The sequence below is a fragment of the Macaca thibetana genome, chromosome 17, assembly GCF_024542745.1.
Source record: "Macaca thibetana thibetana isolate TM-01 chromosome 17, ASM2454274v1, whole genome shotgun sequence".
Taxonomy (NCBI): domain Eukaryota; kingdom Metazoa; phylum Chordata; class Mammalia; order Primates; family Cercopithecidae; genus Macaca; species Macaca thibetana.
This window is the reverse complement of record NC_065594.1, coordinates 69610086-69682174: the sequence shown is the minus strand read 5'-3', so window position 1 is coordinate 69682174 and position 72089 is coordinate 69610086. Positions and strand designations below refer to the sequence as shown.

The 72089-nt window shown below is 36.6% G+C and overlaps 1 long non-coding RNA gene across 1 annotated transcript; it reads right to left on the bottom strand.

The window, feature by feature from the left end:
* Positions 1–36545: 36545 nt before the first annotated feature.
* LOC126940495 (uncharacterized) lies at positions 36546–61098 on the bottom strand. The gene is made up of 3 exons (XR_007720775.1): positions 61027–61098; positions 39546–39651; positions 36546–36886 (listed from the first exon to the last, which is right to left on the bottom strand). It is a non-coding gene; the product is annotated as an uncharacterized LOC126940495 (long non-coding RNA).
* Between the last annotated feature and the right edge of the window lie 10991 nt (positions 61099–72089).

Here is a 72089-nt window from a genome sequence, read left to right as displayed (position 1 = left end):
AGTTAAACTAACAAAATCTAAACAAAGACAAGCAAAAAAATTATCATCTTAAAGTCTATTTTTATTGATATACACTGAGGAAGTTGTGAATATAGGCCCTGTATTGCTTGGAATTGCTTCAACTGGAAATCTAATTTCCAAATATGGATAAATTATTTAATGAATAAGCTTCAGCTATTTAAATAGCTACTATGTAACTGTTAATAGAAAATGTTTTAAAAACAATGGCATGCCAAAATGTTTACAATTTATTAAAAACCATGGTCTACAAAGAACTCAAACAAATTTACAAGAAAAAAACAAACAACCCTATCAAAAAGTGGGCAAAGGATATGAACAGACATTTCTCAAAAGAAGACATTCATACAGCCAACAGACACATGAAAAAATGCTCATCATCACTGGCCATCAGAGAAATGCAAATCAAAACCACAATGAGATACCATCTCACACCAGTTAGAATGGCGATCATTAAAAAGTCAGGAAACAACAGGTGCTGAAGAGGATGTGGAGAAATAGGAACACTTTTACACTGTTGGTGGGATTGTAAACTAGTTCAACCATTATGGGTATGGCGATTCCTCAAGGATCTAGAACTAGATGTACCATATGACCCAGCCATCCCATTACTGGGTATATACCCAAAGGATTATAAATTATGCTGCTATAAAGACACATGCACACGTATGTTTATTGCAGCACTATTCACAATAGCAAAGACTTGGAATCAACCCAAATGTCCATCAGTGACAGATTGGATTAAGAAAATGTGGCACATATACACCATGGAATACTATGCAGCCATCAAAAAGGATGAGTTTGTGTCCTTTGTAGGGACATGGATGCAGCTGGAAACCATCATTCTTAGCAAACTATCACAAGAACAGAAAACCAAACACCGCATGTTCTCACTCATAGGTGGGAACTGAACAATGAGATCACTTGGACTTGGGAAAGGGAACATCACACACCGGGGCCTATCATGGGGAGGGGGGAGGGGGGAGGGATTGCATTGGGAGTATACCTGATGTAAATGACGAGTTGATGGGTGCAGCACAGCAACATGGCACAAGTATACATATGTAACAAACCTGCACGTTATGCACATGTACCCTACAACTTAAAGTATAATAATAATAAATAAATTAAAAAAAAAAAAAAAAAAACCATGGTGGAGACCACATGGGCCCATTTTTAAGAATAAAACAATCGGCCAGGCCCGGTGACTCACGCCTGTAATCCCAGCACTTTGGGAGACTGAGGTGGTGAGATCACGAGGTCAGCAGGTCGAGACCATCCTGGCTAACACGGTGAAACCCCGTCTCTACTAAAAATACAAAAAATTGGCTGGGCATGTGGTGGTGGGCGCCTGTAGTCTCAGCCACTGGGAAGGCTGAGGCAGGAGAATGGCGTGAACCCGGGAGGTGGAGTTGCAGTGAGCTGAGATCGCGCCACTGCATTCCAGGCTGGGTGACAGAATAAGACTCTGTCTCAAAAAATAAATAAATAAGTTAAAATAAAATAAATACATAAAACCATCACACACATAAATTAACAGTATTTTTCAACTAATTTTATTTGAAATTATCCCTGGTCAATAAGGTTTATAATGATTTATAAATGTATTCTTTTTATGTTTTACTATGCTATCCTGTTCCTAATTAAGATCATATTATTTTATAAGATAATGCTTATTGTCAAAAGTTCTTATTCTGTCATCTTCTGAAAGCTGGTTTCTGTGCTTATTAACAGAGAAACATGGAAAGTAGTTTTACTCACATCGAGAAAGCACCACTCCCCACTAGGTATCCTCCCCTCTCCTTTAGGAATCATGCTGAGAAGACTCCGTCGTGTACATGTCTCATCGACCTTTGGAGATTAATTTTGAAAAGAGAATTTTTATGTCAGTACATGAATTCCTTGTCAGTAAAAATGAAACTGTGCGTCAATGGATTTCTATTCCAAATGACTGAGCAAATTATCAGCTGTGTGACTTTAATATCTCAACATCTCAACTTCATTTCTTGAACTTTAAAAAGAGAGAAGATAATCTCAAGAATTTCTATTACTGGACTCTCATGCTCGATACTGGGAGAGGAAGACTGCAATTTTTAGAAGCTGTAAATAATACTTCAGTAAACCTCCTTCTACGTGCATTCCTGCACATCAGGATTCTTTTCTCTCTTGGGTATGATCCTGATGTGGGATTTCTGGATCACAGGAGATTATATACAAATATACATACATATGTATTGCATATAACATATGTAATATATAATGTCATTAATAATACAACTCAAGTGTAATAATAAATTAATATTATTAAATATTTAATACATGTTAGCAGATTTGTTTCTGAAAAGGCTAGAGCTTGCCAAGTTCTACCAATGTATATGGAAGTGTCTTTTTCCTTACAATAGATGCCAGAAAATCAAGTTAAATTATTATTAATGCATGTTAGCATATTTGTTTCTGAAAAGGCTAGAGCTTGTTAAGTTCTACCAATGTATATGGAAGTGTCTTCTTCCTTACAATAGATGCCAGAAAATCAAGTTAAATTATTATCTTTTATCTTTCCTAATTGTTGCCACTCTGAAGACTCTACAATTATGTTGTATATTTTCTTCATTTTTATTTGCCTATTGAGTAGTGATTCTGAGCAGCTTCTCCCATTTTCTTGACCAGCTCTCCTCTGAACTGTCTACTCATATTCCTCCTTACTTCCAGTTAAGAATTACGGAACACTGTTTTTGGAAGAGTTATGATGTCACTAGAAGATTCTGATTCAATTTATATACCAATAAAATAAAAGTAGAGCTTTACAGAGAGCTTGATGGTGGGAGCCAGAGAGCCAGAGGCTGGGAGTGGGGGAATGGGAAGATGTTGGTCAAAGGATACAATGTTTCAGTTAGACAGGAGGAGTAAAAGATAAGTTTTTGAGGGCATGAATTGTTAATTAGTTTGATTCAATCATCCCACATTTTTTTGTGACTCTGTGTGTGTGTGTATATATATAATAGCATCACTTTGCACCCCATAAATGTATTGAATTATAATTCTCCAATGTGCAATGGGAAAAATATCACTTTAAAAGTAATTATAATTATTTTATTTAGTTAAAAATTAAAATAAGTATGATATTTTATGGATATAAATGGAAATAAATTTTGCTCAAGCTATTTCCAGCATATATTGGTCACTCACTTGCTTCTGTCAGATCTATACACACATACACACACTCCCACAAGCATAAAAATAATATATATATATAAATACTTTGCACACAGTTTTACATATAAAACTATATGCAATGTCAAAGCATATTTTAGTAGACTGATGCAAAGATACGATAAAGAGAGCATGACAGAGAACTAGAACCTGAAGAAAAATATGGCCCAAGACTTTTTCCCAGTTGTGGAGTTCCTAATTGACTATTAAGGGTGGTGAGACTGCAACAAAGTCTTTAAGAACAGAGTGAAATAAAAATTAGCTGCACAATCATGCATAAACAGTTAACATTTGTTTATGGAAGTGCAGAGCTGACCAAGAACTAGGAAAGGGGAGGGATTGAAAAAACAGAGGGACACGGAGAAGGAGATAGAACATGGTAAGATAAATGAAGTCTGAGGAAAAATACAGCCGGAGACAAACTCCCAGTTGCAGAGTTTCTACTTGACTCCAAGATCAGGATTTTTCTACAGAACTAGTATATTTTAAGAGCATCTTGTTGGTACAACATAAACTTTCCTTGGTACGTCTCTTGCTGCACACACACCTTGAGTGAATAATGTGGGGAAAAATAATAGAAAGGACCCTTATTCTGTGTCTCAGTCATGAATAAGGAGAAAGCATGGCTGTGAATACAAAGTGAATGTGATTTAAGGAAAAACAGGGAATTCAGAGCCAGAAATGGATAAATTGCTATTTTAGGCATCTTACCTTTTAAGTGGAAGAAATCTTGGTACTTTGAAATGCAGAAGTAGTCTTGTAATAAAGATCAAGAGAGGATATATTGGCATAAAGTTATTGTTTCATTGGGGTGATAGTGGAAAGTGCTCCTGAACAAAGAATTTCCGAAAGAGTGAGAGCTGCAGGTAATATCCAGATTATGAAGTCAATACTGAAATGATGGTTTTGAGATAAACACCTTTTAAATCATTAAAATTATAAAATTCTGTTCAAAAGTATGTGATGGTTAATACTAAGTGTCATCATGATTGGATTGAAGGATGCAAAGTATTGTTACTGGGTGTGTCTATGAGGGTGTGGTCAAAGGAGATTAACATTTATGTCAATGGACTGGGAAAGGCAGAACCACACTCAATCTGGGTGGGCACCATCTAATCAGCTGCCAGCACAGCTAAAATATAGCAGGCAGAAGAAAAGTGGAATGAGCAGACTTGCTGAGTCTTCCAGCCTTCATCTCTCTCCTATGCTGCATGCTTCCTGCCCTCAAACGTCAGGCTCCAAGTCCTTCAGCTTTTGACTCTTGGATTGACATCAGTGGTTTGACAGGAGTGCTCGGGCCTTTGGCTAAACACTGCAGACTACACTGTTGGTTTCCCTGCATTTGAGGTTTTGGGACTCAGACTGGCTTCCTTGCTCCTCAGCTTGCAGATGGCCTATTGTGGGACTTCACCTTGTGATAATGTGAATTAATAAACTCCCGTTCATATATAAATCTAGCCTATTAGTTTTTCTGCCCCTCTAGAGAAACCTGACTAATACAACATATCTAGTATTTAATATAATTTTTAACATTAAAATTGGGAAGACATGTGGTAAATAGAAAGAACCCAAGAATGTCCCCAAAATGGCTTCATTCCCCAGGTTGGCAAGCAAATACAGTGCATTTTGTTTTTGTTTTTCTGAGATATAAGAACATTATCTTTGTGCAATTTTATTGATTACCACATGAGAGAAAAATAGGAACACTCATAATGAGAAATCTGAAACATTACTATATAAAGGGGAAACCACGATTCTTTGATGTCTTTGCAGAAATAAAATTATTCAAGTATTTAATAAAAACTATGTTTTCAAAGGCATGTTATTTGTGGATTCAATAATGAAATTCAAAAATAGAAATAGCGATGGTATTTTAAGTAGTGAATGCAAATGTTCTCAGTGACATCTGTTTCCATTGTTTTATTAGCATATACGTTTTAATTCCATTCTAAAAGTGTGCATTTATATTTTCAAACTTACCTTTTTTAATTTTTTCTTTATATTGTCTGTCAGAGAAAGTAACAATGTGTATTATTTGCAATCTAGTGGCATATTAAGACAACACCAAAGAGTCATAGTATGTGTGTAGAGTCGTGTTACAACATTTATTAAAGCTAACATTGTTGTGTGCCCCAATTCTTTACATTGTAACTTTTGTTTTGAAAATGTTAGATGCTTATTTACATAAAATAAAATAAATAATCCCAATATATTATGTCAATGTCTTTAAATTCCCAAAAGATATGATTGTTTTCTCCATTTTACACAGCAATAACTTTGTTGATTTCAAGAATAACTGAATATATCACTTTAGAAATTATTGCATTTATAGTAAAAGAACTATTCTCCTAATACAAATTAATAAATAATTCTTTACATAAACATGATGTACTACTCTATACTTCTTCTTTAATTTTCAAATTTGCTAAATATACCAAGAACATTAATCAATGCACTATTATTAAAATGTTAAATTTTTAAAAGTACTATATGAATACTATAATTGTCTCCAAAAATGTTGGGTACATTAAATAACCAAGGCTAGCGGCCTTTCAAATAAGTTTTTTTATTAGTATAATGAAATATTAAAAGTTAATATTTTATTGTAATATAATTTTAAATATATGAATAATAAAAATAAAATAATTACTCTTAATATTAACATGCAATATTTCATTTAATAATTAGTTATATATATTATTATTATATTATATATTATATATTATTATATTATTATATATATTATATAATATATATATTATATTAGTTATATAAATATTAATATTAGTTTCAGATAAATCTGTAACTAAAATATAATGCTCACAAAATAATTCATAGTAACATATATAGGTTATGTTAATATATATCAGTTTATAAGTCAAAATAGTATTAAACAACACTTATTTCACATTATATTAGTTGTATGGTTTGGGTGTCCCCACCTAAATCTCATTTTGATTGTAACAATCCTGTGTCAAGGGCAGGGCCAGGTGGAGATCATTGAATCATGGGCGATGTTTCCCCTGTACTGTTCTCATGGCAGTGAATAAGTCTCATGAGATCTCATGGTTTTATAAATGGGCGTTCCCCTGCACACACGCTCTTTCTTGCCACCATGTAAGACATCCCTTTGCTCTTCCTTCATCTTCCTCCATAATTGTGAGGCCTCCTCAGCCATGTAGAACTACGAGTCCACTAAACCTCTTTCCTTTATACATGACCCAGTCTTGGGCATGTCTTTATTAGTACCCTGAAGACAGTCTAATACAAATAGGTATAGTAAAGAAACATGATATAAAAATTTGTTATCCTGAGATTAAGAAAGTGACTCAACCAAATGAAAGAGAGTGAGAACACCCAGCAAAATTCTTTAACTTTTCCTGTGATTTCTGGACAATGACTGTGTTTTGTCTTCATTTTTGAATAGTTCTCTTCAGTAACTGAAAAACACCTCTATTTCACAAGCTTTCATTCTTAGTATATTCCTAAGCCAATAACTCTTTTTGATGGGGAATGTGGGGTATCTAAGAAGTGAAGAAAAAAGCAATATAACACACAGATTTTAAATGCTATAATTATTGATATAACAAAGTAAAAGTTAATATTATGTAAAACATTTAGTATTTGATTATTCTAAAGTTGTTATTAGAAATTATTGATATTCATTAATAGTTCAGTAATACTATGAAAGGAATATAGTAATATAGCACATGTATTTTGCTTTGTCCCATCTCTCATGTATCTACCTGTGTGATAGTAGGTCTTCAATAATACTTGTTGTTACTGACTTAATATTGTACATTTTCATTAATAGAAATTTAACCAGAGCTCACACTAAAAATATTTTCAGTTAATATATTATTTATTATTTTAGCATTTTTCAATGGAAGTGATAATGACCAACATGGCATCATTTACTTAATTTAATCAAAATTTGTATTTCCCACATCCTTGGAGTCACAATTCACAAAATACTCACTTGTGTCTTCATGGGAATAAAAATTTATTTTATTTATAAATTATATTTTTTAGCTATAAAATTATTCTATAGCAACATAGGTATTAATTGAAGTATGAACCTGTGCATTTATAATCTTTAAACAAAATAAACATATTTTCATGACCAGGGTGAGGAATTCTTGCTGAATATATTGTTTTGACATAAATAATGCTCATGCTATTTGAATCATAGATGGATGCCACATGTTACATACTCAGATGTGATTTCAAATTTGATTAAGTAGTAGAAGTTTCAATTATATAAGGGATGCAATAAGGATGGATAGTGAAAGTTTGCAATGTGCGTTTTTAAGAAATCATAAAAAAATGAAAAGGAGGAAAACAATGAGAGATGGTCAAGTTCCTTTTCTTCCTGAAAATTAATAGTTCCTAAATAATGTATAGAGGAAAATTTCTGTTCATGGAAAATAAATACGGACCCAGCCTGTGACTCAAGCATAGAACATATGGAGTCAAATAAGGACAAGATAAATTGTTGAAACATGATGAGTCACTCTTTGATTTTACATAATCCATTTGGGTATTGAATTGTGCTAATGCTTAAGACTTTTCTCTGTGTAATATGTAGCTCATTGAAGGAAAAATAAGTCTCTGTTAAGACAAATTCTTGGAGGAGGCAGTTTCTGTCTCTTATCTCTGCTGTGAACAAGAGTCATAACTGTGGTAGGTTGTACCAAGCCTGGTGCATAGCTATAGCAGTTATTCATGAGGTCTTAAACTCATTATTTCAAAAAAGTTGTAAAAGTCGTTACTGAAGACCATTTATTTGAAAAGGCATTCCATCATGAGTCCTCGGCACTCCTGCACCTTCTTGCTAACTGTGCCAGACAGCAAGGCTTACCTGTCTTCTAATACTGGGCACTTTCTATGGCTAGTCACATAGGCAACTGGTAGGTTAAGAAAACTGCAGTGTGACTACTATATAGTTTCCCACTTTCCAAGAGAAAGTATACTGACTAATTTGCTAATTGGTAAAATCTTTGCGGCTTGCTAAAAACAAACAACAAACAAAAAACTATCGATCTCTTGTTGTGTGTTCCTTAGGTATTCCACAACTCATTGTGTGTTCTGCCTTCATTATGGCTCCTCACATCACCCTAAAGAATTTAAGGGCAGAGCTACAATTGCATATGTGCCGATACTCTGACTACTGCTTTTTCTGAAAATTATTCATTCTTTCATCTCTGATCCAAGTGTTTCATATGCATCTATGGAACTGTGTCAGTTTCACACTTTAGCTTGCAAATCACAGAAAATCTCAGACCTTCCCCAGTTATTGATGTGATTGAACACTTCATTGTACATTTTTTTCTTTTTGGTGGAGTGGGGGAGTGGGGATGGAGTCACCCAGGCTGGAGTGCAGTGGCGGGATCTCAGCTCATTGCAACCTCTGCTTCCCAGATTCAAGTGATTCTCCTGCCTCAGCCTCCTGAGTAGCTGGGACTACAGACGGGTGCAGCCACTACCAGGTAATTTTTGTACTTTTAGTAGAGACAGGTTTTCGTCGTGTTGGCCAGGCTGGTCTGAAACTCCTGACCTCAGGTGATCCATCCACGTCGGCCTCCCAAAGTGCTGGGATTACAGGTGTGAGCCGCCACGCCTGGCCAAAATTTAATTTAAGCATAAAAAATAAATCTACCTATATTAAATTGTACAGTTTTGATTGCAACTTCAGCCACCTTTTAAATTATTTTTACAAGTAGCATTTTACCAGCAGTATAAAGCCCAGAAATATCCTTATGTAGATGATACAAACTTTCTCATTATTCCAATTCTGCCAGACATCTATTCCTTGTTCCTTATATTTTCCCACATCCATCTGTGTAGAATTTTGCTTTCCTGTGAAATTTCTGAATTCTCTGACTTCTCACCAGGAAATGATTAAAAGTTTATTTTCAGATATTCCTTACCCGACTACGTCTCTCCAAATAGGTGATGCTTTGTAAATTTCTCTTAATACTGGTATATATATTCTAAAATTTATTTATTTGTTGTTCTCTAGAACAAATAATGCATATATTATTTGTTCTAAATCTGTGGTCTCTGATGTACTGTGTGATCTATGCTCTTGTGTTCTCTCTTTTGTTGTCAGTATTTTTCAGATTAGCCTTTTCTTCCTGGAAGCTAAGGCTAAAAACAAATCCCCTATTTTGTAGTACCATGATCATATTAAACTCCTACCACCAAGATCCAAAGTGATGTTATCTTCCAGTATTAAAATATAAAAATGTAACACTTACAGAGATGAGATGCATATGGTTTTTACCATGTAGCAGACATAGATTTTTAATTTCTTTAAAAATAAAAAAAAACATATGTAACAAACCTGCACGTTGTGCATATGTATCCTAGAACTTAAAGTATAATTTTTTAAAAAAGAAATAAAAACTAGTGTCTTACATAATCACCAGATATTATAAAGTGACTTGCCTGAAATTATGCAGCTAGTACCTGGAAGAACTAGAATTTAAACCAGAGCACACTGTCTCAAGTATCTATTCTTAGTTATAAAGCTAAGGGGCTTTTTTTGTTATTATTATTATTTTATTTTTATTTTTTTGAAACGGGGTCTCACTCTGTCACCCAGGCTGGAGCGCAGTGGCGCGATCTCCGCTCACTACAAGCTTCTCCTCCCAGATTCACGTCTTTCTCCTGCCTCAGCCTCCCGAGTAACTGGGACTCCAGGCGCCTGTCACCACGCCTGGCTAATTTTTTGTATTTTTAGTAGAGACGGGGTTTCACTGTGTTGCCAGGATGGTCTCAATCTCCTGACCTCGTGATCCACCCGCCTCGGCCTCCCAAAGTGCTAGGATAACAGGCGTGAGCCCCCGCACCCGGCCAAGAGGCATTTATTTGAATAGTGATAAATTCAAAAGTTTAATTTCAAGGTCAGACCAATTTTTTTTTAGTACTTCTATTAAAATAGCATACAAAAAAAAATATTGAAATCTGAAAACTGATCTCTATCACTATCAAATTTTTCCCATTATGCCACCAACCAAAGCACTCCCTAGCAACATAGTTCTATTTTCTTCAAAACTGTTCTCCTTATTCTCCCTTGTGGTGCTATCTTAGAAAAGCAGATATCTTCTTAATATGAAGTAGAATAATATAGTGGACAGACTTTGGCAACTGACACACGATTGGGGTCCAAAATAGAGCTTGAATTTCCCTCAGAACCTTGAACAAATAAGAACATTTCCTGGGGTTTTGTTTCCCTCATTGAAAATTTGAGACAATAATATGTCTTTTACATAGTTGTGAGCTTTAAAGGCTCTGTTATTTTTATGGTAGAGCGTAACCATGAAATACGTATTATTTAATTCTCTTCTTTAAAAACTTTATCATGGAGTGTTCTTGAATATCTGACACCTGTTTCAATTTCACACCTCACTGATCTTTCATGGATAAAATGGGAGACCACAGTATATATTTATTAAACTACCACAATGAATATTAAATTAAAGGTCAGAGTCTTTATTCTAGTGATTTCCAAAGTAAAGTTGCTGTAAAGCACACAACTTTAATTGACAAGAGCAACTTCCTCTTTCATTTTCTATTTTTTTATTATTAAGTTATTTTTGGTAGGAGAAAGACCAATAATAATATTCAATATTTGATATTAAATTAATGAAAGTAACTTATTTTTCAATAAAGCAAACATACTTTTTCAAGTAAAATATACAATTAAAGCAAGGAGTAGGCTTTATAATTTTCTTTGTATTATTCTCTTACACAACTGTTTCATCCTCTTCGAGTAAACACTTTAGAAGTAATCTTGAAATGCCCTTCAGGACATAAATCTTCTTTTTAACATCAGCGTTATGTATTAAAATTAAACTATCCACATAGGTCAATTTAATTGAATGGATTTTAATACCAAGCAATTAAAAATGAAAATAATGTGGCCAGGAGTGGTGGCTCACACCGGTAATCTCAGCACTTTGGGAGGCTGAGGCGGGTGGATCATGAGGTCAGGAGTTCGAGACCAGCCTGGCCAAGATGGTGAAACACCATCTCTACTAAAAATACAAAAATCAGCCGGGTGTGGTGGCAGGTGCCTGTAACCCCAGCTACATGGGAGGCTGACTGATGCAGGAGAATCGTTTGAACCCACTTGAGATCATGCCACTGCACTCTAGCCTGGGCGACAGAGTAAGATTCCACCTAATAATAATGATAATAATAATAATAATGCAATGATTTTTAATCTATTAGGATTTTAGAAGGGAAAGTTAAATTGGAGCGCTCCACAAGGTAAGTTCTAGGATGTTACAGAATATTGGAAAATCTAGAGAATTAGATAATCATATCCCCATGTTTCTCTTCTCCAAAGAACCTACAAACTTAATGTATCATTAGTGTCACACAGAATTATAAACAAAAACCTATGATCACCTCTATAGATACAGAAAAAGTATTTGATAAAATTCCTCATACTTTCATGACAAACACCTTCAACAAACTAGACATCCAAGGAACACACGCAAAATAATAAAATGCATAGACAACAAACCAACAGCCAACATTATACTGAACAGGGAAAACTTGAAAGCATTCTCCTTAAACCTAGAGCAAGACTTGGGAGGCCGAGATGGGCGGATCACGAGGTCAGGAGATCGAGACCATCCCAGCTAACACAGTGAAACCCCGTCTCTACTAAAAAATACAAAAAACTAGCCAAGCGAGGTGGCAGGCACCTGTAGTCCCAGCTACTCGGGAGGCTGAGGCAGGAGAATGGCGTAAACCCGGGAGGGGGAGCTTGCAGTGAGCTGAGATCCGGCCATTGCACTCCAGCCTGGGAGACAGAGCGAGACTCCGTCCCCTCCTCCCCCCCAAAAAAAACCTAGAGCAAGACAAGGATGCCCAACCCTCACTTCTATACAACATAGTATATGAAGACCTAACCAGAGCAACCAGGCAAGAGAAAAAAATAAAAGACAGCCAAATAGGAAAAGTGGAAGTCAATTGTCTCTGATCACAGATGACATCATCTTAGACCTAGAAAACCCTAAAGACTCCTCCAAAATATTTCTATATTTGATAAATGACATAAATATAAGACCTGAAAATATAAAAAAATTTATTCTGGACATTGGCCTAGGCAAGTAATTTGTGAATATGTCCTCAAAGGCAAACACAGTAAAAAAAAAATTAGACAAATGGGATTTAAGTGAAAATAGTCTACACAGAAAAAGAAACAATCATCAGAATAAACAATCTACAGAATGGGAGAAAATATTTACAAACGATGCATCCAACAAAGGGCTAATATCCAGAATCTACAAGAAAATGAAACAACTCGACAAGTTTAAAAAAAAATCCCTACTACTACTACTTAGTAATCCTTAATACTGCTCAGTCATTAAAAAAGAAGACTGAAATAACTTCTTTTGCAGCAACATGTATGAAAACTGGAGGACATTATCCTAACGGAAATTACTCAGAAACCAAAAGTCAAATAATGCATGATTATAATGGGGAGCTAAACAATGGGTACAAATGGACATAAAGGAGGAATAATAGACATTGGAAACTCCAAGTGGTGGGAAGCTGGGAGGGTAGGAACTGATTAAAAAAAAATTACTGCTTGGATACAGTGTATACTGTTTGGATGATGGGTGCACCAAAGGCCCAGATTTCACCATTACATATATCCATGCAACAAAACTACACTTATTACCCTTAATCTATAAAAATAAACAAAAAAATTTCAGATGAGATTGGGCAGAAAGAATGGCCGATTAAGTCAACTGAGTCCCATTCGACTAGTTTCTGAAAATCAGAATATTAATTTTTTGGGTCACAAAATAGTAGCTTTATTATGTCAGGGGTAATACTGTTCTTAGTCTTGAGAACTAAAATCCTTTATAATGTAAGAACTAGTGTATCTCCTGAAAGGGTGAGTTGAACATTTGCAAACTGGGCATCCATGTGTTAGTGCCAACTTTGAGTTAACTAATGGCATGACAGCTCATTCCAGCATCCAACTGCTCTGCTGCTGTTACTAGGTAATAGACAAAGGCAGTTAGCACCAAATGTTCTTTTCTATTCTTGGCTACGGTGGTTGGGAAGGAGGGAATGCATACATGTCTCTCAAAGATTTCAGAAAGTTTTTTCTTTTAGTCTATTAGACTATTGATAAGTGGGAAGAGCGCTGTTTCTTGTCCCATTTTATATTACTAGGCTTCCATTTTGGGCTTTTGATTGTATGGAAAATTTGCAATAATTCCACTTGATTTCCATGTTAAAATGCCCAAATCTCCAGAACTTGTTGAGCCACTGAATTCATCCTTGCTGATGGATAGTTCTCTTGGACAACTCAAAAAAAAGTCAGAACATTTTGTAGCCCAATCCCCTGCAAAAAAATTAGGCATCACATAATAATAATATTATATTTTATATGTTCAATATTATATTCCACATTATGAATATTGCATAGCATATATTATTCATTGTATGTAATATATATTCATACATGAAATATATAAAATATATACTATTTAGTATATACAACATATACTACCAATAGTTGCTACATATTACCAATATCATATTACATATGCTAGACACTTGTATAAGCATTTTAATTCATTTAATTCTCACAATATTCTTATGAGTTAGGAATCATTATTTTCCAAATCGTATAGATGAAGATTGAAGCTAGTTGTATAAATCATATTATCTTCTTTTCCTATTCTAAAGAAAGCTTAGAGTTAAAAATCGAAGGTTGGCCATATCCAAAAGGTATCATTAAATTACCTGTGACTCTCTGGCAGAAATAACCACTACCAAGGTGCTAGTGTGCTTGGGTCCAACTGGGTATGGTGTTTAGCTTTCAGTTACACCCAATGCACCTTAATTTTCTGCCACTTGGAGGCACTCATGTACCACAGGAGAGAATTTTCTGGCTTTAAACTTGGCTTCTCAAAGGTTACCGCTGAAGTTTAAACTACCACCTGTCATGTCTGCACAGATCTTGCAAATCAGAATCAGTGATAACGGTGATCAGAACCTGGTGTTACTGAATTGGTGTTGCCCTTTTAGCCAGGTCATAAAGATAGGTCCAATTAAAACATCCCTCTTTCTTCAGATTAAAGGAATCCCTGACATCTTAACCTTCCAGATGGGTGGTAGCCAGGGGTCTGGAAGGAGAGCCTTAGGATATGGACCTGGCTTCAGACTGCTGAGCCTGGAGCCCGGGATGATCCTGTCTACTACCATGAAGGAAAGAAGACTGAAAGACCAAGCAATGCGTCAGTTGAAAGAGTCTGTGCTTAAATGCAGAAGCAATACAAAAGAGAGCTGAAACCGTGCACCTTCAAGGAGCGTGCGGGCCAGTAGAGAATAAAACCTGATGAGCATCCTTTAAGGACTAAAGCTGCAGAACTTTTTTTTTTTCCAGGTCTTCCTGGCTACAGAAGAGGAGGGTACAGTTAAAGGAGCTAGTCTATCTGAAACTGAATTAGAACTATAATTAAGAATTGGTAAAGTGATTCAACTTTTTGGCATTATTTACAGAACAACTTGTACGTATAATATTTAAAATCAATTTTAATATGGTATTCTTTAAATGGAATCATTTTTAGAATCACGTATAATTAAAATAATTATAATTAGAATCATGTATAATTAAAATTTTATATTACACCAAGATACACTTGTTTATTTAGCAAGACATTTTCTTATTAAAATTAATGTGAAGCTCCAATGCCAAACACTAGAATAAGACTCTTCTATTCCCTGCCTTGAGACCACCTGCCTGTGTGAGCTTGAGTAGCCCAATTTTCCCCTTTGAACGTTGTTGTGTTTTTAAAAAATATCTGATCAATGTACACAATGATCTCTAAAATCCTTGCAGCTTTAAATTCTGGGATTTCTTATAAAAAAGGAACCCCCCAATGCTTTTCTTAAACCAAAGTAAGATTCGATTCCCTCTAAATGAAATACAAAAAGAGTATTGTTCTTAGATGTTTGATATAGTGATTTCTCTTAATTGTTTTTCCTCCTGCTGTAAGAACATGGCTTAACAACTGTGATGTTTGATGAAAACTGAAGATTTTTTTAAAGTCAAAAATAAATAAATTGGAGTGCTTACCCAGAATTGCAACAGCTGTGTTTTGATGTTTACAATCACAGATGTTAGATGTTTCCAGATGGAAACAAGGTTGTCAGTCTTCAATTTCCTTGAGAAAGAACTATATAGTGATGGTAGTTAAAAACCAGTTTCATAGATTTTCTGTGATGCTAATCATGAAATTCTATAGTTTGCTTGAAATATATATCTAACATAGCTTTCATTTTATTGTGCATATTTAGTTCAAACATTTAAAACAATCTGTTTATTTACTTTTACTCCACATAAAATACCAACAAGGTTGTTCGCAATAGTGTTTCAATTAATCTTGAATGTTATCTAGCTAGGTTATGGTTATGAATTATTACAATACTTGCAAATAGAATTGTGACAATTGAGAATAAAAAAATAAATGTATGTTTTTGAGTGTACCAAGCTCTGGCTAGAATGCTTTTATAAATAATAGTCATATGTAATATCGGTTGTTCTTTTACTGTGTGACCAGCACTGAGTTAAATATATATAATTCTACTTCATGTGTAAATCTTGCAATGATTTTATGAAGAAGGTACTATTATTATCCACATTTTACAGGTGAATTTGAGGTATAGAGAGGCAAAAATAACTTGCTAAGCTTCATACAACAAAACAAATGATGTAGTCATGATTCAAACCCAGAAATTCTTCCACCCCAGCCCCAATTCTCAATCAACATACCCTTCAATCTCTAACTATGCCATGTTTTTGCCATATGCAATCTTACTTTATAATAATCACAACCATATGTGGCAAATAATAATATTCTAAATTTTTTAAAGCAAGAACTAAAAGATTGAGATGACAATTGAGTGAAGATCAACAAAGAGTACTTCAACACTCCAGCCCCAGAAGCACTAGACATGCTCCCCAAGGACTTTAACGCTGTGGATGGTGGAACCCCTTGGGCCCAAATCACTTCCTGTTACCACAGGAACAAGTAAAGCTCCTCTCTGACACTAAGACACTGGCCAGGCATGCTTTTCTTTCCCTGAACTATCCCCAGAATATTCTTATAAAACAAATTGTTAATTAAATATTAAGGTAAAATGAAGATATTTTACACATAAAAGCTCTCAAAACATACTTATTGCATACTCCTTTTCAGGAAACTGTTGGCAGCTGTGCATCACTAAAGTGAAGAAGCACCTCAGGAAAAAGAAGCATAAGGGAAAATAAGGAGATGTAAAGAAAAATGGAAAACATGACAGAGAAAGAGATTGAGAGTTGTAACAATGAAGAAGGGAGATACACAATGAGGCTTGAATAGCAGGTGTAGGAGACAGCTACCTAGAATGGAGCATGACAGAAATCTTCATGGGACATTCCTCCTAGATCAGGAAAGTTCTCAAATGCATCAAGTGCCTGGAAATAATAAGTTGAAAATGAAAGGTTGCTGCAGGTTCCATTGGTAAAATGTGCATATTGAAAACAGTTAAAAAATGAGACAGAGTAAAAGAGAGAGAATCAAACACACATAACATGACAATATCTAATGTTTTTTTAAAAAGTAGAAAATTGAGTCACAGTAATTACATGCTTATCTGTATGTAATATTTACCAAACTATAATAATAAATGCAAAATATCTAATCGTATTTATAATATTACCGTATTGGAAGGATAAAAGGACAGATAAATTAACTTTGTATCTGGTGGACAGCAAAAAACAGACACCTATTATCTTCCAAAGTTGCAAGTCAATGCATATATAATGTCAAAATTCAAAAAGTAAAAAAGTAACAATGAAAGATGTTATTTTGAGAAAATGCCAAAATATTCCATTGAAAAGGTATAAAGGTACTATGTCAATGAAAGGAAAATGGGGAATTTTCTATTTTTTAAAATAAATTTTGGATAATGACTTTATTTTTTAAACTCTTGACATAATTCACTGTGATAGGACTCAAACAAAAACAATAGATAATAAATTGTTGTCTGCATGCTGTAATTACAGCTTTGTTTTATATTTGAGAAAGAAAAAACTTTTGATAGGTTTCAACTTATACCTTTTAATTTTTCTTAATTTTTAATTTTTGTGGATATAAAGTAGTTGTACATATTTAATTGGCACGAGATATTTTGACACAGACATGCAAAGCATAATAATCACATTATGGAAAATGAGGTATCCATCCCCTCAAGCATTTATCCTTTGTGTAAAAAATAATCCAACTGTGCTCCTTCAATAATTTTAAAATGTACAATTGAATTATTTTCACTATAGTCATCTTGCTGTGCTATTAAATACTAAGTATTATTCTTTTTTTCTATTTTTGGTACCCTTTCTCTAACCCCACCACCCCAACAACCCCGCAACTACCTTCCCCAGCCTCTGGTAACTATATTTCTACTGTCTATCATCTTAACATAATGACCTGTTCACTTAGCATATTGCCTTTCAGTTCCATTTATGTTGTCGCAAATGGCAGGATCTCGTTCTTTCATATGGCTCAATACCCTATTCTGTGATATTTCTATAAGACTTGCACATACTATCTTATAGCTCATTATTTTAAACCAGTGACAACACTGATTGCATACACAAACAAACACACAGAAGTAAAACTAATAAAAACTCTACACTTTAACTTCATTCTCTTGTTTTTAAACTTTTAATTATTTCTCCTATGTCTTACTATGTCTTAAAAAGTTGTACTTATATTTTTGATTGGTTCATTATTTAGTCTTTCTACATCAGATAAGAGTGGTTTACACACCACAATTACAGTCTTATAATATAATATTCTATCTTATAATATTCTATGTTTTTCTGTGTACTTACTGTTACCAGTATGTTTTGTGCCTTCAGATGATTTCTTATTGGTCATTAATATCCTTATTTTTTTTTTTCAGATTGAATAGCTCCTTTTAGCATTTCTTGTAGGACAGATCTGGTGTTGATGAAATTCCTCAACTTTTGTTTGTCTGTGAAAGTCTAAAGGAAAATATCCTTCAAGCATGAAATATTCTTCATGCTTGAAGCATATTTTTGCCAGATATACTATTCAAAAGTGAATTTTTTTTTCTTCAGCATTTTAATATGTCATGCCACTTCTCCTGGCCTGTAAGTTTCCCATTGAAAAGTTTGTTGCCAGGTGTATTGGAGTTCCATTGTGTGTTATTTGTTTGTTTTTTCTTGTTGCTTTTAGGATCCTTGACTTTTGAGAATTTTTTTATTAGATGCCTCGAGATAGTCTTCTTCGGGTTAAATCTGTGTGGTGTTCTATAACCTTCTTATACTTGAATGTATATCTTTCTCTAGGTTGCTCTACCTCTCTTTCTCTACCTCCTCTTTAAGGCCAATAACTTAGATATTCCCTTTTGAGGCTATTTTCTAGATTTTGTAGGCATGCTGCTGCTGCTTCTTTTTTTTGTCGCCTCTGACTGTGTATTTTCAAATAGCGTCTGTTCGAGCTCACTAATTTTTTCCTCTGCTTGATCAATTCTGCTGTTGAGAGAGTCTCATGCATTCTTCGTTATATCAATAACATTTTTCAGCTCTAGAATTTCTGCTTAATTCTTTTTAATTACTTCAATCTATTTTTTAGATTTACCTGATAGATTCTGAATGCTTTATCTGTGTTATTTTGAATTTCTTTGCATTTCCTCAAAACAACTATTTTGAATTCTCTGCCTGAAAGATCACATATCTCTGCTTCTCCAGAATTGGTCCCTGGTGCCTTATTCAGTTCTTTTGCAGAGGTCATGCTCTCCTGGAGATCTTGATGTTTGCAGGTGTTCATTGGTATCTGCATATTTAAGAGTTAGGTATTTACTGTAGCCTTCACAGTCTGGGCTTATTTGTGCTCTTCCTGCCTGCAAAGACTTTTCAGGTATTTGAAGGAACATGGGTCCCAAGCCCAATATTTTGTTTGTTTGTTTGTTTAGTTTTGTTTTGTTTTGTTTTGAGACGGAGTCTCGCTCTGTCTCCCAGGCTGGAGTGCAGTGGCGCAATCTTGGCTCACTGCAAGCTACACCTCCTGGGTTCACGCCATTCTCCTGCCTCAGCCTCCTGAGTAGCTGGGACTACAGGTGCCTGCCACCACACCCAGCTAATTTTTTGTATTTTTTGTAGAGATGGGGTTTCACCGTGTTAGCCAGGATGGTCTTGATATCCTGACCTCATTATCCGCCTGCCTCGGCCTCCCAAAGTGCTGGGATGTTGTGATTTTTATAGACTTGGAGAGGTGCCAGCTTGATCATGGATAAGATCTTGAAGAATTCTCTCGATTACCAGACAGTGAGTCTTGTTCTTTTCCCTTACTTTCTCCCAAACAAATGGAGTCTCTCTCTCTCTCTTTCTCACACACACACACACACACACACACATACATACACACTCTCTCTCTTTCTCTCTCTCTCTCTGTCTCTTTCTTTCTCTCTCTCTCTCTGTGTGTGTGTGTGTGTGTGTGTGTGTGTGTGTGCTGAGCCACCTGGAACTGGACCTGGGGTGTCACAAGCACCCTTGTGTTCACCACCACCAGGACTGTGCTGGCTCAGACCTGAAGGCAGCACAACACTATGTCTCACTCAAGGTCTGCTATAACCACTACCTGGCTACCTCCTATGCTCACTCAAGGTCCTAGGGCTCTACAATCAGCAGGTGGTAAATCTACCTAGATCCCTCCCTTCAGAACAATAAGTTCTGAAGGCCCTGGTGGGTCCAGGGATGCTATTTGGGAGCCAGGATTTGAGTCAAAAACCTAAAAAATTTGCCTGATGTTCTATTCTATTGAGGCTAAGCTGGCACTCAAACCACAATGCAGAGTCCTTCCTGCTCTTCCCTCCCCATTCCACAGGCAGAGGAGCCTCTCTTCATGGCCTCGCTCATCATCGACCCACAGGCATTTTCTGCCAGGCCACCTTTGATGTTCACTTAAAGCCCAAGCTCTCTTAAGTCAGTTTGTGGTGAAACCCCCCTCGCCTGGGACTTGCTCTTCAGGGTAGCAGGCTCCCCTCTGGCCCAGGACAGGTCCAAAAATGCCATCCGAGAATCAAGTCCTGGAATCAAGGACCCCCAAGACCTGGCTTGATGCTCTGCCCACCTATGGTCAGGCTGGTACCTAAGTTCCAAACAAAGTCCCCTTTGCTTTTCCTTCTGTTTTTCTCAAGCAGAAGGAGTTTTACCCCATAACCACTATATCTGATAATCTGCCGAGTCTCACCTGAAGCTAACAAGTCCCAGAGGCTCAGCCAACGCCCTTGATGTAGGACCTGGGTATCACTGTTGGTTATGCATGGCCCAAGGGCTCTTTAGTAAGCAAATACTTAATGCTGCCAGGGCTGGGTTCTCTCCTTCATGGCAGCAGGTTCCCTTCTGGCAAACAGTGTGTCTAAAAACATTGTCCAGGAGCTAAGACCTGGAAAGGGGGCCTCATGACTCTGCTCAGTGCCCTATTATACTGTGGCTGAGACGGTATCCAAGGTACAAGACAAAGTCCTCTTTATTCTTTGCTCTCCTCCCATTAGGCAGAATGAAAAAGTCATTTTGGTTGCTGTGAACTACACTGCCTAGGGTTGGGGGAGGGGTAACGCAAGCACTCCCTTAACCCCCTTGGCTGTTGTTTCCCTAGATCACATGCTACTCCAGTCCTCTGGCTCTGAGCCCAGCCCAGCACGAGGAGTTGCCTAGGAATTGCAGTCCTTCTGTCCTAAACTTCATTTAAAGTTTTCCTAGGACACCAGAGCACTTTGGCCCATGGTGGCAAGTCTTGCTGAGAAACTCAAGTTCCAACTGCTGTAATGAGCAATTCCCCTTTGGCTTGGACTGGTCCAAATGGCCCCTCTGTCTGTGGGCACGTGCTGAGTACAACATGGATTTTCTCCCCACTATAACAGAGCAACACTGAGTTTAATGTAAAGTCCCCCAGTCCTTGCATTCTCTATCCCCTGGTACACAGACTCTCTGTACTGCCCAGCTGGTGCTGGGGGATGTGGGTGGGGTGGCATCAAGGATCCAAGCCTGTTTCTCCTGCCCTCCTCAATGCCTCTTTCGGCAATATGAAGTTAAAATCATGTACTGTGATTACCCACCTGTCTTGTGGTTCTTGTGGCAGTACTTTTCTGTATGCGGATAGTTGTTAAAATTTTCAGTTCCTTAGGGGGCATAAAGAGTGTAGGCTTAATTTCTGCCATCTTGCTCCCCACTTCCCCCATCTCCCTTTTGATTTTTGATGGTGGTATTTCTCAGGAACTCACTCATATGACTATTGATTTATAGTTGTGTGTGTGTATGTGTGTGTACTGTAAATCATACTAATTTTTACTCCAGATTCATTATCTTCAAATAATAGTATATTTCACTGAGAGTAACAGCACGATCTCACTTTTTCCTGAAGGCAATTAGTCACAGAATAAATGAAACTATACTCTGTTGTGGTAGGCAGGATTCTATAATAGTTCTCAGGATTCCCAGCATCTAATGTATCACACATCTTGTCCAGTTAATCATCAAATGTTTATCTGGGTGCTGCAGTGAAGGCAGTTTGCAAATATAACTAAAGCCTCAAATCATTTGATTTTAAGATAGGGAGATTATCCTCATTGGGCTTGATTGGATCAGGTCAGCCCTTAAAAGAGAGAAGCCTCTTCCTGGTGAAAACGATTCTTCAAAGCCTTAATGATATTTGATGCAAAGCAGATTGTCTACTGCTCGCTTAAAGATAGAAGGCAAGAAATACTGATGGCCTCTATGAGCTCACAGAGGCCCCTGATGGTAGCCAGCAAGGGAATGAGGACCTCAGTTCTATAAATATAGACCATGAATACTACCACAACAATCTGAGCTTCAAAGAAGCAGCTAATCTTGATGAGAACACAGCCCTGGCAGGGCAACGTCTTGATTTAAGCCTTGTGAGCTGCTGAGCAGAGAAACCAGTGCCTGGATGTCTAACCCACAAAACCGTGAGAAAATAGAGATGTGTTGTTTTAAGCCACTACATAGGTGGTAGTTTGTTATACAGCAAATTAACAACTGAAAAACTCAAAAAAGTGTGTTGATATTTTTTTGAAGAGACTGTTTCCTTAAAATAAATAGTAAGGAAATATATAATTTTGAGATCATAAGCCTTTATATAAATAGGCTATGTTTGAAGTCCTAATCTAGAACCTTTGTGAATAATTATATAGTGCACAACTTCATACTAGTTACTAGAAGCTAAACTAACTGCTAAGTAGAACAATTACAGTAACAGAGAGAACTGGTAATCTGGAACAGATGTGTTCCTTGAGTTATTTATTGCTTTTAGAGTGCCAATGAAAGGTTGTGAGGCTGCTAATAAAAATAAACAAACAACAAACTAACTGAGGGCATGACGTAAGATTAAATCTCTGGCCTTTATTCAATGCTCAGACATAGAGAATGTGAAAACAGTCTTAGCAGGATTTTCTTATGGCATTTGTTGATCTTCGATTACATAAGAATATAAGGAAGGCTCGAGAATATATTTTTAATCCTTGATACTTCTAATGTTAATTTCTGCAAATTTTATGGCTGTTACAGACGTGATAAAAGACATTGGCTGCGAGAATCCTAAACTTGGGCATAATGTACGATTAAGAAACCCAATATTGGGTGGTAAATGAGGAACTCTTTTAACATAGTTTGGCTATTACGAAGCATCAAAAGTTGAGAATGTTCTAGAGAAAGTTTAGATATCCAGCATTTGGAGTTAAACTGTATTCTCAAAGCAAACAAGTTTTTAGTAACAATGGACAAATGTTTCAGGATACTTGAACAAGGGGAACTTGGTGAACTCATAGTCTAGGTGAATTTCCTTTCTTCCAATTGTGCCAGGTGCAGTCTGACAGCCCTTAGCGGCAGCTCTTCGTGTAGGAGTGTCAGGATAAAATAGATCTTTGTGCTCACCATAATCACTAATAAACGTATAGGAGAAAATTAATTCCCTTAAAAATTGAAATGTAAGACCCTGTAACAGAAGATATAATAAAGGAGAAGAGTAGTTTAAAGAAGAATCAATACTAAGAGCATACTCCTAAAAAGTACACTTTATTAAAAACACCAGTTACCAGAACAAAGACAGACTTTACACTACTTGTATTACAGAAAGTAAAAGGTGAAAGAAGAGAAGCCAAGCTAAAGAAGATAAGCTAAGTATATGGAATCTCCAGTTCTGCAGCGGTTTCTGCACATATGGAGCCAGAGATTGTTTTTTCTTCCATACGCACTTTGTGTGTGTGTGTGTGTGTGTGCGCGCGCACATGTGTAGTTTGACTAACATTGCCTCCATTTCTTAACTTGTTAAAAAAAATCCACTTCCCAAAGTCAAGAGATAACATGACTCACACAAGAACACCTGAGTTATTCTCTAAGATTTGACTAATTGCAGCTAGTGTGGAGGGTGTCATCTTCGTGAAAGTATTCACGTCAAATCCAGAACTACCATCAACATGTCCCTCATGCAGAGATGCCTGCTGCCCAGGAATGCAATGAAGTTATCCTAGAAAGAAAATTGTAAAAGACTGATATAGAAAGAATCCTGAAGACATTGAATTTCCTGGTTCCACTCAACCTTAGTTTCACCCTTGCTCTTCCTGGATACGTGAACCAATAAATCTCATTTTGAACTTGAAGTAGTTTGCATTGACTTTCTGTCACGTATCACCAAATAATACTGACTACTAGAGAGGACTTAATACAGCAGTTGGTAGCTGTGACCATGGCTCTGCAGACTTGCAAGTAAAATACAAAATGTGTTTGTTTTTGGTGGTAGATCAGGGGAAGGGAGTTTTAGCCAGATCCAAGGCAAAGAAAGCTGGGAAAACTATAGGTGATCTAGAGAATCAAAAAGTACATTTGATTATTAATCTACTGTCGATTTTTTACAACATGAGAACATATTAAGGCTCAAAATAACACCAAGCTTCTTGTGGTTGCAGAATATCACAGAAAGCTTGGGAAAAGAAAAATGTGGAGGGGCCCGTACTCATGAGAGTAAATTTATGCCAGGTGAATGTCCCATCCTGTAGGCCATATGGTTTTGTGAAGCGCATGGCAATGCTGTGTGTGAAGGGGTGCAGATACCGGCCAGAGAGCAGAGGTCAAATAGCGGTACTTGGAAACTCATTTTATGGCTCCCCTTTACGCTATCTTCCATTAGAGTAAGTGTGTAAATTGGTATCATACATTTTGAGAAGTAGAGAACTTGAGAAGTGCCCTTATTACATGATACTTGTAAACACAGAATGGTGTAAAAGAGTATTAGAAATATGGGAATATGGCTACAAAGGCACTGAAGCATTCAGTCTTGAGCCTGAACTGGAACCTGAACCCAGACCCAAGTAGAATAAAATAAATGACCATACCCATAGAACCAACTCTGATATATTTAAACTATTCTCCCAGACAAGTTGGCATGAAAGTGGGGGCAGATTAGCTTAATGTTCTTTAAATAATTATCCTTTCTGCTTGAGTTAAAAGAGTAAAGGGACAGAGTACCTATACTACACAGCCCAGAAACTGTTCTAATCTAATTGAATCCAATAAAAGTTAGAAAGACAACAGTTCCAGAAGCCTCTCCAAAGCATAAGGGGCCTAACGTGGTCTAAAGGGAGGATGAGCAATTCTGAAAATACCCACTGTTCCCTAGAGTCAAAAAATACTTTTGTGTTTTTTAAGATCAGGGCTTATTGTAGTATATTTATGAAAACCTCCTGCAGGGTTAGAAAGCCTCAAAATGAACAATTCTGAATATTTATTTAAGAGGAATTTCAGATTGAGAGAATGAAGAGAATACAGCATTCTGAGAGTTAATGGCTGAGAAGTTTTCAGAACTGAACAAATACATGACTGCTTAAACACATAGGATCCCGAGCAGGAACGTTGAGCAATAGCTAATGCAAGAACAATAGAAGTGCTACAGAGTAAGGCTATGAACACACTATACTACGGATTATGAAGTTATAATAAATATAAATACAATATATAGAGCTATGTAGATAGGCTTATGCATCAGGATAGTGCTACCCTCCCAAAATCTATCCGCACACCAATTTCTCAAATCCTTCTATTATCGTAGCTCAAATTATCAACTCTCTTCTGGTTTTCTGCAACTGGTCTCTACGCCTACATTCTTGTTACCATAAGCCTGTTTCTTATTCTATGACAAGAGTAATCTAGCTATCACACAAACATAATGGAACTCGCTCCCATGATTTTACATTTCCTGGAATAAAACAGTGTTCACACAGTATAGTACAGCCTCCATCCCTGTCCACACTCGTGTCCCTATTTATAGTATTTATACTTCAGATGTACATAAGTCCTATAGTTTCTTGCTGTCTAGACCACATGATCTCTTGCCTCTTACCCTTTTCAAATACTGTTGGCTGTGCCACAGATGTGCACATACAGCACTCCCCCCAGCACCCGCCCCCCACACACACACTCAGAGCTGACTCTGCTCAAGTATATCCAAGAGGCTCACGGCAGAGTTGGCATGTGCTCTCCCATTGTTCTGATACTACCATTTGAACACACCTTTCATAACATTTATGGAAATCATAGCAGTGCCTGTGCCCCTTTTATCTAACTCTACTCTGAAAGCCTCTTGGGATAATGAATCTTACAGATTACTATTTCCTTTAATATTTTGAGCGGTTATCACATTCTACTACATGCTCAAATATCATTGATTGCATGAGTTAACAAATAAATAGAGTTACTGTATGTTTAAGCACCAACATCTACACCATACCTTAATTTATTCTGCAGGCATCATTGAAAGTTTAATCCAAATGATGTGAGAAAAACTCAGATATTGAAGCTTTTCTATTTTTCAGTTGATGTTTTTACAGAAAAAATATTAAATATGAGCAAATTACTTCACATTTTTGAGTCTCAGTTTATTGATATTCAAAATGCCTATGTTCACAAATATCTAACTTCTTTTTAGAATTAAATATGAAACATATGTGACAGTTACTATCATACTGGCTGCCAAATTGTAAGGTGCTAATAAACATCATCCTTTGTTTTTGTTTCAGATGTATAGATTCTTCATATCTCTCTCATCTCTCTGAAGAAATGTAATGAAGTAATATAGCACGATATTTTTACCATAGCCTATAGCAGTAGGTCAGTCTTACATACCTGTAAAATTTGGCCTTTACAATACTTTTATTCATATTTTATATTGCTTTCAATTGACTATAAATATAAATATTTAGCATAGAAATCCGTTAGTTTTCTCTAAGGAAAAAAACTAATGGGTTGTTCTACTCTCCTGAAGAAAACAAAGTAATGTAGATTGTTAATTCTGGAGCCGCTTTAGACTACTGAGTGTCTATGAATGAGGTAGGTAAATTACATAAAATTACATTTCTGTAGACATACTGAGTGCATCCTATACCTGTCATATGTTTTGCTTTCTGCTTACTTCCATTGCATTTGCTTATTGCTCTTAAAAATGTATTCTGGGAGTTTTGAGGAACTAGAAAAAGTTTAATAAAATAATAATAAATTTGTTAAAATATGTAGAATGCAATTAGTTTCTTGTGGATTATTTTGGTGGTGACTGATATATTATAGTTTTCAAAGACACACCTGACAATTTCATCCTCTACGTGTACTATACTTTTTAATACTTTTAAAGGATACATTTTAAGGGAAAAAGTACCATCTTTCATACTAGTAAATAAATTAATTACAAATGTACCCATCAGTCTTCATTTTTAGCAGTATATAATTTGACTAAATTCAAGCATTCTGTGCAAGAAATAGGGAGCCTTTTGTTTTAAAATGAAGGTGGCCTGCCTGTTACATTTATTTTTTTCTTTATTTCTTCTTTAAAAAAAGGGGGGATACATGTGCAAAATGTGCAGGTGTGTTACATAGGTATATGCATGTCATGGTGGTTTGCTGCGCCTATTGACCTGTCCTCTTAAGTTCCCTCCCCTCATCCCACACCCTACCAGGCCCAGGAGTGTGTTGTTCCCCTCTCTGTGTCCATGTGTTCTAAATGTTCAACTCCCACTTATGAGTGAGAACATGTGGTGTTTGGTTTTCTGTTCCTGTGTTTGTTTGCTGAGAATGATGGCCTCCAGCTTCATCCATGTCCTTGCAAAGAACATGATCTCATTCCTTTCTATGGCTGCATAGCATTCCATGGTGTATATATATCACATTTTCTTTATCCAGTCTATCATTGATTGGCATTTGGGTTCATTCCATGTCTTTGCTATTGTAAACAGTGCTGCAATAAACATATGGGTGAATGTGTCTTTATCATAGAATAATTTATATTCCTTTGGGTATATACCCAGTAATGGGATTGCTGGGTCAAATGGTATTTCTGGCTGTGGAAATGTCTCTTTTTGAGAAGTGTCTGTCCATATCCTTTGTTCTTACCACTCCTATTCAACATAGTATTGGAAATTCTGGCCGGGGCAATCAGACAAGGGAAAATAATAAAGGGTATTTCTCGTTTTAGATCCTTGAGGAATTGCCATACTGTCTTCCACAATGGTTGAACTAATTTACAGTCCCACCAACAGTGTAAAAGCGTTCCTATTTCTCCATAGCCTCACCAACATCTATTGTTTCCTGACTTGTTAATAATCACCATTCTGATTGCCATGAGATGCTATCTCATTGTGGTTTTGATTTGCATTTCTCTTATGATCAGTGATGCTGAGCATTGTTTCATATGTTTGTTGGCTGGGAAATGTCTTTTTTTGAAAAGTGTCTGTCTGTATCCTTTGTTCTCATCACTCCTATTCAACATAGTGTTGGAAGGGCAATCAGACAAGAGAAAAAATAAAGGGTATTGATATAAGAAGAAAGGAAGTCAATTTGTCTCTGTTTGCAGATGCCATGATCTTATATTTAGAAAACCCCATTCTCTCAGCCCCAAAACTTCTTGAACTGATAAGCAACTTTAGCAAAGGCTCAGGATACAAAATAAATCAACGTGCAAAAATCATAAGCATTCCTTTACATCGACAATAGGCAAGCAGAGAGTCAAATCATAAATGAACTCCAATTCACAATCACTACAAAGAGAATAAAATACCTAGGAATACAGTTAACAAGGGATGTGAAGGACCTCTTCAAGGAGAACTACAAACCACTGCTCATGGAAAAAAGAGAGGACACAAACAAATGGAAAAACATTCCATCCTTAAGGATAGAAAGAATCAATATTGTAAAAATGACCATACTGCCCAAAGTAATTTATAGATCCAATGTTAGTCCCATCAAACTACCATTGACATTCTTCACAGAAAAAAAAAAAAACTGTTTTAAATTTCAAATATGAAATCAAAGAAGACCCTGTATAGACAAAACAGTTCTAAGCAATAAGAACAAAGCTGGAGGCATCACACGCTACCTGACTTTGAATTATACTACAAGGCTACAGTTACCAAAACAGCATGGAACTGGTATCAAAACAGACATATAGACCAATGGAGCAGAACAGAGACCTCAGAAATAACACCAAACATCTACAACCATCTGATTTTCAACTATCCTGACAAAAACAAGCAATGGAGAAATGATCTCCTATTCAGTAAATGGTACTGGGAACACTGGCTAGCCATGTGCAGAAAACTGAAACTGTATACACCTTATACAAAAATCAACTTAACATGGATTAAAGACTTAAATGTAAAACCCAAAACCATACAAACTGTAGAAGAAAATCTAAGCCATACCATTCAGTACATAGGCATGAGCAAAGACTTCATGACAAAAATGCCAGAAGCAAATGCAACAAAAGCCAAAATTGACAAATGGAATCTAATTTAACTGAAGAGCTGCTGCACAGCAAAAGAAACTATCATCAGAGTGAATAGACAACCTACAGAATGGGAGAACAGTTTTGCAATCTACCCATCTGACAAAGCTTTAATATATAGAATCTACAAGGAACTTAAACAAATTTACAAGAAAAATCAAACAACCCCATGAAAAAGTGCCTGTTACCTTTCAAATGATTCTTAGGTGGCAGATTACTCACAAGAAAAGCCATGCCTGCAGCAGGTGTCTCACTATGTGATAAAGCATCATGTCATGAAGATGAAAGATGAAAGCGACTAAGCATTTTGGATAATGACTCAAAAAATCTGAAGAAAATCCGATAATCCCAAAGCATGAATACTTCTGAAAATAGTTTCAAAAATGTATGAAACTGTTGCTTCTGTATAATTTCAACACCTTTTGAAGTGACACAATCAAAGTGCACCATTCTCCCAGATTAAACATATTTTATTGATTTTTATCTTCAATGGAATGAGTGCTATTGAGGTTTCAGTTGTACGAGTTTGAAATACCTGGTTTAAAGTTACATTTTGGCACTGTGAACTTCTCCCAAGTGTACATTGATCAAGTTTTTTTCTTCCTTTTGATTTGCTGTTTTATCAAAGGAGCAGTCTGTTCTTATGGTACTGCCAAAAAAGTAGACTTTCTTTGCATGCAACATTGATAATTAAAAGTTGAGTTTTAGTAAGACAAATTAAATTTCACAAAAATTTGAGTAAATAATATCTGACTGTAATAACTGGATGAAGTCTGTAGTATTAGAAGCAAGGAAATGATAGCCATCTGACTTGAGTTCCAGTTCACGTTTGGCTGTGTATCAGTCATGTTTATTCTGAGTAAGTTCCTAAACTCTTCTAAAATGCTACTTTCCCATATGTCAAGTTGAATAATCTGATCATAACTCAACTATACACAAACAACAAAAAGTAACAATGAAAATATTGTTCTTAAAGTTTTAAGAATTTAAGTTCTTTGCCGTGTCTCCTTTCTCTTTTGTCTAAAACTACTTTAAATTTTAAAAAATGAACTTCTAATCACTGTTTAAATTTAAAGATATTTATTATAACTGAACACATATTTTACATATTTTATTCTAATTTTTCCTTCTAATATTGCTATGGATATTTTCTTTCTTTAATCCTTCCTTCCCTCTTTCCCTCCCTCCTTCTTTCCTTCCCTCCTTCCTTCCCTCCTTCCTTCCTCCCTCCCTCCCTCCCTCCCTCCCTCCCTCCCTCCCTCCCTCCTTCCTTCCTTCCTTCCTTCCTTCCTTCCTTCCTTCCTTCCTTCCTTCCTTCCTTCCTTCCTTTCTTGCTTCCGTCCTTCCATCCTTCCCTCTTTCTGCTTTTGAAGTTTTGAGGAGGTATATAAGTTAACATTTTTATGATTTACATATATAAGAGTTTGTAGCCAAACATGGTAGGGTAGTGGTACTGTTGAATCCTATACACAAAAAGAGATCAGTTCCAGGATATGGGTAACTCCAGAGATTACTGCAATGATGCCAACCTGTGGAAAGAAGAAAAGAATCAGGGCATATGGCCGTGTCCTTCACTTCAGACATTAACTGAGGCCTCACAGTGTTGGTCAAGAGATCAGAAGTCATCATTTTAACTCCTCAAATATCACTGTAAGTCCAGTGTGTAAGTAATGTGCCGGGAGATACACTGATAATCAAACAGACGTACTTTCTTCAGTGACAGTGTTCATGGCTTTGCGTATATCTCCATAGCATGAACTGTGTTATAATTGCTATTAATATTCCAAAAATTAGTTTTCTTTGGCAGATCATAAACTCCATACATGCCCATGCTTTTTGTGTCAGTTTACTTTAAGGAAGTGTGCCTCTCACAGTTGCTTGTATATAATATACATTCAAAGAAAATATATGTTTTTAGTTAAAAATCTCTTGGCTCTAATTTATTGAGCATAATGTCATCAAGAGTTGTCTACTTCAGAATCTGTCCTCATTATATTTGCTAGTTCTCTGAATATTTTTAACTTATACCTTATCTTCAGCGAATTTCTAATTAAGTTCTAAATCTGCTCCTTTTTTAACCCTTATTGAAAATTCTATCTCAAATCCATGTAGATGGCTTTGACTGCCAACACACAAGCAAAGCACCCACAGCATGAGAAGTGTTCTGATCTGAGATTTTACCTGTCTCAGAGGCTTGGAAGAACCTGAAGCTGTTTACTGACATTCTCCAAGACTACGTGTTTTTTCATTTTTTTCCATCAAAAGGACATACAAGTACTCAGACCCTTGTGAAACAGCTCCTGTTCCTCACCAGAATGAGAGTTTGGAGAAAATGACAAACGACCCATGTCTCCTATTAGTGTTATTTTATCCCATTAAGTAAATCCCTGCTTAAAGAGACTGTTTGTCACAAGGACATAATTTAATCACTTATATATGGTGAGGGGAGAACTAGGAATTACAGCAAGTGCTGAGAGCATGAATCAATTTTTTCCCCATCTAGATGTAAATGTACTTCAAGGTATTCCTGTCTTCTCACCTAACTACTGTACTTACTGAAAAACCATTTTCAGTCATTTGTGTCCATTAGCTAAAGCAATTCATTACATTAAACCTTTCACAATTATAAAATAATACTTTTTATATTTATACTGAATTATTCTAAAATAATGCTAAATAATTATTAAGTTCCAATAATGAAATTATGAAATTTAAAAATGTAAAAGAAAACAATTTGATTCATAAATTATCTAAATGTTAATTCAATTTTATTCATGCTTAACAAGTTTGAATTCTTAATGACTGAAATAAATCACTGTTATAACTTAGTGTCTATATTTCTAATTAATTGGATAAATTAAATGGGGAGATATCATTTTGATTTTGGTTGTTAAAGTACCCATGTAGTCTTAAAGGATGTCATGAACCATTCAGCAGCAAATCTTAAGAGAGTGAAAGTAAATGATCTATGGAAAATAGCAGGAAATGTTCATTGCAAGTAACTATTCATAAACTAAGTACATAAACAGATTCAATACAAAGGTTTCAAGAACTAGAGTTAGAATTTCAAGAATAAAGAAGAAAAAAGTATCTAACATGAAGTATAAAATTAATAATGCCCATGTTTAAATATATGAGTCAATTATTGAGTAAACATGGTCTTGCTACTGGTTGTTATCAAGAAACTATGATATTAACTAATGGTCTAGGTTTGCAGCTAGGGATTTATTTATGAAGCCATTCCTATGGTGAAACACCAAGTCGTTTTTCTTTCTTTCTTTCCCCGAGAATAAAACTTTCAATGTTTCCGTGAAGTGTTATCTTTAAATATTTACATGAATAATATTATAAAATGAATTCTTTTTACTAAATTTGGATAATGGAATTCCAGTGAAAACAGAGAAAGGAAATAACATATTGCCTTAAAAGAAACATCTGTGATAGCCGCATCACACACACACACACACACACACACACACACAGACACATGAAATCAATGCAAATTTTAATATAGAAGCCACTTTTCAGGGGGAGCCTTCCTTTCTACTAAGACTAGGTCCTATACTCCTGATATATATTTTCCAAGCATCTTGTACTTGTCCTTTGCAGAATTTATTGCAATTACAATAAATTGTGTAATTATCTCTTTAATGTTTATCTTTCACAGGAAACTATTGGCTAGTTTCCTGTGAAAAGTCAGGGATCAGATTTCTTGCATTCATTGCTCTATTCCTGGCACCTAGCCTTGTGCTTATACATAAGCAAACACTCATATATGCAGACTTAAAAGGGCTATGTGACTTACCCAGTGCTACACAGTTAATCATTATCAAGGGCGAAACCTTTCTAATTCTTTTTTATTTTCATTACTACATGATGATAAAACTTATTAAATGAAATCTACAGTTAAAAAAAAAAAAAAAAGGGGGTGTGTGTGTGTGTGTGTCCAGTAAAGAAACTCCCTCCAATTCTCCAAGAGTTCCATCTTTTACAGAGGATGGGGAAGATAAGTTTGTTCAGACCGATTGGTCTATGGCCTCATTGACATATCAATACATTGATTTTTACAATGTAGACGTTTGTCTTTCCTTCCACTGAACTCTCACAAAATCATGCTTACACTGTGAAACAAATAAATAAATGTGACAGCTCTTTAGAGTCAACCAGGTAAACATTCATGAAAAGAAAATCCCAGCACTATGTGAAGAACACGGTGATTGTAATTATCTTAAAGGCAAGTCTCTATAAAGCAAGTTAGAAAGTGATTGCCGGCCGGGCGCGGTGGCTCAAGGCTGTAATCCCAGCACTTTGGGAGGCCGCGACGGGCGGATCACGAGGTCAGGAGATCGAGACCATCCTGGCTAACACGGTGAAACCCTGTCCCTACTAAAAAATACAAAAAACTAGCCGGGCGAAGTGGCGGGCGCCTGTAGTCCCAGCTACTCGGGAGGCTGAGGCAGGAGAATGGCGGGAACCCGGGAGGCGGAGCTTGTAGTGAGCTGAGATCCGGCCACTGCACTCCAGCCTGGGCGACAGAGCGAGACTCCGTCTCAAAAAAAAAAAAAAAAAAAAAAAAAAAAAAAAAAAAAAAAAAAAAAAAAAAAGTGCTTGCCTCTATTTAGTCATGTAAAAAAGTATATAGGTAAAGTTATATAGATGTAAAGTTAAGCAGATTTTTTTTGGGAACTGAATGCCAAGTTCTTTATAAAATGTACTAAATCACAAATTGAAATAGTAATAATACCAGTATTGATATGGCAGAATTTTTTCAAAATGTAGATACTGCCACCAAAGACATCAGGGCCATCATGATGAGAAATATGGGAAAGGCTACAAATATTCATTAGTTTAAAAACAGCCTTTTGAAATTCAGGCTTACATTCCAAAAACTGCCATTCCAACATATTTTTATTAAAAAGAAAACTACATATGAGACAATATAGATAGCAAATATAATTTTTTAAAAATACATTTTTTACGGCATATATAATTATAATGTGCAACCAATAGCAGCAATTTTAGAAATAAATAAACTGTGAATAAAATGGCTAGGCAACTTGCGCAATGTCACACAGTCAATAATTATCAAGGGTGAAACCATCCTAACGCTGTTTCATTTCCCGTTATTATATGATGAAAGACTTTTCAAACGAACTTTCTAGAGAAAAAAGAAAAAAAAAAAAAAGAAAGGAACATTAATACTACAGGGAAACCTATACAAACTTGAAACCATATTCATTTACTTAATGCACTCAAACCATAAAAATTCCATGCCCACTGTGGTGCTGTTCGCTGTGTGACCTTGGACCAAACGAGTTCTCCCCCAATTCTCATTTTTAGATTTCAGAAATAATTGTGCCACGTGGTGGGAAGGCAACCTCCTGAGATAAAGAGGGACTGACTTAAACAGCCTGGGCTTTGTTCCAGTCCCACCTAGAAAGAGGATACCATTCAATGCTATATAGCCCAGTGATTCCTGTTATTCTCAGGGTATAAAATCCTAGAGCAGACTGCTTTCGGGAATCCCTCAGCTGCAGTGCAAGGGAGGAATACACACAGATGAGACTCCATATTCCCTATGCAGCTTACCTGAGCCCTGAAGGACCAACTTGTGATGAATCCCAGATTTCTGTTGTCTTTTATTGCCTATCTGTGAGTAATACACCCACTTCGTGTAACTTGCTGTGTGTATGAGTGTTCTGTCTCACTGGACTCGGGCAAGTAGTCATAGTCGACCTGCTTTGTACCTACCATGTCCCAGATCTTCCGGATATAGACAGAAATCTCTGGTCTTATCAGAGCTTATAGTTTAGTATTCCAAATAAAGTTGCCTTTGCTCTGAGAGATTACCTGAATCAGTTTTAAACAGCAAACACCTTTAGAATTATAACCTAGAAGGCACAATTGAATTTTAACAAATTAGACATGTTTCTTCGTGGTAAATACATTTCCAATCACATTTCTTGCCTTAGGTAATAACATGCAGAAACCCAGTATTTGATATTTAGGATATTCTATTTGCTATTCTCTATTAAATGACAAATGCCTTCACAATTATCTTTGCAGAAATGTCTTATGAAATAGATATTTGTCAGGAACAATTTTCATTTCTATTACTCTCATTTTTTGTTCTGATCCTTTTTCTGAATAGATATAAAGGTTGGGTATAACTTATCTGAAGTGTCTGAGAACAAAAGTGTTTCTGTTTAAGATTTTTTTTTTTTTTGATTTTGTAATATTTGCATGTACATAATGATATATTTTGGGGACAGAACCCAAAGCTAAGCATGAGATGTATGTTTCATATGTAGCTTTTACACATGGCCTGAAGATAATTTAATATAATGTTTCAAATAATATTGTACATGAAACAATTTTGACTGGGTTTTGACTATGAGTCATCACGGGACATCAGGTCCACTTATGAAGTCACTGATGCTCTAAAAGTTTTGAATTTTGGAGAATTTTTGGACTTCAGATATTTGGATTAGGGACACTCAACTAACGTTATTGTGTATTTTACAACTACAACTCATTATTTTACCTTTCTTTGGGAATAAACTTTTAATGAATACTACTTTTTCTTTATAATTTGAAATATAGACTATCAATATATTATTTGATGAAGATCAACAAAAATTTCACAGCATACATTTTTCTTACAGTAACTATTATATATTCAAGATTACTATATAAATATATTTACTTATAATAGGTTTTGCTCAGTTTTGGAATTCAAAACACTGATATATTCTGAAGTCACAAATTAAAATAGTATCCACAAAATACCCACTCTACCAAGAAAAATAATTGCCTCCTGGCTGAAAATAACTTGGTATTAATGTGTTACGAAATTGTATTATACTCACCAGTGCAAGCTGACCCAATCTTTTCAAATTACATTCACTAGGCACAAGGTCATTTATAATGCTCTCCATTATGTATCGAAAGGGCGGTTTTTTGATGTTCTCCCACATGTTTTAGTCTTTCTGACATAACTGACCCTTTGGAAGACAACTCTTTGCATCTACATGTGAAAAGTGCTGAATGTATCCTTTAGCTATTTAAATTGCTTTTAGCAGGTCAGGTCACCTAATTTAATAGTTTCACATTACTTTATTCGGTTTGCAACTCTTAGAAACAAAAATGTTTCACTCCAATTCTTCTTTTCAATGGAAGTTAATATTGTATGGTTAGAAAAATGATTTTCTGGCAGGTGTTTCCCTTTCTCATACTCTTCACTGTCCCAAATGCTAGTTTTTAAATTAAATCTTGGATAAAACTGTAGAAATACAGGTTTTAAAGATGGCTAATGGCCAAACTCTTGTGTTTTTCCTATGTATTTTGATATTTCACAGGGATGTTTTCATATTAAATTAGTGTTATTCAGTTAGCAAAATATATAGAACAATGATCATGGCCAGATTGCGTTGAATAACTTCTAAAATTTGACAACATGAGTTGACATCCACGATGCAGACATTCCTTCCTGAGTGTTTCCCTCTCTACACACTTAGGGACTTTTGAGATAAATGTCTACCACTATATGCTTTAAAATACTGTTACATTTCATCAGGAATTCCTTTGGGAAGTACCTCAGACCTGATGTAAATACAGACCTCTAGAGGAACTGGCTTACCTGTATTAAATAACATTTTCTGAAATCTCTGACTTCAGGGAGTATTTGGATCTTGCCTCAAGCACTCTGTTTACCTTCTACTTCCTGTTTTCATTACCAACTTGCCTTTTGTCTGCCAGTCACAAGCCTATAGGGGGAGAAGATTCTGCTTTTAAAATTTTACTTTCCATTTTATTAAGAAAACAGTGAAGAGTGATGTAACAAAAATAATAAAGCAATAAATAATCTTTCATAATTTTATGTAAATTGGATGTGATATTCAAAGTTTCTCAAATTTGAACAATTCTTTTATTTCCTTTTGTAATACAAAATTTATCTGGTTTATATTAAAGAGGATTTTTAACAAATGCCTACCAAATGTGTCTTTTAAAATTCATATTATATTATTAAAGACAATTTTTTTTAGAGCAGTTTTAGATTGACAGCAAAATTTAGGTTGGTTGGAGATTTCCCAAATACCCCTGCTCACACACATATATACTTTTCTCTATTATCAACCTCTGATACCAGAGTGGTATATTTGATACACTTGATGAACCTACTTTGACACATCGTAATTACCCAAAGTCCATAGTTTACATTAGGATTCCCTCTTGTGTTTGTAGTCGCGCATTTGGAAATGTAAAATAATTTACATTCCACACTATAGTATCATACAATGTAGTTTCACCGACCTAAAAATCATCGGTGCTCCACCTCTTTATTCTCTCCTTGCATTTTCTATTTGGCAACCACTGATGTTTTCCCTGTCACATGTCTTTAAAAATTATCTTTAGATAATTTCAACGCAAGCTGTAACTAAGAAATCCGTAGAACACAAATTGTATGACAGCAGCGCTGGTTGACACTTCTGTGCTATTTTTATTGCTTTATAAATAGTTTCTAAAATTCCATGAGTATATGTGCAAAACAGTACCAAATATGTCCAGAAAAAAGACAAAGTATAGTGCCATAATCTGTGAATACTTTAAAGAAGATGGCATTTGCATAAAGGTGTATGGAATTGAAGGTAGTCTAATGCAAAGGACAACACATAAGGTCGGTGGCTGGAGAAATGGTCTGTGTGAGACTAGGATTCTTAGTGAAGCTGGAAGAAAAGAGGATATCAGATAAGCTCCAGGAATAGGAGATTTGTACTGTTGAAGAAAAAGTATATATTTATGACACTTGTTAAAGAAGCATAAGGCAGACTTTGTTCAAGGGGGTTCCTACAATGGGGTTTCACAGTAGGGAAGAGAGAATTGGCTCAACTGTGAATACAGCATGAACAAGTGGAAATGTATAGCCAAGGAACAGAGTGGGAGTGGGGTGGATGGAAAGTTACTAAGAGGAGACAACTGGAATAAGGGAGGAGTCTAGCTAAATTAACCTACCAGGAATTTTGCAGAAGGAAAGCCAGGGTGATTAGACCTCATCTGGGGAAAAATGGAGGATGAGGAACATGATCTATATTGAGGGTGATCCGATATCAAGGGTAGGTAATGATTTGGGGTAAAATAACTCAGCAAGACACTTGCTGAAGCTGAACAATAAAAAGATAAATCTGGAAACTCAAAAGTCAAAGCCTAGTACAGAATAGAGTTTAATGGAGCCTGAGTAGAATTTGGTCAAGAAGAGAGTTTCTATCAGTATTGAGAAAGAATAACAAGAAAGAATTTACTCCTTCAAAATTTAATGGCCTGTCATATACTCAGTCACCATATATATATACACACACACAACACACATATACATATATACACACGCACATATATCCTTAGCATTAGATTCTTTTGAACTAACATAGCTCCTTTGCACATCTAAAAATGTTTTGTCTTTTTTTACATATAATCAGCTTTTCTTTTAAAATACCTTTTTGAAATGTTATTATTTATGAATACAAGACCCTCTAAAGCTTCCAAAATAAAAGCTGTTTCTGAAAATGGTTTGGGATAGATCTTGGGATGCCGTCCTATGTAAAAGAGAACTGTGACACAGATGTGTCAAGAACTAAGGTGAAATCTTCACCCAGAAACAAACTATCCCCACTCCCAGGGTTACAGCCTTTAGGTAGATACTAAGTATCAAATGTCATATTTTAAACTGTCTGACTTTCTGGTCTCTTTTTTTTCTCTGTAGTAATCAACTTATTAGTTTTATAAATAATTTTCAAGAGGCCTAGAATGTATAAACTGAGAAATATCCTTTTGTTTCTTCGGCTTTTTATTTTCAAGAGATTTACAAGAGAGGTGCAAAAATAGTGCAGAGAGTTCCAATATACCCTTCACAGAACTTTTCGTGATGTAAATATGTTACATAACGTTGAATTAAAAACAAATCTAGACTTGGGTCAAGAGAGACTTTATTTGCAAAGGCTACTGCAATATAAAGAATGCTCTGAATAGAAGATCTCCATGTTGCTCAAGAGTTAGGCAAAAGGGTTTTTCTTTTATAGAGAGGAGTAACCAAGGGTAAAAGAAAACAGGTATGGGGAGGTGAATTGAAAGGGTGCCATGACTGGAGAGTACATTAGCAAATGTTTTGTGCTCAAGCCAGTCTATTGTCCAGGAGTGGCCCTTACAGAGGGGCCCTATGCTGGCTCAGCCTGAGAGTAGAACAATGTTCAGCAGTCTTGGGGAAAGAGAAAATCTTTAATAAAGTTTGGTTAACAGACACTTTGTTCTAATTGGTCAGCAAAAACAATTTAGTTAATAATCTGAGGCTGCAAATGAGATTTTGGAGGCTCTGTGTCTGACCTTGTCATAGGTAAACAAAGGGGTCATCTGTGAATGTTACCTAAGTCTTACCAGGAAGGGTGTCATTTTCCAGAAAATGAAAGTGGTGGTGCAATTCTTTATCCATAGCTGTTTTCCAGAATTACAGGGCTCATGTAAATTTCAACATTGTCAGTAACTATAGTATAATGGAAAAAAAAATAGGGTAAATCAATAAAAAAGAGATATTAGTATAAAAATTTAAACGTAAGTTTTAAACACATGACACAGCTAGGCACCTAGTCATGATTTAACCATTATTTTATTTGAATAAGAGTTAAGAAAATAGTAACATGAAAATATAACATGACATAACAATATTCTTATTTTCTGTAGATACTGAGTCAAATTCTAAAACCAGCATTTTGCTAGACAATGGTAATAAAGGTATTAAAACTTCTTTCCTCATTGGCCTGATGGACTACTTTTATCCTAAATGGTAGATTGTGTTTTGACTTATATTTAGAATGAGTATTTAATTGAGTACTCAGCATTCTATTAGAGATGAAAATATTTTTTATTGATTTGCACGCACCATGGCATTTTTCATTCCACAAATGGTAAATGACGTAAAGTTCAATTAAAAGTAAATATTTAATATATCATCACTTTACCCTCCAGCTTCCTTTCCTTAACATGGAAACTTCCCTGAATTTATATAATTGGAACTTCTTAATGTTGCCATGCAAGTGGCACTTAATTAAGGGCAAAAAGGTATGCCCGTTATTTCAATGAAGGAAAATAATCTTACTAGAACTCTGTGTCCTCTGAAAGTAATTGGCAAAAATAAAGATACGATTGACAATTATTAGTAAAGTTGGCATTACACAGAAGAAAAATAATAAATATATTGTGTCTAAAATCTTGGCAGGGCGTGATGACTCGCTCCTGTAATCCCAGCATTTTGGGAGGCTGAGGCGGGCAGATTGCTTAAACTCAGGAGTTTGAGACAAGCCTGGGCCAACATGGTGAAACCCCATCTCTACCAAAAAATACAAAAATTAGGCAGGCGTGGTGGCGTGCACCTGTAGTTCCAGCTATTCAGGAGGCTGAGGCAGGAGAATTGCTTGAACCCGGGAGGTGGAGGCTGCAGGGAGCAAAGATCGTGTCTCTGCACTCCAGTCTGGGTGCAAGAGTAAGACTCCATCTCAAAAACGAACAAACAAACAAGTGAAAAACTTAATTATGCATTGGTTTATCTTATCAAGTATGTAATTTGGACTGTAAAGATTAACAGAAAAACAAAAATGTTTATTTAATTTATATTCATTTTCCCCAAAACAAATATAATTAAAATATATGGAGACTTTTTCTCCTTGTTTAAATCAATGAATAAGTTTTATACAACTTGCTAAAAATAATTTTCAGTTGGGTGTGGTGGCCCGTGCCTGTAATCCGAGCACTTTGAGAGGCTGAGGTGGGTGGATCACTTGAAGTCAGGAGGTCAAAACCAGCCCAAGCAACATGGTGAAATCCCATCTCTACTAAAAATACAAAAATTAGCCAGATGTGGTGGTATGTACCTGTAGTCCCAGCTACTTGGGGACGCTGAGGCAGGAGAATCGCTTGAAACCGGGAGGCAGAGATTGCAGTAAGTGGAGATCATGCCACTGCACTCCAGACTGGGCGACAGAGTGGGACTCCATCTCAAAATAAATAAAGTAAAATAAAATAAAAGTAATTTTGAGCTTGAGGTTTCATCACTTCAATTCCAATGATATTTTACAGATGGGAATTTTTTAGCATTTTCAAATATGAAAGTAATAAAAAAAATTGAGGGAGAAGCACAGAAATGTCAGAGTTTCTGTTTTTCTTAGGTTATTCAGAGAACTTTGATTAAAAGGGAGTTGAATGACTTGATTATGCCTTCTTGTGGGCTAAGATCAAGGCAGATCTCAGCTTTGTGGGACTTGAAGGTTATTTAATTACAGGAGCCCTCTTTAAGAAATAATCCAAAATTAGTTACAAAAGTAAACATTTATTTGGATAGAAGGAAAAAAAAAACACTAACAATTATAAATTTAAATAAGCTGGAAATGATACTGCCCAGGTTCATTCAGGTTTGTTTTGTCCACACCCACAGTAAATCCATCACTGTGACAACACATTTTGCAAGAGAGAAAAGATTTATTCATTAGGGAGCCAAGTGAGGAGGCAGGAAAATAGCTCTTAAATTTGCCCCCCAGAAGATAAGGATTAAGGACAAGGTTATTGGTAGTGGAGAAAAAATGAAGTAATCCGTGATCTACACAAGTGTAGTTGGGGCTCATGGCTTTTCCTAGGGCATATGTTCAGAAAATGGAGGCAGTAGCATGATCTGAGGGTCGTGTTTTGGGCCCTCTGATGTCAAAAAGCCACCTAGTGGGCATTTGCTCAGCCTCAGTTGAAGGGTCTGTATTTGCAACTGGTTTGAACTGGACAGGAGCTGCCTGAAGTTCCTGAAAAATAACTGAAGCAGCTGTTACCATGGTGACTCATAAATGTTATCTATAATGTAGCCAGTGAAGGTTAAGGTACAGCGTTCAGTAGCACGGCCTTCAGCTTTATGGGGAAAAAAAAAAAAAAAAGCAAAAAGCAAGGGACCAAAAGCAAACAGGGCAGTTTGTTTGACAGACGCAATTGGATTAACCCCTCAGTTTCAGAAATACCACACCTGTTAAAATCCAGGAAAGTAACATTCTATATAGTTTTGAATTTTATAAATAGATTTTTATATAAATATAATATATAACATATCCGTAGCTTTCTGATCCATTGCTATAATAATTTTTCTGTTTTCTAGCCATATGCTTACTCCTTGTTCACTCATTTGAAATAAAAATCTTATGGTATATTCTTGAGAGAGAGAAAAATACTTCAGTCTTTCTTGTAGTGTGGTTTATCAAAATTTATTTTTGTATTTAATTGGTAGTTTTAAAAGTATCTTCTGGTTTCATAACATGTAATTAATTGTTAGTGCTCTGCAAATTGGTAAGACTACTATTGGTTTTGTGGAAAACATTTACAAAGTTTCTTTTATATCATCTCCTGGTTCAAGAAACAGCACTGTGCAAAGGCCATGAGACAAAGGTTCACTTTGGTCAAGAAGAGAAAAGGAGTGAGTGTGCCTGGAATATTGAGGGCAAGAGTATTGTGTCGTGGGCCATGAGATTGCAGATGTAGGAGGTCACGTGGGCCTTGCATGCTACCATAGAGTGCTTGTCTCTTACCTGAGCAATGTAAAACTGGTACAAGATTTTTGAGCCAAGTACACTAATACAATTTGTGTGTGTGTATTTTTAGTAGAGACAGGGTTTCACCATGTTGGTCAGGCTGGTCTCAAATTTCTGACCTCAGGTGATCCTCCCACCTTGACCTCCCAAAGTGCTGGGATTACAGGTGTGAACCGCCATGCCCAACTGGGTACACTGATACAATTTAACCTAACAAGAATTTCAGTATTTCTGGCTGCTGTGTTAAAAGGGTCTGAAAAGGGCATGAGTAGACTAGGGAGTCTAAAGGTAAGAAGAAACAAATAATTGCAGCAACAAAAAAGTATTATAAACATTTGAATTAGTTATTTAGGGAACAAAAAGCAGGGATTATCTTAAACACAACAACAAATATGTTTTTACTCACTGAAACCTGTAGCTATTACTAATTTGATACCTGGATCATCCTACACCTTATGGTGACAATGGAAAACACAACACGGTTTCAATATCTGTATAGAAATTTAGAGCCAATTTACCAAAAATTAAAAGTTGGATGATTCTTAAAAGAAAATACTCAGCTTGATTCAGTAAAATTAATATCTGATATTTGAATAAAGAAAGAAATGGTAAATTATTTGCTACAAACTCTAAGGATTTAAAATATTGAAATAAAAATTATCTTCATATTAATTAACATATGTTTATTTTAAAATTGCTCATGTTGCTGAAGTTATTTGTCTGCTCTTACCTATAGATCATGAGACCCTGAGATACAGGACCAAGTTCATCTCATTCCCTCATTCTCAGCTTTCAGTATATCTTCTATTGGCATACAGAAAATGTCTAGTAGATATTTCAAATAAAGAAGGGAGGAATGATTCAGTAATTCAGTCAATCAGAAAGCAAACACCTATTCCAAAATGAAGGTAATAGATCCAACGTGAAGTTGACTAGCATAAACCAAAAATTGACATATTTCCCAAATTTTTCGCCCTTGAACCCAGCTGTGGTATCTATAGAGGTATAGCACTGCTAGAGCAGAAAGGATAATCTAGAAAGAATAATCTCCTTTCTAAGCAGAAAGGAGGCCCACTTAACAATCAAGACTACCAAGTATATTCTAAAAAGTTCATCAAGCAAGTGCTTGATAATAAAATGGTTCCAGTAAGCTGAGATAGTTCGTTTAATAATAACCGTGATCCCTTGATCATCCTACACCTTATGGTGACAATGGAAAACATCTGTAGATTTACAGATGTTGCACTAATAAAGTATTCCACTGGGAAGCAAAAAAGAAAGACAAAATAAGTGTCTATCCCTATTCCTGAGTGATTTTAGGTAATAAAAATTTTAAGCGTTGGCTCTAGATTTAGATTGTACTCTACATGAATCCTGCCCTTGCCACTGACAAACAACTTACTAATTGGTCTAAGTATTTTAGAAGAAATAAAATCAATCAGAGAAACGTTTTCTTAGATATAGTAGGCTTCTGAAGAATTAGGAATATTCTCAGTGAATATTTTTGTATTCCTCTTTTATTAGTCATCCTTGAAATGAAAAATTTTGAAGAAAACTCGTTCAGAAAACAACAGACCATATAGGAAACTTTTCTCCAAAAACCCTTAATAGGCTTTCTACTCAGTTTTTGTTTGCATAAATAAGTGCATAACAATTAAACATATAATCTTTTTTATCATCAATGCAATATTGCTTATCTGGTTATTCAAAGAGCCTTCCTAATTTTACAGCAGGTATGTACTAAATGAATGCTTACGAGTCAGATCTATTTATCATCACAAGGGCAGCTTTTATCACAGTAGTTTTGATGATGCATTTTTGCAGGATGACATTACAATGGTGTCCCACTAATGATTTATTAGAATGCTACATCATGGTATTGATAGAGAATAGAAATAAACCAAAGAATGACTTGGTCATTAATAATATTAAAACTATACATTATGTATGGAGCTTGTCCTCATTTTTAGAAATGGAGGCATCCATTTATGCCACCTGTTTAAATAATGTGTCATCCATGGAAAATAAGTTAAACCATGTTTAAGAAGACCAGCAACACTTTATGCTTTACTTTCCATGAATATATAGTATATAGCAATATAAATTAAACAGGAGAAAAACTGTATGTAATTCTTCACCCACATCAAGTGATGATAGTATAAAAGGAGACAGATAATATACTATTATTAAAATAATTATTGATGTTCTGTATCTATGAACGCTGAAGTCCTTTATATTAAAGGAATAATTTGCAGAGAAGTTGTGATTTTCCAGGAAAAACACATGGCATTGTATTTAGATTATTTTTTGCAATTTGGAAATGGTTTCTTTCTGTAGTAAATTACTCAGAAAGTAATGAAGCATCTGCTTATTGGATAACATAAATTTTTAGTCTGTTAAAGTAAAAATTAGAATCCAATATGACAAATAGAAATGTTGCTGTAGATATAATGTCCTTTCCTTGCAAAGTATTTTTAACCAAAGATAAAATTCTCATAATTACAATCCTGAAGTCTACATGAAAATCTTCTTGTAGCCTAATAGATGGACTTACCAAATCATTTTGCCTTTTGTTAATGGAAATTTGGTCTTGTGGCTAATTTGAGGCCAGTAAAATTTAATTAGAAATGATATGTGTAACTTTCATGACATGTACACATTAAAGGAAAACCACTTGGATAAATGTGGGAAAAATTAACAGACATTTCACGAAGACAGTACTTATTTATGCTATTATTGCAATTGTATGCCTTTTTTTTACCATGTTTTCTAATCACTTTCTGCCAAAACCGAGGAAATGGATTGATTATTTTTAATATCACGTGTCCAAAAAACTATTATTTCTCATTATTCTAGTAATTCCGTTTTAGATTTTACTTTGGATTTTCTATGAACAAAATTACATCATTAGAAATTAACACTATTTTTTCGTCTTATATCTTTTCTAAAAAATTAACCTAGTAAACCTGCATGATCTCCTTATATCTTTTATTTTTTGACTTACTTCAGCACAGGCTAGAATATTCATTTAGAAACTGGGATGCTAGAAATAGATCTTATTAAAAAAATTCATTTGTAGCTTTTTTTTTTTTTTTTTTGAGATGAAGTTTCGCTCTTGTCATCCAGGCTGTAGTACAGTGACGCGATCTTGGATCACTGTACTTCCACTTCCTGGGTTCAAGCGATTCTCCTGCCTCAGACTCCCGAGTAACTGGGATTACAGGCGCCTGCCACCACGCCCAGCTAATTTTTTTGCATTTTTGGTAGAGACGGGGTTTTGCCATGTTGGCCAGGCTGGTCTCGAACTCCTGACCTTGTGATCCACCCGCCTCGGTCTCCCAACACTTATAGCTTTTGGGGATCAGCAGGTGATGCCCCAAAGAGTGGAAATTTAACATACTTAGAGAGGCCTTATAAGCTCCTCAGAATAAAGGTCCTTCTACCCTTGTCTTGTGTCATGGGAGTTTCTTGTACTGATTATTTCTTCATTCAAATATTAAGTCTAGTACCCATTTAGTTATTTTTCCTGATTTCCTCCTTCCACCCTCCACCCTCTTTAGGTCTTTGAGGAATTACCCATTGTCTTCCACAATGGTTGTACTAATTTACACTCTAACCACAGTGGATAAGTGTTCCTTTTCCTCTTTTCTTTTCTTACTTGTCTTTGGGAGTGGCTCTGGACCTTGTGAGGGCTGCTTCTTTGTCCCTCTTTGGAGATGGCTTGTGCTTCCTTGGTTAAGTCACCAAAGGTGTATTGGTTTTGGTTATTAATCACTTGCTAGATTTCTTTAGTTTTTTCTTTTTTATAACAACAACAAAAAAAGCCAAACATCAGAAATATTTTTTCTTTATCCTAGCTGAAATCTGATGAAAAAAGATTTTTAAAATATATATATATATTTTTTAATGAACTCTGTGGTCAATAGTTAGCTAAATTGCAAACTATTTGATATCTCAAATATATATAAATATAAATTAAAACATATATATATATATATATATATATATATAATGTCTTTGTGCTTTTTCTCTTTTGAATCCTATTTGAATCCTATTTCCCCCATAGGAATTTTTTTCAGGTGACTGAAACCCTTTATTAAAAATTATGTTTTGTTCTCTGAAGGTATGCTTTCTTTCTTGTTAGCTTTTGCTGAGAAAAATTTCAAATTTCATTGACCTTTTGGGGAAGCTTATGGTCTTCCCAAACTGGCTCCTCTAGGAAGTCCTTTCTTCCATTTACTTCTTTTTCTTTTATTTTCAATCTTTATCCAGTTTTATTAATCATTGATACGTTCCCCTTCAAGTCCATACTTTTTCCATTTGGCAGTCAGTGGACAAAAAATTACTAAAAGAAAGCATCAGAGTTCTGGCTGTCACATAAAGAGAACTAAGAGAGAGACTTCTAGTCACTGAGACCCCTTGAACCACGCAGCCAAGGCACTACAGACACCCCATGTCCAGAATTAGTTCCTTCCGGTGGGTTCTTAGTCTCGCTGACTTCAAGAATGAAGCTGCGGACACTCACGGTGAGTATTAGAGTTCTTAAAGATTCCAGAGTTTGTTCCTTCAGATGTTCAGATGTGTCCAAAGTTTCTTCCTTCCATTGGGTTCGTGGTCTCACTGACTTCAGGAATGAAGCTGCAGACCTTCACAGTGAGTGTTACAGCTCTTAAATATGGTATGTCCAGAGTTTGTTCCTTCAGATGTTCAGACCTGTCTGGAGTTTCTTCCTTCCGGTGGGTTTGTGGTCTTGCTGACTTCAGGAGTGAAGCCACAGACCCTCGTGGTGAGTGATACACCTGGTAAAGGTAGTGCAGACCCAAACACTGAGCAGCAGCAAGATTTATTGTGAAGAGCAAAAGAACAAAGCTTACACAGGGTGGAAGGGGACCCCAACAGGTTGCGGCTGCTGGCTCCAGTGGCCAGCTTTAATTCCCTTATTTGGCCCCACCCACATCTGGTTGATTGGTCCATTTTACAGAGCACTGATTGGTGTGTTTACAAACCTTTAGCTAGACACAGAGTGCTGATTGGTGCGTTTTTACAGAGTGCTGATTGGTGCATTTACAATCCTCTAGCTGGACAAAAAATTCTCCAAGTCCTCACTCTATCCAGGAAGTCCAGCTGGCTTCACCTCTCACCCCCACTTTGGGATCATCTGTCTTTCTTATGGAACCCCAAAAGTCATGGGTGGGTTCTACTTAGGTCTGAAGTTCTGCTTTCTTTTACATTACATTCCCCAATCTCTCCAGCTTTTGGCGGGTACCAAGAATTATTTTCAACTGTAGGAAAGCAATTGACCTTTGTGTATGTACTAACTAATCGGTTATTGGCAAGGGTGCAATGTTAAAGGGAATTAATAGTTGCTGCAATGAATGGCTATTACTACAGGAAACAAACACTTGTTTTCTATCCTCCTCATTTGTTTGCAAGTTTAAATAAGAAAATCTTGAGATTTCTGACCGGTCAAATAGAAACTGATGGTAAATGGCAACTTGGAATAAGTAAAATTGTTGGCTAGGTTTGTCTGTGAGGATCTGGGAGCTGGGGCCACGATGTGATCATGAGTGTAGTTTGGACACATGGAGACTGTGAGAGCACTCACCACTGAGGAATACAACTTCTGGGGGAGATGAGCTAATCACAGAGTGGGCCAGGCGGTGCTGGGTCATCCAGTAGCCTCAGGGAATGTCCTTGCAGAGAGGTGCACTATGAGAGCATTAAACAGCTCAACCCCATGGTGTTTCCCTCTCTGCCTTTTGCCTTGGTTCTAAGGTACCTAAGATTCAGTGTAGGAATGGGATCTTTGATTTCTGGAGATCCAAGTGCTCTGGCTTCTGGCTGTGTCTGCCTTTTAGATGTGTCAGTGTTGGCCCGAGGAAGCTGCAAATGTTTTTTCAGTCCTATTAGATAGCAGGCTCCACCCTGAACTCAGTGGTCCAGTTGGAAAAGGCAGACGAAATTGCAAGCTATCTGTTAATATTAGACCAAAATTGGTCTCCTTATAAAATTAAGTGGTGAATTCCTGTTTGTTTCTTTGGCATTCATTTTTAACCTTTCTTTGTTTTATGTCTAATTGACATACCTAATTGCTTGAGAAAGCTTAAATTTTCTGTCTGGGTTTTAGATGTAAATATGCTATTTTTTTTTTCTCTAAAACTTAATAAGGGCTTAGCCATGTGGGACAGATAATGTTTATTTGTTGCATTTACAGTGGCACCATTTTTATCTAACTGCGCTTTTAAACTAGTGAGTTTTATCTGCCTTATGGAAAAAGTATAAGATGAAAGCTACAAAATATTTGTCCATATTTTTATGTATGTTGTCTATATATCATCAAATCAACTTAAAAATAAATGAACTCTCATAAATTAATAAATCCAGATTCTTTTAAAGTTTACATGACTTTAGTAATTTTTGCTAAATAAAATTGAGATTGGGGACAGGCGCCCTGGCTCACTCCTGTAATCCCAGCATTTTGGGAGACTGAGGAGGGCAGATCACCTGAGGTCAGGAGTTCGAGACCAGCCTGGCCAACATGGTGAAACCCCATCTCTACTAAAAATACAAAAATTAGCCGATGTGGTGGCAGGTGCCTGTAATCCTAGCTACCCAGGGGGCTGAGGGAGGAGAAGCACTTGAACCCGGGAGGCAGATGTTGCAGTGAGCCAGTGTTGCACGATTGCACTCCAGCCTGAATGACAGAGCAAGATTCCGTCTCGAAATAACAACAATAATAATGATAACAGTAATAATAATAATAGTTTAAATATATGCAATTAAAACTACTCAAAATAAGGAAACCAATTCTGTACACAAAGTATACCTCCAAAAAGCAACATATGTTTTTGGTGAGAAAGATTATTAAAAAGGCATAGGGCTGCTGCTTTTGCTAAGGGAAAAGTAATTTTGTCTTGCTTTATGGTTGTTTCAAATTGAAGAAATAGATAAAAATAATAGATAAAATTAAATGTATTTAGAAAGTTGGGGAAAGAAATAGAATAAAATATTTAAGGGAGTATAAAAGGTTTACAGAATTCTTGTGTATTCAAAACTGACTGATATTGGATGGCTTTGTTTATAGTTTTATGTAAGTTAACTTTATTGTTAATATTACACGGGTATAAAACTAACATTTGGTTTTCTCTTTTAAACAACATTTTATATAATAATAAATAATGAAAAAGTTCACTTTTGTAGTAAACTACAAAATAAAAAGAAGGAAGAGAGAGAAACAGATTCTGTGTGTCTCATGCTATCTTTATTAGACTTTTTGATTATTTGAGAAACTGAGCCTCTTTTCTACGAAAGAGTAAATGTTTTTACTTGTCGAAATTTTTTAAATATCACCTTGACTAAATGAACGACATTTATTTTGAGGGACCTGTGATCGTATTTTCGTCAAGAATTTTAACTCTTTCTTATTTTCGTCATGTTTTAAACTTTTAACATATTTGACAGACCTCAAAATCAAATTTTAAAATCAAAATTAAGTTTTCTTGAGATCAAATAAATTTTTGGACACTATGGAAAAGCCCTTAGAAATCTTAGACATAAATATTATTTTTGATATGTTAAAACTATATGGGAAGCAGCCAGGCACAGTGACTCACACCTGTAATCCTGGTACTTTGGGAGGCCGAGGTGGGTGGACCACTTGAGGTCAGGAGTTCAAGACCAGCCTGGCCAATATGGTGAAATCCCACTTCTACTAAAAATACAAAAAAATAAAAAATAAAAAAAAATTGCTGGATGTGGTGGCATATGCCTATAATACCAGCTACTCAGGAGGCTGAGGCAGAAGTACAGCTGGAACCCAGGAGGTGGAGGTTGCAGGGAGCCAAGATCGTGCCACTTGCACTCTAGCCTGTGCAACAGCATAAGACTCTGTCAAAAAAAACAAAAAAACAAAAAAAACCCAGAAACACTACATAGGAAGCATTGCCAAATTATATTTTAAAACGTTTAATCTTCTTTGAGTTATATATGTGTGAATATGTTACCAATATGTGTTCCAAAATTTTAGGAGATTCCTAAAATTTGATATATCTTGATAATGTTATTAGTCATAAATATTACTATTAATATTGTAGGCCATTGAAAACTCCATGGCCATTTTAAGTCTTCTTATCAGCAGCAATTTTCTTTATTCTGATGCTTCTTCTAGGAAAGCAACTATAATCCTAAAATATTGTGTCTTCAAGGAGGTTCATGCAAAGGATAAAAAGACCCTGACAGGTCCTCTGTAATATTATAGACTTGTGGATTACTCAATTGGACTGGGTAAGAATTTTTAAAACTCTAATGACCAAAAAAAAAAAAAAAAAATTTGGACTGATAAAATTGCTAACTGAGCAAGAAGAAGAATGAGAATTAACTACTTTTGTCTGAACTGATGAAGAACTGGAAGAATTTTTATGACTTTTTTTGTCTGAAACATTACTGAAAAAGTTAAAACGATTTTTCTTATTTTTAACTTATTTATATCTTTGCAGCAATTTGGCAAAGTATGCTTCTGTGAGCACAATCAAAACATTTATCTTTCTCTCTAACTGATACCAGAGTCAGAAACTATTTGTATTACTATTTCATAGCAATACAGTTATTTGCATAAGTCATAAGAATCCATTCTATTTTGATTGTAACAGTACACAATTGGAGACAATGGTTATTTTATCAATTCTTTGAATGGAATGTCATGTTTTCAGATATTACCAGACAGCTTTAAGAAATTGAGGATAACTTTATAAAACCAATAGACTGGCTGGTCATGGGGGCTCACGCTTGTAGTCCCAGCACTTTGGGAGTCCGAGGTGGGTAGATCACGAGGTCAGGAGATCGAGACCATCCTGAGTAACACAGTGAAACCCCCATCTCCACTAAAAATACAAACAAAACAAAACAAAACAAAAAAAACTTAGCCGGGCATGGTGGCAGGCGCCTGTAGTTCCAGCTACGCGGGAGGCTGAGATGGAATGGCATGAACCAGGAAGGTGAAGCTTGCAGTGAGCCAAGATGGCGCCACTGAACTCCAACCTAAGCCACAGAGCAAGACTCCATCTCAAAATAATAATAATAATAATAATAAATAAATAAAGCCAATAGACGTTGAATAAGACTGACCTGATACCTTGTCTCCATGATTTCCTTTCAAAGTTGCTGTCCTTGTGGTAAGTAAAAAATATCACTTTCTGACAGGCCCAGTTATGCCAAGGTATTTTGGAGACCTCAAACAGTGACAAATTCGCCCAATTCACGCAGGTATTACAGATACAGTCTGCGGGAAAGTCAGATCCTTGGTTTGGCTCCTACATTTCCAAAGGTTTTTTGAGAATCTAATATCGGATTCTTTATGAAAGGTTTTCAGCAAAGCCAGTTGAAAAAAGAGCCTATGTGATAAATCACTATTCTTATTGCATGTTATGGAAATTATTAGGTCACATTAATAGGAATAAATTTATTTTACAAGTACATTGGAAGTACTATGTTTATCTTGGTAAACATGGTGGGGCTAGGAGAGTAAATAATGTTTCAGAAGAAAAACTTAGTACACCTGTTATTAGATACTAGCATGTTCATTGTTTGTAAATTTTTGTTATTTGCCTATAATTTAGACTGAATTCTGAATTCCTTCCTGATTGCAAGTCTCCAAACTAATGTTTCCAATTTTTTCTTCCATTATTCTGACTTAGACTAACTGAAATTGAAAATGCCTTTTTCCTAAGACCTTACAAACTGAATCAGTCAACTTGGCTTTGAGGAAACATCACCACAAGAGCCTATATTTGGAAAAACTTTGTACATGCAAAGTGCAAAGCAAAAAAATCTGTAAAATTCCCACTTGTAATTTCAATTGACTGTTCTCCAAGACTCTAAAGAAACTACAGAGATTAACCATTATTTTTTGCATAAGTCATAAGAATCCATTCTAATAAGAAATGCTCCTTATTAAACATTTGTTCACTTGCATCATATATAGAGGCCTGACTTTGAGAACCAGTCTTCAGCACCATCTCCTGAAATGAGGCATAACTGTTTAATTGGACAGACGTATTTCCAGACATGGGAGACTGTTTTAATGAGACTATTTGTTACTCAGCTACTAATTTTTCTCTTTACAGCTAACTCAGCTTTTCATGTATGAGACTTCTAGGGAAATTTCATACAAGATAATGTTGGAACTCAGAGAGTGATACCCCAAAGACTGGTAGTTTGACATGTTGAGAGGTCTTTGAAGCTGCCTCAGAATCAAGGACCCTTTGTCCTTTGCTTAGCCTCATTCCCAATCCCAGGCCCAAGTGGAGGGAGGTATTCTCTGGATTTTCTTTCTCTAAGAAAGCTTCTTTTGGGAAAAAAAAAAGATGCAATTGCCTTGAGACATTCTCTCTAGAGAACTCATCAAATAATTAGAAAAGATCAACTACCAGAGAAGAGAAGAGACTAGTAGTCACCATAGCACTCAGGTGAAATATTCTTGCACTATTCTGAGGGTAGCTCTAAGAGAGTACCTAAGAAACTCTGTCTTCATAGCAAGATGACCACTGTTCCTTGGAACCATTGTCTCAGCTCTGGGCTTACTCATTCGTCCCATTTTCCCCTTCCTTATGAAGAAGGTGTTTAAGCCTCAACCATCTGATTCCTCTTTTAGTTCATATTTTGTATGATACTTGTACACACATGTGCACATAGTAGTCATAAATTTGTTATGGGTTTGCCTTTTTAGATGACTTTCGCCTTAGGGGTGTCAGTTGTGACTCTTCACAATCGGGAGGAAAGGGATAGCCTGTTTTCAGTTCCCATACAGGTAATGACAATTTTGGAGTATAACCAATGAAGTGAATGGAAGAAGTAGGAGGATGAGAGTATTGTTATCCAGATGGCCAAAGAACTGAGAAGCCTCAGGAGTCTAGGTAGAAACTTAAATCACAAACTATGTTGATAGGGTTAGTGATTGAAAAGTGACAATAACACAGAAATTACAGGCTTCATATAGAATAAAAAGTAATGGTCCCGGAGATACACTACTTCAACTAGGAATAATAGAGTGTAGAATATTATATCATAAAATTCAAACCTGAAGTTTTTAGACAGAAAAGAGAGACAATAATCTGGAAACACTATTGAAGATGAAAAAGGACACTTACCCCATTCCCAGTATGTATGGATGTATATGAGAAAACATATACATCCAATCCTGGGAAGGCTACCAGAAGTAGCATCTTGAGGAAAACTAATATTTCAGTTAAAACAAGAAAGTACATTAAAAAGATGTTTCAAATTAAAAGATAATTCACTTATTACCAACTCTAAATTCCAGAAGGCACAGTGAAAAGATTTCAAAGGTTGATTGGGGGTGAAAAATAGGTTAGAAGAAGGATAAATCGTAACCACATGATCAGTAAAGTTTGAGTGATGAGAGTGCTTGTTTGATTGTGATCATTGACAAATAGAAGTTAGTAACAATAACATCAATAGTGTCTGGGCTATGTAAGAAATTTGAAAGAGTAGTTATCTTACCACCTATTAGTGTTTGGGGCCCCCATTTGCCCCCATCTGGGGCCCCAATTTAGTGTTTGGGGCCCCCTTAGTGATCAATGCATGAAGAAAGGATAGGGTCTCAGTTTGGGGTCACAAATGAATTCCTGAAATGCATGTTGGTTCCCAAAGAGGAGGAAAACCAATTACAGAAAGTTTATTTTACCAGAGATTTGGAATTTAATACAGATATGTGAGCTACTTTAAACCACCTGTGAACTACTATCAGTAATAATAAGATGCATTTTAATTACTCCTTTGATATACATTATTATTTTTTCCTAAACATTTTTTTCAGGCAGTAAATTATTGATATTTTAGTTCAGATTTTCTAAAAAACAGAACCTGATGAAAAACCTGCCTGTTAAAAGTCTATTGGCGCATACAATCCCACATAAACAGGAAAACATAGTCAAAAGAGAAGTATACATTTTTTTTGAACAAATGGTACATTTGTTTTTTGTTTTGTTTTGTTTGATTTTATAATGAACATTATTGACTGCTTCATCTCATAGGCCATTTTCATAGATGTCAAATGAGCTTACTGAAACTCAGAACAGACTATCACAGAGCTTTTCTTCTGCTATCAGGGTCAGTTTCTTCATGAGACCATTGTACTAACACTAGTGTTGATAAAGAGAATGGTTGATAGTCACAGGGTGAGTCAAACGGTCCACTAGGTTCACATCACCATTCTCTGCAGTAGATAATTTATGAAAGCATTAAAGTAAGGCAAAAAGACTCACATACTTTCTTCTTGTTTCCATAGGTTCTATCCACATGACTCTCCCTCTGATCCCCTTGACATTGGATCTTCTACTGTTAGTCCTTTCAAACTCATGAACCAACGGCAAGTCATTTTCCCCCCATACAAGAGGAATTGCATATGCCATGTCAGACCATATTGCTCTTTTATAAAAACTGAATGGCAATTATGCTACTTGCAACTCTATTCCCTGGAAAGAATCACCTTTATAATATTTATTTAGGTTCACTCTAGAATCGACAATACTGTGGCAGTTCTGTAGTGTCATCTAATGCTAGTTAATTACCCCAAACAGTTTGCGTTACTGAAACCCCAGGGATTTGGCCTACATCCTGCTGTTCACCACAGAGAAAGCCAATCACTGAAACAACAGTGTGTTGTCAAAAAAGAAGGCTTTAATCAGTTGCTATAGCCAAGGAGATGAAAGATCATTCTCAAATTCATTTTTCTGACAAAATTGGGGATTTATAGAGCAGGGGAGAAGTGTCATCACATGTGGGAAACCAGAAACTAGGGAGGGGTAAGGAAGAGAATTTGGTCAACAAGAAGCACATGGTCTCTTAGGAAAATAGAAATTATGGAGGGATAAGGAAGTAACCATGACATCGGAAGTCTTATTGTTTGCATGTGGTGATTTGGTGAATTTCAGGATTTTTTTGCTACCTTTTAAGAGGCCTGAGGATTATTTTCTGAGGAAGGAACTCAGATAAGACAAATATAAGTTTTAAGCTTTAAGACAAGAAGGGTCAATTTCTATACTTGTGTTTAAAAAAACATATGGAACTATTTGGTTGGTTTCAGTCTCCCTTTTTATTTATCAATTCTTCAGTCATAAGGAGCATGGTAGCCAGTCTTTCTGACTCCTTCATGCTGAGGAGAAGCATTGTGGGATAATTATGAGGACTAAGATGATGAATAACACACGTAGCCCAAATGTTAAAATACCAAATAATGTGGAGTAGGCCTCCAGGAAATTCAAGAAAATAATTCTTAAAACCATGTTTCCTTTATGATTTTTTATCTAGAACCTATGGCTGGGCTTTGGAGATTAACTTAAGGCCCTCTGAAGATTTATGAGACTATGACTGCTTCACCTGGAGGGATTCCAGAGGGATTAGTTTTACCCAAGTGTGATGGATCCAAGGCTTAACCCTGACCAACTGGACAGATGAGTAGGTAGTCAGTGGCATCTCAAAAGGGCCGGCCCGTTGTGGTTGCAGCTGATCTCCAGCTTGGTGGGATTTCCCAGTCCTCACCTGGACTTGGTCTTCAGTTTCAAAGAATGGAGAGAAAACTGAAGCCTCTTGGAAGCAAACTCAGACCAGTTCGCATATTTTCTATTGGTTTATATGTAACCTAGCTTCTGTTTGAAGGGAGGAAACATCCTGCATTGTCAGGGAGCTCAGAGGTCAGAGAAACAAGGGTCTCCTTGTACAGGGGTCTCCTGTACAATATTTCAATATTTCACAGGGGGATAAGAGCCAGTGTAATTCTGTGAGCTAATCTTATTCTCAGTAGGGAAAAGAACAACACCTTTCCCCAAGTAGGATTTATCTCTTGGCAAATTTTAGAGAGAGACCTCTTTAACGTCCTGTTTATTCTTTTAGTCTTTCCAGAAGATTGGGGTCTCCACGATGAATGCAGTTTCTAATCAGTACTTAGTAGCTATGATTCCTGGGTTACCTGGGCCACAAAAACAACTTTCTTGTTACTTTGAAGCGTTTGTGGGAGTCTTTATTGAGGAGCTATTTCCTTCATTAGAACGTTCATAACTTTGGTAGCATTGTCAGTCTTGGTGGGGTAAGCCTCAATCAAGTCTGTAAATTTATCAACAAACACCAACAAATATCAAAATTTTCCAGGGTTCTGAGGCATTATAGTGAAATCCAATGGCCAGTCTTCTCTAGGGTATGTTCCTTTCCACAGAGTTTCTTGCCTAAAGGTGGCTTTTATGCCTTCTGGAGGCTTTGGATTATTTTTCAGGTAAGTAGAACAACGTTGGACTACAGTTTGTATTGTTTGTTGCAAGTGAGGCCCAACAGGGGCTGTTGTCCAGCATAAGGCTGTGTCCAGCATACGTTGGCTGTGTCCAGCATAAGTTGCCTCCTGTCCATAATGAGTGCTTTGACAAATTTTCTCAAGGATTGGTCTAATCAAAGTTTGTGGAAGGAGAATTTTTCCTTCGTTACTTTTAAGGTATTTATGTCTGGCATGTTTAGAAAACCCCCATTCCTCAGCTCTTTTACCATCAACCTCCAAATATTTGGGATGATAGGTTTCCAAACAAAGTATAGCAACAAGAGCCAGCTAGGTAGTGGGCCCCTTGACCATCTTTTTCACCTCTAGGTCAGCCTTAGTGCTTCCTTATGCAACATTGGTGCCTGCCCTCTGGTGTCCTTGGCACTGAATAATTACTATTTCTTTTGGCATGTTTACTGCACCTCATGAATTTGAGGGTCCTGCTTTATTTCTTTGGTATTTGAAGTGAGGAGGCCCCATTCTTTCCAAACTTCCCATAAACCTGGGCTTATTTAGACTCAGTGTAAACCTTTATTTGCTTTCCCTTACCCAGATGAACAGCTCTAGTTAGATCAATGAGCTCAGCCTTTTGAAAATGTCCCAGAGGGCAGGGCATGCACCTCATTTACCTGCTCGTTAATAACTACAGCATACCCAGCCTTTCTGACTCCTTGTTTGATGAAACTGCTTCTATCAGTGAAGAATTTGTCAGGTTCCATCAATGACAAATCTGTGAGGCCTGGTCTGCTGGAATAAACTTGATCAATTTTATAAATCCAATAATGAACAGGAGACTGGAGTTTCCCTGGTAGCAGGCAGGATTCAGAAAAGAACCAGCCTTAAAAGTTACATTTGGGTTATCTAGAAGCATGGCTAGGTACTCTCCCAGTCAGCCTGCTGTCAACCAATAGCCCCGCTTCTGCTCAAGTAAAGGTAACGCATAACGAACAATGTGCACTGTCATTGCTGTCATTTACTGCCCCAGGATGAACTTTTCAGTTTACTGTAATATATCACAGTTGGCAGCCACCACCATGAGGCAGGTAGGCTAGCCATTAGTTACCATATCAAGCTCTTTTAAAAAGTAGGCCACAGGACATTTCATGGTCCCAAGGCCTTGAGTTTGTACTCCAAGTCTAATTCCCTGTCTTTCTGGAACAAATAAATCAAAAGCTTTGCATAGGTTAGGGAGATACAGGGCAGGGACTGTCATCATTTTCCCTTTTATGATTAAAACTCTTTTTGACACTTCTCACTCCAAGAACGGGGCTTCTTATCTACTCCTTTTAAAGCCTCATGGAGAGTTTTTGCTGTTAACCCAAAGTTAGAGATCCAAATTCAACAAAACCAGCCATCCTTAAAATGTCTTTTATTTATTTATTTATTTATTTATTTATTTATTTATTTATTTTGAGATGGATTCTCGCTCTGTCGCCCAGGCTGGAGTGCAGTGGCGCAATCTCGGCTCACTGCAACCTCCGCCTCCCAGGTTCAAGCAATTCTCCTGCCTCAGCCTCGGGAGTAGTTAGGATTACAGGCATGCACTATCATGCCCAGCTAATTTTTTGTATTTTTAGAAGAGACAGGGTTTCACCATGCTGGCCAGGCAGGTCTCAAACTCCTGACCTTGTGATACATCCATCTTGGCTTCCCAAAGTGCTGGGATTACAGGCATGAGCCACTGGGCCCAGCCTAATTTTCTATTGTACATTATAGAAGCTGAAAAAAATATTTTTGACACGATTCCCTGGACACTCCAGTGATTATCATAGATTCTCTTCCAAGTTTAGTCAGTTTAATAGTTAAAACTGAGTAGGTTTCTCTGGTGTCAATAAAAAAAAATCAACCAACTTATCAACCACTTTAACAGCTACCCTAGGCTCTTGGTGGGTGAAATTGATCATGGATTGGAATGTCCAAGTGGTTGAAGGAGCCTTAAGCTCATGACATTCCAGGTTATAGTCATTGAACCCAGCCACTTACACTGGCCACCCCTTCTATTCAGTTTGGGACCATCTTTTTTTCCAGTGTCTCCCTTTTGTGCAGTATACACATTGTTTTTTGTTTTTTCTTTTTTCCTAAAAGGGGTCTTTCTAAGATTTTATCCCTTTGCCCTTTCTGAGAAGGCCCTTCTAGACTCAGCTAAGGCTACTCCAAGGAACTTAGCCTGCAGTTTCATCTCCTGCAATTTTCATTTTTTTGTTCCTTAGTCTGCTTTCAATCCAGAAAGACCTTGTATGCCACCTTAACTAATTGAGGTATTGGCAATGTTCCGATGCCCTTTAATTTTTGCAATTAGGTTGAATATCAGGAGTACTCTGCCCAAAAAAAGTCATATTAATTAACTTGTAATTCTCAGGACAATATGGATCTATATCCATATATTTTTGATAAGTCTCCAAAATTCTTTCTAAAATGCTGATGTGTTCTCATTCATTCTTTGTCTAATTTTCTGCACCTTGTTTAAACTTTTGGTTTTGGGGACTCCTTTTTTGAGCCCCACAAGAATATGCTAAAATAATTTTGGATCTTACCTTTATTCTCATTGTTCAGATTCCCGTTTGGATTGTGGAAGGGCACTACCATATTGGAACTGGTCGTCACCTGTTTATTAGGATCTTCTGCCTGCAAATGGTCAGCCTCCTCCTAAGTATTTTCCAACACTACATAACACTCTTCAGATATCAACAAGATGTTAAGGAGGCTCTGAACATTGGCCCATATAGGGTGACGAGTAGTGAATATAGACTCAAAATGATCAGTTTTATGTTTTGGGTCATCCTTAGAAGCTGGATCATTCTGCTTCCAATTATGTAATTCGGAGATGATGAATGGGCTGTATACTCGCATCGTTCCAGCAGACTGTCCTTCTTCAGTTATACCCCTAATATGGACCTACCTTAGAGGAAATTTCCCTGCATAGGGGATTAGTGGACCTCAGCCAAATTGTGTCCCTGATAGTGACAAGAGGGCGAGACCATTTCTCTAGAGTTCTTGGATGTCTTTTTGGTGAAAGGAGAGAAAGAGGAATAGAAAGACTCAACAGAACTAGGGTAGGAGCCCCAGGTTCATAAGGGAGAGGACTAGCAAGAATCAGAAATGGGTTTTTCAGAGGTGCGGGTATCTCAGAGGTTGGAGCTACTGGAGAAGCTGAAGCCAACCTCCGGACAGCTGGCAGGGAGTGCTGAAGTGGCAGGACTGGGGTTTCAGAAGTTATGTAGTAGACCAGGCTTCCTCAACTAGGGACAGTTATCTTAAGCTGGTAATATGGGAACCTTAGGGAAAAGCACAGACTCACCACCCTTCTTAAATGCCTTCATCCATTGCATCCAAATTTTACACTTAACGTAATCAAGTTTGCTCTGATAAAGGAGCATAAAAGATTGGACTTAAGGAATTCCACTCCACATTTCCATTTGATAGCAAAATGAATCTATTATATTGTAAGATAGTGTTATATTGTAAAGGTCAAGAAAGTGGCCAAATTTTTTCAGCTTCTAAAGAATATTGGTGCCAAACAGTATTGTAAAAGATTTTCATTTCCCTTTGTTCCATTGGCTCACAACTATATTCCAGCCAATTTTGAAGAATTCACATGCAAGGGGGCCAAATTCTGGGATGGAATTCTGATTTTCCATAACTATATTAACTTCTCTCTCTCTCGCTCTCTCTCTGTCTCTTTCTCTTTCTTCTCTCTTTCTCTCCCTCTGCAGTAGTTAGATTGTATTTGAGTAACTGGAACGTATTACCAAACTACATTCTAACTACTCAAATACATTATCAAAATACATTGTAACTAGTCAAATACAATCTAAGTACTGCTGTGGTAACTAACAGGCCCCAGGAATGTCAAACCTGAAATAGTCTGGGTGCTTTATCCCTCTTTCAGTCATTTGGGCTTGTATTAGTCCCTTCTCATGCTGCTAATAAAGGCATACGCGAGACTGGTAACTTATTAAGGAAAGAGGTTTAATTGACTCACAGTTTAGCATGGCTAGGAGGCATCAGGAAACTTGTAATCATGGCAAAATTGGAAGGAAACACATTCTTCTTCCTATGGTGGCAGCAAGGAGAAGAAGGGGAACTGAGTGAAGTGGTAAGCCCCTTATAAAACCTTCACTACCATGATTCAGTTACCTCCCACCAAATCCCTACCAAGACACATGGGGTTTATGGGAACTATAATTCAAGATGAGATTCGGGTGGGGACACAGCCAAACCATATCATTCCACCCCTGGCTTCTCCCAAATCTCATGTCTCCACATTTCAAAACACAAATCACGACTTTACGACAGTCCACCAAAGTCTCAGCTCAGTCCACCATTAACCCAAAAGTCCAAGCCCAAAGTTTCACCTGAGACAAGGCAAGTCCCTTTCCACCTACGAGCATGTAAAATCGAAAGCAAGTTAGTTACTTCCCACATACAATGGGGCTACAAACATTGGGTAAATACACCCACTCCAAAAGGGGGAAATTGGCCAAAACGAAGGGACTACAGGCCCCACACAAGTTTGAAATCCAGTGGGGCACTCAAATCTTAAAGCTACAGAATGATCTCCTTTGACTCCATGTCTCACATCCAAGTTATGCTGATACAAGAGGTATATTCTCATGGCCTTGGGCAGCTCTGCCTCTGTGGCTTTACAGGGTACAGGACTTATTCAACCTGAAGATGGAAATTCCTTTGGAATTCCCCAAATTGGGCAGAGCATAACACATTGTCTGGCACCCTCAAAAGACACTCACCCGTACAGACACAGATGTCAGATTTCAAAGGCTGCTCTTCCTAGGGAATTAGGAACATAGCTGGCATCGGCAGCAGCAAGACCAACTAGAGAAAGACTAAAACCAACCTTTGACCAAAAAAGGGGTCAGATAGCTGCTTAGGAAGTCTTCTGAAACTACTGACCACCAGCATTTGGGCCACAAGCAGTGTGTTCCCAGTCAGGGAACCAAAATCTGCTACCAAAATACTATAGGTATTGTCCAGATCCTGCTGTATACCACACAGAATGTCAATCATTGGAATAACAAGTACTGCCAAGGAAGGAGCCTTTAAGTGGACACTGCAGCCGAGGAGACAGGAGACCAAACTCAAATTCGTCTCCCTCAGCAACTAAAACTGGCATTTTATATAGCAGGGAATAAATGTAACTATGTGTGGGAAAACAGGATTTAGGGTGTGGTAATGAAGACGATTTGGTCACCAAGAATCAGGTAGTCAGGTAGGAAAACAGAAATTTGAGAGGAGCAAGGACTCATGAGGTCTGGAATCTCGTTGTCTGGATGCGGTGATTTGGTGAGTCTCAGTTCTTTTCTGCTTTGTGAGAGGCCCAAGGATTATCTCCTGAGGAAGGAACTCAGATAAGATGAATGTAAGTTTCATGTTTTAAGACCAGAAAGGTCAATTTCTATATTCCCCCTACCTCCAAAAAATCTGTCTATGGACTATTGAATTGGTTTCATTTATAAGTTATGCTCACTTTATTTTCTTTTCCAGGTTGTCATAGAAAATCACCTGTGGGGCCTTCAACCTGAGTTAATAAAACAGTACCAATGTAACAGGTAGAGGTGATGGGAGAATCTAGGCCATTTATTCATACAATTTATGTATGCCTTCTGGACCAGCTCAGGATGATGCCAAACACACAAAGCCTGACTTCATGTCTCATGATCAGATGACTTCTATCTCATGGATGATTTCATAGTCACGAGATGTCATAAAATACTATGAAACTATTTTTCACATGGAATGTAGTTCTCTGCTGTAGAAGTCATAGCGTCATTCAAGAATCATTGGGTTCTACACACATCTCTGGTTTGAACTTTCTAAAAAAAAAACACAGAGCATTTTTATCTAGTAGAGGCATCTTTAAAAAATTTATATGTGGTGTCCTATAGCAAATATGGCAAAACCACTTTTATTCTATTCTAGACATGTTGTAAATCCTACTTTTCAGACCCCACATGATAAATGGGTCACAGAACTCTTTTCAAGTATCATTAGTGCTGCTTCTAAAATTCAGAGCAACCTTTCATCACTTGTGCTTCCTTTTGAGTGGCAGGAAGTATGAACACGTATGTTTATTGCAGCACTATTCACAATAGCAAAAACCTGGAATCAACCCAAATGTCCCTCAGTGACAGACTGGATTAAGAAAATATGGCACATATACACCATGGAATACTATGCAGCCATAAAAAAGGATGAGTTTGTGTCCTTTGTAGGGACATGGATGCAGTTGGGAACCATCATTCTCAGCAAACTATCACAAGAACAGAAAACCAAACACCGCATGTTCTCATTCATAGGTGGGAATTGAACAATGAGCTCACTTGGACAGTTCCACAGGAAGTGAAACATCACATACCAGGGCCTGTTGTGAGGAGGAGGGAGGGAGGAGGATAGCATTAGGAGATATACCTAATGTAAATGAGTTAATGGGTGCAGCACACCAACATGGCACATGTATACACATGTAACAAACTTGCATGTTGTGCACATGTACCCTAGAAATTAAAGTATAAAAAAAAAATGCAAAACTCTTCCTTCATGGTTTACGGTGTCAACCTAAACAAAAGACAGAGAGAGGGGCTTACTAAAAGAAACTATATTTATTTGAGATTGAGAATTGAGCATTGCAATGGTAATATGATGGGCATATTCAGGGAAGTAAAGGAAGGCAAGGGTTTTTTAAGTAAAGATTAAGGAAATTCACATAAATTGTTTTGAGACAATTATCCTTGGCAGAATCATTATTTGTATACATTTGTGGCTACCTTTGTGCAAGACAATAGTTTTTGCAAAGTCTATTGTGATAGATCTTATTATCAGGCATATATGCATGAGAACCCTTTCTTGAGGGCCTTCCCTAGCTCCCTTTGTCAGGGTTTGACACAAGTGACTGCATTTTGATTCTGACAGTTTTCACAAGGGAATATCCTGACATGTTCTAGATCAACTGATTCTTAAAAACTTCACCACAGTCTTAAAAACCTCACATGTGGCAAGCCCTTGAATCATTTATTTTTGCCCATTGGAACCACTTGTGAAACTTTTGATACCAGAGCAAATCCCATGCTCTAGAGATTTGTACTTAACTGATTTGGATTGACATATAGGTGTTTTAGGGTTTTTAAAAAAGTTTCCCAGTTATTTCTAATGTACGGATAAGACATGAGGAACACTTTAATTAGATTCTTGGAGAATGGAGAATATATATTAGGATCACAGATATAATTTATTAATTATCTATAATTACCTCTGCTCCCAGGCTAGAAAATAGTACATTTCTATTTCAGTTCAATTTATCATCCACTAAAGAACTAAGTAATTATTTAATTTTAAACTCATTTATTAATAGGTTAATGGGGTTGGCCCTTAGAAAGTCAGGGACCTGAAAGCACATAGAGTTCTTGGTAAAACAGTTACATCATTTCCTCTAGATGGCTTTGGAGTTAAACATGGTTAGAGAAAACAAAGTACAAATGTACATTTACATAAATACAATTTTAGTGTTTGCTGTATTCCTTAGATTTTATAGCATTTGGAGTTTGCTAGTTTGTTTTCAGTTTGTTACATTGTTTCCAATGTCTCAGTAATGTACAAACCAAGATAAATTTCATAATTAAATCCAACAAATGTGTTTGCAAATAGCTAGAGTAGTGCTGAGGATTAAAAAAAAAAAAGATCAAATGTTTCCTTTTCAAGATGATCACTCTAGGAAAAGTCAATTATAGTTTTAAAAAGAGGACTGTTACTCATACTATTACAGTTACTATCAATAAGACAGAGTTTTATATATTTTATTTTGTTAAAAAAAAAAAAAGTAAGATCTTCCCTCATCATTTTTTTTGAGATGGAGTCTTGCTGGGTTGCCAGGCTGGAGTACAGTGGCGGGATCTCAGCTCACTGCAACTTCCACCTCCCGGGTTCAGGTGATTCTCCTGCCTCAGCCTCATGAGTATCTCGGACTACAGGCGCATGGCACCACATCCAGCTAATTTTTATAGTTTTAGTAGAGACAGGGTTTCATCACATTGGATAGTATGGTCTTGCTCTCTTGACCTTGTGATCCACACACCTTGGCCTCCCAAAGTGCTGGGATTACATGCGTGAGCCACCGTGCCCAGCCCTTCCCTCATCAAATTTTTGAGTACGTAGTGCTGTATTGTTAATTCTAAGGACATTGTTGCACAGCCAATCTCAAGAACTCCTTCAGCTTGTATAATGAAGACTTTCTATCCACTGAACAGCAACTTTTAATTTTCCTCCTCTCCCAGTCTCTGGAAACCACCATTCTACTTTCTATTACTGTCATTTTTGAGAATGTTAATTACTTTATATAAGTGTAATCATGCAATATTTTAAATTCTATGACTGGCTTATTTCACTTGGAATAATGTTCTCTAGGTTTATTTATGTTGTCACATATGACAGGATTTTCTTCTTTTGTAAGGCTGGGTAATATACATCACTGTGTCTATATATGACATTCTTCTTCCATTCACCAATTGATGGACATTTAGATTGCTTCCACAGCTTGAATAATGCTGCAGTGAACATGGGAATACAAATATGTCTTCAATTATTTCAAATAAGCACCCAGAAAGTGAGACTGATGAATCAAATTCTAGCTTTATTTTTAATTTTTTGAGGAAGCTCTATGCTGTTTTCCATAGCAGCTGCATGCACCATTTTACGTTCTCAACACTATAGAAGAGTTCCATTTTCTCAAAATTCTTGCCGACACTTTTTGTTTGTTTAGTTTTGTCTTCATTTTCATTTTCATACTGACCATCCCAACAGACATGAGGTTATATCTCATTTTGAATTCATTTTGAATTTTATTTGTATTTTCCTGATAGCTAGTGATGTTGGGTGTCTTTTAATATGCCTATTGACTATTTATTGTATATCTTCTTTGAAAAAATGTCTTTTGTCCATATTTTAGTCAGATTATTTTTATTTATTGTTTTGCTACTGGGTTGTAGAAGGTTCCTATATATTTTGGATATTAACACTTGATATGTTTTGGCTGTGTCCCCACCCAAATCTCATCTTGTATTGTATTCCCATAATTTCCATGTGTTGTGGGAGAGACCTGGTGGGAGATAATTTAAATCATGGGGGTGGTTCCCCCATACTGTTCTCATGGTACTGAATAAGTCTCATGAGATCTGATGGTTTTATCACGGGTTTCTGCTTTCGCATCTTTCTCATTTTCTCTTGCTGCCTCCGTGTAAGAAGTGCCTTTCACTTCCTGCCATGATTCTGAGGACTCCCCAGAACTCTACATTCAATTAAACCTATTTTTCTTCCCAGTCTCGGGTATGTCTTTATCAGCAATGTGAAAACAGACTAATGCAGTAAACTGGTACCAGTAGAGTGGGGTGTTGTTGAAAAGATACCCCCAAATGTGGAAGCAAGTTTAAAACTGGGTAATAGGCAGAGGCTGAAATAGTTTGGAGGGTTCAGAAGAAGACAGGAAAATGTGGGAAAATTTGGAATCTCCCAGAGATTTGTTGAATGGCTTTGACAAAAATGCTGATAGTGATATGAACAATAAGGTCCAGACTGAGGTGATCTCAGATGGAGATGAGGAAACTGTTGGGAACTGGAGCAAAGGTGATTCTTGTTATGTTTTAGCAAAGACACTGGCTCCATTTCACCCTTGCCCTGGAGATTAGTGGACTTTGAACTTGAGAGAGATGATTTAGGGTATCTGGCGGAAAAAATTTCTAAGCAGCAAAGCATTTAAGAGGTGACCTGTATGCTATTAAAAACATTACATTTTAAAAGGAAAACAGAGCACAAAAGTTGGGAAAATTTGCAGCCTGACAATGCAATAGAAAAGAAAAACCTGTTTTCTGAGTAGAAATTCTAGTTGGCTGCAGAAATTTGCATAAGTAACCTGGAACTGAATGTTAATCCCCAAGACAATGGTCTCTAGGGCTTGTTAGATGTCTTCACAGCAGCTCCTCCCATCACAGACCCAGATGCCTAGAAGAAAATGGTATCATGGGCCAGGCCCAGGGTACCTGTGCTGTGTGTAGCCTAGTGACTTAGTGCCCTGCATCCCAGCCACTCCAGTTGTGGCTGAAGGGGGCCAAAGTAGAACTTGGGCTGTGGCTTCAGAGAGTGCAAGCCCCAAGCGTTGGCAGCTTCCACCTGGTGTGGAGCCCACGAGTGCAAAGAAGTCAAGAATTGAGATATGGAACCTCTGCCTAGATTTCAAAAGATGTATGGAAATGCTTGTATGCCCAGGAAGAAGTTTGCTGCAGGGGCGGAGCACTCATGGAGAAACTCTGCTAGGGCAGTGCAAAAGGGAAATGTGGGGTTGGAGCCCCCACACAGAGTCCCTACTGGGGCACTGCCTAGTGGAGCTGCAAGAAGAGGGCCACCATCCTCCAGACCCTAGAGTGGTAGATCCACCACCAACAGCTTGCACTGTGCACCTGGAAAAGCCACAGACACTCAACGCCAGCCCATGAAAGCAGCCAAGAGGCTGACTGTACTCTGCAAAGCCACAGGAGCAGAGCTGCTATGGGAACTCACCACTTGCATCAGCATGACCCAAATGAGAGACTTGGCATCAAAGGAAATCATTTTGGAGCTTTAAGATTTGAGTGCGCTGCTGGATTTTGGACTTGCATGGGGCTGGTAGCCCCTTTGTTTTGGCCAATTTCCCCCGTTTGGAATGGTTGTATTTACCCAATACTTGTACCCCCATTGTATGTAAGAAGTAACTAACTTGCTTTTTATTTTAGAGACTCATAGGTGGAGGGGACTTGCCTTGTCTCAGATAAGACTTTGAACTGTGGACTTTTGAGTTGATGCTGAAATGAGTTAAGACTTTAGGGGACTGTTGGGAATGCACGATTGGTTTTGAAATGTGAAGACATGAGATTTGGAGGGGCCAGGTGTGGAATGATATGGTTTGGTTCTATGTCCCTACCCAAATCTCATTGCACTCCCACAATTCCTATGTGTTGTTGGAGGGACCTGGTGGGATATAATTTGAATCATGGAGGTGGTTTCCCCCCATACTGTTCTAGTGGTAGTGAATAAGTCTCATAAGATCTGATGGTTTTATCAGGGGTTTCTGCTTTTGCATCTCTCTCATTTTCTCTTGCCATTACCATGTAAGAACTGTCTTTTGCCTCCTGCCGTTAGTCTGAAGCCTCCTTAGCCATGTGGAACTGTAAGTTCAATTAAACCTGTTTTTCTTCCCAGTCTCAGGTATGTCTTTATCAGCAATGTGATACAACACCTGAAACTGACTAATACAACACCTCATCAGACATGGTTTGCAATTTTTTTTTTCTCATTGTGTAGGTTACCATTTCAATCTGTTGATTGTTTCCTTTGGTGGCAATACATTTGTTTATTTTTAGTTTGATGTAGTTGGACCGTTTTTCCTTTCCTTCCCTGTGCTTTTTTTGTGTGTGTCCTATGCAGGAAATCATTACCAAGACCCATATCATAAAGGTTTTCTCTGTATTTTCTTCTAAGAGGTTTACACTCTCAGGTTTTAAGTCTTTAATCTAAATTGAATTAAATGTTGTCTATGAGTTAAGATAAAAGTCTGGTTTCATTCTTTTGCGTGTGGATATCCAGTTTTGTCAGCACCATTTAATGAAGAGTTCATACTTTCTCCATTATGTATTGTAGGTATTGTCTAAGAACGGTTAACCATATATTCATGAATTTATTTCTGGACTCTATTATTTTCCATTGGTCTATCCATCTGTTTTTGTGCCAGTACCATATTGTTTTAATTACTGCAGTTTTAAAGTACATTTTGAAATTGTTACTGACAGTGAGTTACAGTGATCCGCAGGAACTTGATTCTTGCCTTCTCAGAGAAAAAAATTCAGCTAATGAGGCCAAGGTAGGTTGAAGGCAAAGGTAAAGGTTTATCATGAAAAAAGGAAAAGTACACTTGGAAGAGGGCCAAGCAGACCACTTAAGGGGTCAAGCGCATTACCCAGCCTTTGCCTTGGGACTTTTATATATTGGCTTAATTTCAGAGTTTGTGTTTCTTCTTTTATGATCCCTCCATTGGACCAGGCTGTCCGCACATGCAGTGTCTTGCCAGCACTTGGGAGGGACTGCGTGTGCAGTGTGTTTACCGAAGTTGTGGAAATTTTCTCTTATCAGTTGAGTGTCTCCAGAAGAAGGTCATGTATCAGTCAAACTCCACCATTTTTTTCTTTTAGAGTGCCTGCTTAGGTGCACTTGTCCAAGTTTTAAGATATCGCCAGGGGGCTGGAGCTGTGGCCCCCATGCCTTAAATGTTTCTATAGGTCAAGCAGCTGTCCTTCTTTGATTCTAGCTATAACCACTTAGAAGGTTGCTTGTCAATTGCCTGACTATCACGTGACAGTCACCTGACATTTCTGGGGTCTCACCCTTCCCCAGTCATGTCTGCCTAAGTACCTCCTTTAACAAAATCAGGAAGTGTAAAATGCTCAGCTTTGTTTTTTCCTCTCATGACTCTTTTAGACGTTTGGAGTCCTCTTTGGTTTCACATAAATGTTAGGTTCATTCTTCTATTTCCATAAAAAATTCCATTGGGATTTTGATAGGAATTGCATTGAATCTGTAGACTGTTTTGATAGTGTGGATTTTTTAACAATATTAAGTCTTCCAATTTATGATTATGAGATCCTTTTCATTTATCTTTTCTGTAATTTATTTAATCAGTGTTTTGTAACTTTTAGTAAAAGTATTTTGCCTCCTTGGTTAAGTTTATTTAACCAAGTATTTTATCCTTTTCAACGCTGTTGTAACTGAAATTCGTTTCCTTTTCAGATAGTTTGTTTCTGGTTTATGGAAATGCAATTGATTTTTGCATTTTTTTAATCATGAAACTTTACTAAATTTATTAGTTCTAACAGTTTATTTTAGTAGAGTCTTCAGGGTTTTCTACCTATATGATTATGCTATCTGCAAAAGTGAACACATTTTAACCTCTTTCTTTCTGATTTGGATGTCTTTTGTTTCTGTTCTTGCCTAATTGCTCTGTCTAGGACTTCCAGTATTATAATGAGCAGAAATGGTGGCAGCAGGAATCCTTGCCTTATTCCTGATCTTAAAAGAAAGCTTTTATGTTGGTTTTACCTTTGAGCAAAATGTTAGCTAACAGCTTTTCATATATTGCCTTTTGCATTGGCATAATATGATTCTTTAATGTGCTGCTGAATTTGGTTTGTTAGCATTTTGTTGAAGATATTTACATCTATGTTCATCAGGGATATTGGTCTATACTTTTCTCACGGTAACATTTTCTAGTTTTAGTATGAGAGTAATTATTGCCTCATAACATACATTTGGATGTGTTCCTTCCTCTTCAAGAGACAAGTATTTTGAACCACCTTTGAAAAAGATAGATTCTCCTGACAATGTAAAAAGAATTGAAAATTTGCTCATGAGATGAAATATGAAATCTTAATTGTTTCATTTTTACAAATATAGATTTGAATATAAAATGTATTTGAGATTTTTCAAAGAATCAGAAATATATTAATGACAAAATGTGTTCCATCTTGATTCTAATGACAATAATATTGCACAGTTGGAAATTTTTATATGTGAAAATGATATTCTTCAGAAGTGAGTCCACAGAAAAAGAGATCATCTTTATTAGACTTGAAGAAAAGATAAAGAGGTTAATGAAAACAAAACAAAACAAAAAACACAATGTTCCAAGATAGGCATATGAAAGTCAGAGTGCTTTCAATTTAAGTTTCAGGTTCTAGTATACTCAAGTTTTATGAATCTCAGGAGATATATTTTCAGCCAAATAAGTAGTAGCCTTAGACTTTATGTCTTGTAACTGAAAATAAAGCCAGTTAATAAAACTTACACTGCTTTTTCATAGATCTTGAAGCTCACAATAAGTGTATTCTTTTTAAGCTCTCTTTTTACAGGGCACATCTAAGAAATCAAACAAAATGAGACAAATAACACAGAGAGAGAAAGAATACAATTAATATGTTTAAATAAGCTACAATATTGCTTCTTTTACCATTAGTATATTTGAAATAACAAACTATTAAAAAAGTTTATTCCTGTACACAAAAAAAAAATAGTAGAAGATGTCTAATTACATCATAGCTGTAAAACTTGAATTAGAGAAAAAAGAGTAAAAAGAAATGAAAAAAGCCTCCAAGAAATATGGGGTTATGTGAAAAGGCCAAATCTACATCTGATTGGTGTACCTGAAAGTGACGGAGAGAATGGAACCAAGTTGGAAAACACTCTGCAGGATATTATTCAGGAGAACTTCCCCAACCTAGCAAGGCAAACCAGCATTCAAATTCAGGAAATGGAGAGAATACCACAAAGATACTCCTTGAGAAGAGCAACTCTAAGACAGATTGTCTTAGATTTGTCAGATTCACCAAAGTTGAAATGAAGGAAAAAATGTTAAGGGCAGCCAGAGAGACAGGTCAGGTTATACACATAGGGGAGCCCGTCAGACTAACAGCGGATCTCTCAGCAGAAACTCTACAAGCCAGAAGAGAGTGGGGGCTAATATTCAACAGTCTTAAAGAAAAGAATTTTCAATCCAGAATTTCATATCCAGCCAAACTAAGTTTCATTAGTGAAGAAGAAATAAAATCCTTTACAGGCAAGCAAAGGCTGAGAGGCTTTGTCACCACCAGGTCTGCCCTACAAGAGCTCCTGAAGGAAACACTAAACATGTAAAGGAACAACTGGTACCAGCCATTGCAAAAACATGCCAAAATGTAAAGACTATCGATGCTAGGAAGAAACTGCATCAACTAATGAGCAAAATAACCAGCTAACATCATAATGACAGGATCATCTTCACACATAACAATATTAACCTTAAATGTAAATGAGCTAAGTGGTCCAATTAAAAGACACAGACTGGCAAATTGGATAAAGAGACAAGACCCATCAGTTTGCTGTATTCAGGAGACCCATCTCATGTACAGAGACACACATAGGCTCAAAATAAAGGGATGGAGGAAGATCTACCAAGCAAATGGAAAACCAAAAAAGGCAGGG